Genomic DNA, 72,089 nt, shown 5'->3' with positions numbered 1-72,089 from the left:
AATTGGAAAAGAAGAAGTAAAACTCTCACTATTTGCAGATGACATGATCCTCTACATAGAAAACCCTAAAGACTCCACCAGAAAACTACTAGAACTAATCAATGACTATAGTAAAGTTGCAGGATATAAAATCAACACACAGAAATCCCTTGCATTCCTATACACTAATAATGAGAAAACAGAAAGAGAAATTAAGGAAACAATTCCATTCACCATTACAACGGAAAAAATAAAATACTTAGGAATATATCTACCTAAAGAAACTAAAGACCTATACATAGAAAACTATAAAACACTGGTGAAAGAAATCAAAGAGGACACTAACAGATGGAGAAATATACCATGTTCATGGATTGGAAGAATCAATATAGTGAAAATGAGTATACTACCCAAAGCAATCTATAGATTCAATACAATCCCTATCAAGCTACCAACAGCATTCTTCACAGAGCTAGAACAAATAATTTCACAATTTGTATGGAAATACAAAAAACCTCGAATAGCCAAAGCGATCTTCAGAAAGAAGAATGGAACTGGAGGAATCAACCTACCTGACTTCAGGCTCTACTACAAAGCCACAGTTATCAAGACAGTATGGTACTGGCACAAAGACAGAAATATAGATCAATGGAACAAAATAGAAAGCCCAGAGATAAATCCACGCACATATGGACACCTTATCTTTGACAAAGGAGGCAAGGATATACAATGGATTAGAGACAATCTCTTTAACAAGTGGTGCTGGGAAATCTGGTCATCCACTTGTAAAAGCATGAAACTAGAACACTTTCTAACACCATACACAAAAATAAACTCAAAATGGATTAAAGATCTCAACGTAAGACCAGAAACTATAAAACTCCTAGAGGAGAACATAGGCAAAACACTCTCTGACATACATCACAGCAGGATCCTCTATGACCCACCTCCCAGAATATTGGAAATAAAAGCAAAAACAAACAAATGGGACCTAATTAACCTTAAAAGCTTCTGCACATCAAAGGAAACTATTAGTAAGGTGAAAAGACAGCCTTCAGAATGGGAGAAGATAATAGCAAATGAAGCAACTGACAAACAACTAATCTCGAGAATATACAAGCAACTCCTACAGCTCAACTCCAGAAAAATAAATGACCCAATCAAAAAATGGGCCAAAGAACTACATAGATATTTCTCCAAAGAAGACATACAGATGGCTAACAAACACATGAAAAGATGTTCAACATCACTCATTATCAGAGAAATGCAAATCAAAACCACTATGAGGTACCATTTCACACCAGTCAGAATGGCTGCGATCCAAAAGTCTACAAGTAATAAATGCTGGAGAGGGTGTGGAGAAAAGGGAACTCTCTTACACTGTTGGTGGGAATGCAAACTAGTACAGCCACTATGGAGAACAGTGTAGAGATTCCTTAAAAAACTGGAAATAGAATTGCCTTATGATCCAGCAATCCCACTGCTGGGCATACACACTGAGGAAACCAGAAGGGAAAGAGACACGTGTACCCCAATGTTCATCGCAGCACTGTTTATAATAGCCAGGACATGGAAGCAACCTAGATGCCCATCAGCAGATGAATGGATAAGAAAGCTGTGGTACATATACACAATGGAGTATTATTCAGCCATTAAAAAGAATACATTTGAATCAGTTCTAATGAGGTGGATGAAACTGGAGCCTATTATACAGAGTGAAGTAAGCCAGAAAGAAAAACACCAATACAGTATGCTAACGCATATATATGGAATTTAGAAAGATGGTAACAATAACCCTGTGTACGAGACAGCAAAAGAGACACTGATGTATAGAACAGTCTTATGGACTCTGTGGGAGAGGGAGAGGGTGGGAAGATTTGGGAAAATGGCATTGAAACACGTAAAATATCATGTATGAAATGAGTTACCAGTCCAGGTTTGATGCACGATACCGGATGCTTGGGGCTAGTGCACTGGGACGACCCAGAGGGATGGTATGGGGAGGGAGGAGGGAGGAGGGTTCAGGATGGGGAACACATGTATACCTGTGGTGGATTCATTTTGATATTTGGCAAAACTAATACAATTTTGTAAAGTTTAAAAATAAAATAAAATTTTTTTTAAAAAAGTGAATTTTAAAGATAAGCATCCAATAACTGAACAGTTCCAGATTCCAGAAACCAAACCCATGTTTGTAACAGTGAGGCGGGCACAAGGAAGTGGAAGGTCCTGGGGTCTCTCTGGTATCAGAAGATAATAGGAGTGAAGGTGCTATCCCACAGCTGGATGCTAACCATGAAGAAGATGGCTCAGGTGTTGCTGGATTTGACTGGCCTTTGAACCACGTGACCCTCTGTGCTATCTTCTGTGGCAGCTTGTGACATGCAGGGTCTTCACCTCTTCCTTGCACAAAGGAAGCAAATTGACTAGACTTTAGTCACCCAAAAGTAGCAAAACTTAAAGAACACTGAGATGTTATAATTAATTCCTTTGTGGCAGTAACTACTGCCAGGGTTCACCTGGTGGCTCAGACGGTAAAGAGTCTGCCTGCAATGCTGGAGACCCAGGTTTGATCCCTGGGTCAGGAACCATAAGTCCCTCTTACCGCCTGCACCCGCCCCGTCCCCCACTTGCAGCCTGATAAATGTCACCCGGCTAAGATAAGGTTTCCTGAAGGTGACCTGAATTCTCCTGGGCAAACAATGGAGCCTCACAGGAAAGCACCTGACATCTGTGTGAGAGCAGTCTAGACCACGTTCTCACAACCTCCCAGAAGCTGAATGTCAGGTTTATCCAGACTTGGATCACAGTGATCACTGTACATAGCTCTTAATTAATCAACAAATTAGTCAACAATATGCAGATAGGTAAGATAATTGTTTGGCATGCCTATCGCCTTCTCTCTTTATGTAGACTGTCTTACGTCTAGGCAAAGTGTGTGGCCACAGGCCAGATGAGATTTAAGCAATACAGGGCAAGAAAGGACACTGCTTCAACTATAAACTCCGCCCACGCCCGGGACACAAACAATGTACCATACACAAGGGTGTAACTATTCCTTTACCAATAATAAAGCCAGGAGTTTCTCACCCTACAAAGAATGCATTTACATTTAATCTTGCAATAGACTTTCCTGGAAACATTTTTGCTAAGAGTCGAAAACAACTAACCAGCGTGGCCAGACTTCAGGGCAGGTGCATATGCCAGCAGTGAGTTTGCAAATGCGGAATCTTCACGTTTTGTCAAAAGAAGGTACAGACCTCTTAGAAATAAAAAAAACAAGTACCATTTCCTGATGGAACTTGGCTTTTCTAAACCCAAATTAGTCTGGACTAATTTGCCAATGAAGTCTTTATATTTTAACACTTGAAAGGCAGAAGTAGACTAAATAAGTTATATCTTAGGATTGACCCAATATCCTGTTATCTCCACACCAACCTTCACTTAAGGTTAGATTTTGATATGAGTCTCCTTTGATCTTTCTACATCAGTTGGATGGTGAATCAGTTCTCAGTGTTTACTTTGTAGTATCACGATAATAAAAATATTGTAGCCGCTTTGCTTTACTGTTCAAACTTTCTCAAAGAAGTAATCCTAATGTCAAATGGGTCATCAAAAATGCCAAAGTGTTTTATTACCAGTTGTTCATGTATCGATCACATGAAGCATCTATCCCTAGAATTACTTCTCTATAAAGTGAATAAAACAGCAATGAATTGTGGAATATTTTTTTAAATCCCATGTTAAATCTGCACAACCATTAAACATACAATATCATGTTTCTTCATAGCATTCAGTGGATATTATTTTTCCTAAGGTGCCTTCTATGTTCTTCTTGCAACTCATATTCACTGTTTTTTGTTTTGTTTTGCTTTCATTTGCCAAAACATATGTTACTGACCATTTAAGGCAAAACAGCCCTGTGTGTAGAATCCCACATGGCAAATGCTTGCATTTCAATTAAACCCAGATCTCTTGACATCCTTATGCATCTGAGCCCCAGCCATCTGAGGGTAATTCTGTCAGCCCCCTACCCCCACTCTTGATCAGTGTAAGCATTTCTATTCTTAGACTATGAAATATGTGCCTTAAGTGTCGAGGGAAGGATTGCTGGCTTGTCAGAGCTGCAGCCTGCTGGGGAGTACTTTGTGTGAACCACGAACAGGACTTTCTGCCTTCCTTCCCAGCTGTGCCCCTCTGAATGGGAGAAGGTGGACCCCAGGCTCATCACTCCTCTTTGTGCCCTCACACCAAACCTAAAGGGCTGAAAAGAGGCAGGCTGGGCTGGGAAGTGCAGAGGCCAGTTTGTTCCCACTGAGCAAAAGAATAGCTCAGAAAGGAGACCAAATAATTGTCCTCTTACGCTGCCTGGAAAGAAGACAGAGGCCATTAAATGAATGAATCCTTCTTTGGGAGCTTCTGTACCAGGTTGATAACCATATTTGAATCAAAATTGGATAACTTTAGGGAGAAAATAATCTGAAAAATGTTAGGTAGAATACATCAGGGGAAAAAAACCTTAAATAGCAGTTCATTTTTATTTGCTGGTGATTAACTTGAACCATAGTCATTTGATGACTCCCAAGTCTGTTTAAATGGTGAAAAGACATTTTTTCCAGTATTTTAAAATCAACAAAAGCCAGATATTTGTATTTCTGCACTAAATTGTGGCTTAATTTAAGTAATTTTGACTTAAAGTAAAGACACTTTTTTTTTTTTTTAATTAAAGTCCATTGCTGCCAGAATCAATCAGAAATAACATAAGGACAGATGAGAAGTGAGGTGTGAGAATTTTCATTTGGGTTAAAAATAAAAGAATAAACTGAATATTAGTTGTAGGAACCACTGCTGGTATGTTTCATACCATCTAAAGCCTGAGAATTACACTGCTACTTATCCTAACTCAAGCTTTCAATACATCTTAGAAATCCTCATGGAGAAACCCCAGAGATTCCTTGTTCTAGTTACTTAGAGGACATGGCCATTATTCATTTTCTTCATTAAAGAGTCTAAAATACAATTTCTGTGACAATCAAAAAAGATAAAAGCCCTCCAGTTTTTCTTAACGCTTTCCTAAGGGCTTCCCAGGTGGCTCTGTGGTAAAGAATCTGCCTGACAATGAAGGAGACCTAGGTTTGATCCCTGGGTCAGGAAGGTCCCCTGGAGTAGGAAATGGCAACCCACTCCAGTATTCTTGCCTCAAAAACCCCATAGATAGGGGAGCCTGGCGGGCTACAGTCCATGGAGTCACAAAGAGTTAGACATGACTTAGCTAATGAACATGCACACACACAAACATTTCAAAAGGTTGTAGGAACCAGTTTACACACCCCTAGTACAGATTAATCAAAGTTTAACATAGGTTCCATAATGATAATAAAAGTGTCCTTAGAATTTAACACTCTTTGAAGAGAAATAATTCTAACTCAATTCGTTGATTGAGTTTGCCCTGGTATCTGAAACTACGTTTATTTTTGTTGGAATACATACACCTTTGAGAGATAGAAAGTTTCATTTGTTTTTATTATTAGATGGCACAACATACTTCGGGTTCAAGCTGTTCATTTGAAGACCGCTTTTGTCTTCCTTTTTAGAGTAAAATTTTTTCCAGATACTCTGCACCTGTTTTCACAATGCCATAGTCAGAACATTTTCTCTGCTTAACATTAGTTGCTATGCAGAATATATTTCAGTACACCAGCTGTAAAATTGTCAATCAAGCAAGCATTGCAAGTGTTTGGTAAGCTAAGAGCCCCTTAAATTAACAGCCATTCTCTGATATCCAGCAATTGATGCTAGGATATCTGACTTGAACAGAATCATGCTTTTTATTATGTGAAATAAGAGATGTGATGAAAAAAGTCTGAAATCTTTAATATTTCCCACTGTTTCATTGGGGTACTTGTTTGAGTCTTTTAATCTCTTTACTGAGACCATTCTGTCACGAATGGCCATGTTCACAAAGGTAAAAAGGTTTTATCAACAGCAGATGGGATTCCTTTCACATACCAACAGAATAGAAATTGTTTTATAAAAACACGTTTTCACTTCATTTTACTTAAGAAAATGTGAGGTCCAACCCAAGACTCTTAAATTAAAATTATTTAGTGACTTTTATTATTAAATTAGCTGATTTAATTTACTTACACTTGCCAAATATAGGGCAACATGCAAAGGATGTACAACATTTGTAAACTCTGGTTTCAAGTAAGGGATGCTTGGTACAGTGAGGAAATGTTGGATAGAGATTTATCAGATATCATTCATCTTCATAGTCAGGATGGGAGTACATGGAGAGCTTTTGTGTGTGAGCACTCCTTGAATACTGATTATGAATGTGCATTAAACAATCTCTGTGTGATTTAACAGAAAATGGACTACAGGAAGCTGTTCCCCTTATCTTGAATCTAAAGAGATACCAATGCAGAGATTATACAATGGAGCAATGCTTATTATAATGGAGTTTGGCACTGTATTTGTTATTACCTGTACATTTTCCAATGGACTTCATGTGACTGTGATAAAGAAACAGTTATGATAGCTAAACAAAGGAGTAGTCATTTCAGTTTATGTTTGAACTTCCACTCTTCTGTACAATTCAAACAAAGTCATATCCAGCTGCTTACTTACTCCAACCATAAAACACTGCTTTATCGTCTACTTCTGTGGTATCTTTAAATATACTATATAAACCACTGTAATATGAGAAAGTCGAGGTTTCAGTTGCATCAGAATCAGGAAATACAGGGTTAGGATTGCCAAAGCAATTTAAAGTCAGACACCCACTGCCCCATTATCAGTAAGATAATAGTGCCTTTCATTTTATAAACTCATAGTTTATTACCATTTGTGTTATAGTATGAGTGTCTGGTTATGGGTGATAGACAAGATGGTAAACCTGGGGAGAACCATTCCCCTTAAGATTGTAGTACATTCTGATTCATCTTTTTGCACTCACAACCTCCAAGTAGTGTAAGCTTGAGACAGCTGTGAGGCTCCTTTCATCGAACGCATCAATCCCAGTATCCAGAGTATTTCATGTGGAACATGGCCTCCAAGTTTAACCAAATCATTAGTCTCAGAGAGAGAAAGGCCTTTGAACATTAATGAGTATTTTTAGTAGCATTTATGTGATTATAGCCGAGCACATAAGAAAGTGCTCAAAAAAAAAAGAAAGTGCTCAAAGAAAAAATTTGGAGAATACAAAAAAAGCATGAAAAGAAAGATAATGTTTTACATTTTGCTGAATATCCTTCCTACCCTTACAGATGCTTCTACATCTCTATCTTCCAAAATAGGTATGCTGTTGAATCAGTTTGTGGGGTACTTCTTTCAGTTGTTAATATTTTTGACCATTTTTTCTCCACAATAAATATTTTTTTAGTAACATGATCATTTAAGGCTACATAGTCCCTTGTATGGATATAAAATCATTTGCTTAACTACTCTCCTATTTTGGGGCTTCCAAAAAATATACTATTATAAATAAGGCTATCTTGTACCAACTTTAATTTTTTTAGAATTTTTTTTTAGAAATAGACATTTGTAGAAGGGGGGGACAAGCACTTTTTTAAGATTTTTGATAGTCATTATCATATTATCTTTCAGAAAGTCTAATTTGTACCAATTTATTTCCAGCACAATATTCCTTTAAGTGGAGCCGTTTATGGAAACTTTCATGCTCATATTTTACTTAAACTTTTTCAATACATTGAACAGTTGTGTCTAGTCCTATATTATAAATATAAACAGCAAAAATGGTGGAAACAACATCTGAGCTTAGCCTTTTCTTCTTTCACCAAACGAGAGCAACCTATTGAAGTTGCAGTGGAAGAATGTACCTACTTCCTCCATGTTGATATGATTTAATCTCTGCCTTAATATCCTGACTCTTAGGTATGCAGAAAAAATTTCCTTTAGTTTGTAAAGGTTTTATTGTTGCTGTATCATTTCTCATTTTCTACACTGAGGGCAACACGTGAATGATTCTTCTTTCTTCTTCAAGGTACCCAAGCCAATAGAGGTGAGCCAAAAGTAGGCAATTTGGCAAAACAATCCAATGCTCAGCTGACACGTGGTTGTTACACACACAGAAGTGAAGCAGGCAGGTGAGTTTTGGCTTTGATTGTGGGTGTGCCTTCTCTGCTCTGCATGTCCACCAATCAGTCTGTAGGTGCTGCGAGGTGACTGTGGTCTGCATGCTGGCCCCTTTCTCTCTCTCTCCTCTCCCCTTCTTCCCCTCCCTTCTACCTCCCTGTTTCAACTCCTTTCTTCTTCTCTCCATCTCTTTTATGAGGAAAGAGTCACAAGAAGGAATGCAATCAATGAGAAAACAGTCCAGTGAAGGTAGATGACAAGCAGCAGCTGCCCAGTACCCAGAAATGCACAGATCAGACCTGTTTTGTTTTGCTCATGAACTAGGATGGGTCACAGCCCTGGGCATAAACTTAGAGATAATGTTTCTTTTTTTAAACTTTTAAACAGATAGAGAGAGAAACTTGGTCATACAGAGGTACCAGGGGGCTGAATGAGTGCATTCACAAACACATTTGTGCCTCTAGACATATATGTGGAGTTACCTTAAATCTATCAAACATGAAGTAAAATGATAGATAGCTAAATGGCTGAGAATATAAAACGGAAAATACAGTACAATATTGAGATATATTTATGACCATAATCTCATTATCTTATTGGAAGTACATATAGCATTCACTGTATCTCTTCAGCATAGAATAATGCCAAACAGGTAGTTTATAAAACCTAAATCTTCTGATCTTTAAGCCGACAAGCCATATTTTTGGTTGATCATTTCTCAATGTATTGAGAAATCCCTATACATTTCTTTCTGAAAAATTAGTATTTTATTTCCCTTTGTGTTACTTTTCAGCCACGTTCCCACATTCTTCCCTTTTTATTAACTGTGGAGATATTCCAACCAATTCACCCTGGTAAAGGAGGCAGATTTTTAAGCTGTTAGTCTAATAGCAACAGTTAGTCTAATTACAGTTAGTTTAATGAAATAAACATTATTGTTGGAGTTTTTTGTTTTTTTGTTTTTTCTGCTGAAGCAGCATTTTAACCCTTACAATGTATGGGTCTTGAATTGGTGGCTGTTGCTATTTGTGAACTCCAAAGACCTCTGCACATGCACACGTGTGCATACACACAGACACACACAGACACACACACACACACACACAAACTTGGGAAGTTAAGAAGAGCTCCTATTTGGAAAAAAAAAAAAAAGTATGCTTGGTCAGTGAATATTCTAACTAAAGACAACCAAATCAATCAAAAGTCAGCAATTTTCTCAAGCTCCATTTCCCTTCCTGCCAATTAAGTCACAGGAAAGCACACACACTCACACCTGCACCTGGGAATCCCAGGAACTCCATGGCCCGAAGCATCTTTCCCCAGAAAAGAGCTCGTCGGAGCTCTTCATGCACACACACTGTATAGTTTCCTTTCATTGTTTAAGTGGTGGGGTTGATTGGTTTCTTTTGAGCCCCAGGTGCAGAGAGTCAAGTTAATCATATTCAGTTCAAAGCACTTGATCACCAGTGATCTGCGCAAGGCCCCTTGCACTGGAGGGTTTTTTCCCTGTTGGCCCATTTTTTCTTCCATATTGCAGGAAGCTATTCTAATGAGTTCAATACATATCTTTCTAGTATACGGATGATATATAAGACATTTGATAAATTTGTGGTACCATTTTGTTAAATTTTTATAGCATCTATTTCTTTCAGCTCTGAAATGTTTCAAAATGCATCCTGTATGCCCACCATTATCTTTTAAAAAAGCCTCTTGCTCCAACACTGTTATTGTTAGAAACAAATTAATCCCCCTGGGTGTCTTCTCTATCTAGTCCTAGTCTGCCTCTACTCACCCAGGATGCGGCCCAAAGTTTTTTGCTCTCATTTCCTTCCAGCTCTCTCATCTTCTAGGACTTTATAAAAATATAATTAAAATTGCACAGATTATTTTCAGGAATACTAAGGCGTGGATAGAGCTAGGAAGCTTCAAACAGACTTTTCTTTTTTTACTATGTATATGTTTATTTTGAAAAATTTGTTTTTCCCTTCTCCCAATAAAACCACTAAGTATATGGTTACAATCAATATTTTCACATACTTTTTTTTTTCTTCTTTACATTTGATTTATTTTTAATTGGAGTATAATTGCTTTACAATGTTGTATTAGTTTCTGCTGTACAACAGCATGAATCAGATGCATGTATATGTGAACCTCCCTCCCACCAAGCCCGCATCCCACATTTCTAGGTCATCACAGAGCACCGAGCTGAGCTCCTTGTGCTATATAGCAGCTTCCCACTAGCTATTTTAGATATCTATTTTACACATGGTAGTATATGTATGTCAATTTTACTCTCTCGATTAGTCCCACCCTCTCCTTCCCCCACTGTGCCTACAAGTCAGTCAAACGGACTTTTCTTAATAAGCCATATTTGTCATTACTTTTTTACTGGCTTGTTCTTCCATATCCACCCCCTACATAGTGTGGTTTGTAGAAAGCACATAGACTAACACTTCCATGCAATCTGTACTAGATGCTTGGGAAAACAAAAAGAAAATTGCATGCTCTTGAATCCCTTCATCCTGGTTAACATATTAAAATTTAGGGGGAGAAAAAAAACTGTTAGAGAACAACCAAGGCAGTGGTTAATTAAGAGCCAAATTTCTTAGAACTTAATTTTTTTTTTAATTTTAGCAAAATAATTGGGATTGATGCGGTCAAATTAATCTTCACTGTCCCCTCTCCCCTCTTCTCTGCTAATCCATTATTAACCCTAATTTACAGATGAGGAAATAGAGACTTAAAAGTAGTACTTACTCATGGCCATATAGTTTTCAGGACATGAATCTAGATTTTTTAGCTCCAAAGTTCATGCACTAAAATGGGTTCTCCAGCAGTTTAGCCAAAAGGCCCAAAATTTGGCCTGACCTTACAGGTATGTCCGCCATACTCTGGTCCTCATTTGCGCAATAATCTTGGCCCATTCTGTGTGCCAGGTGCTGCGTTGTGTGAACACTGGAGTCGGAAGGATTAGGTGCCCAAGTCTTCTCGAAAGAGCCAAAGGCCTGAGCAAAGCATGCCTTACTTATTGTCCAAGCCCAGACGTTCTTATTCAGATGAAGTCTAGTAAAGTGCACATCAACAGCATCCTTAATTGAGGGAAAATATAATAAGGAAGACTAAAGAATAATAAACAGAAAATTGCACCCCCTTTTTTGGTTTACCGCAGGTCCCACTGCTTTTTCTGCACAATGACTCCCCCATTCCTACTGCAGACTCGCGACTGATTGGTATCTCCTATCTTGGACTTATTCTCCAAACTTTAGATCAAATATGATATACTAGTACACATCTATTATCATGATTGGGCTAGCCTGGTGGCTCAGTGGTGAAGAATCTGACTGCAATGCAGTAGACTCAGATTCAATCCCTGGATTGGGAAGATGCCCTGGAGGAAGGCATGGCAACCCACTCTAGTTTTCTTGTCTAGAGAATCCCCATGGACAGGGCCTGATGGGCTACAGTCCATGAGGTCACAAAAGAGTTAGACATGACTTAGCAACTAAACAATAACAACTATCATAATTATCCAAAGTGATCAGTTGGATTTTAGCATCTAATTCCAAATTTTATAGACCTAAAAATGTATTAGAATCTGCTTCTGATGAAAAGAAAGACTTCCTCAGATCCATGTAATGATCTATTTGTTCCACTCTTGGAAAAAATATATTAATCAGAGTCCATAGTGCAGCAACAAATTAAGGTCAGGAAGTGCCATTTTGAAAGTTATTTCCTAGGTTTTTGTGAACACTCTCTAGAATTTACTGCTAATGAAGACACAGTTGGAATTCTTAGCCTGTCTGATGCCACCAACTAGATTACCCTATGTTATAAGTGGCATCCTAACAAAACAGACACAATATGGAAACAAATACCAGGTCAAGTGGCTCACATGGGTCGCCTCCAGGTCACTCATCCACATGAGCAGCATTTTATGGTTTGGTTCAGTGCTGCCCGGAGGTACACATTAACTTTAAAGAGAATTACTGAAGATTTCCTCAGAAATGAGTCCAAGCAATTTCCCTTCTTTCTTCATTTGTAATGTGTTGACATTAATTAGTACCTAATTCCTGGAGTGTGGTCAGGCTACAGTGATGGACAGAAAGGAATGATTTCTGGGCAGATTAGGCACACAACCTCCTGGCCCAGTTACAGACATTCAGCCTGGCTGCTATCAGAACTGAGTCTTCATCAGACTGGTTCACATTCTTCACTTGGGCCCAAATATCTTCAAGAGAGAGTAAGAGCTTGTTCTCGTAGTAATAGTCATTCTTCCTTAAGAAACTCACCATACCCTGAGTTATTATCCAAGAGCTATGAAGAGAAAATGTTAAGAGTCATTTAATGATGATGCACAGTGACTGAGCAAGTTAGTCAAAAGCAGATCTGACTCCAGGTCCCTCTGTCTTTATGTTACTTTAATTTTATATCTTTGTTCACGCATCCCTGATCCCACATCTGCACAAGAAGCTTCTATGTTTCAAAGAAAATGAGCATTCTGAAGGGCAGCTTCATAATATCACTTAAGCTACTACTTAGAATTAAAGTATGAAAAAATAAAATAAAAAAATAAAAAAAATAAAAAAAAAAGAATTAAAGTATGGAGGGAGACTGAAGGAGTAGTATAGGATATTTCATGCATATTGGGTCTTTGTCTAATAAGGGAAGTCTTCTCCCTGGACAGAGAGCTGTGATATGCTTGTGCCATTTCAGAAATTCACTGGAAAATGTTATTAAAGGCTACCATTTGACCTTCTCCTGATATTTTATCATCTTCACTTCAAAATATATTTGACTATTAGAAAGATAGAGAGTTAACAAATTAAATGGTGAACATGAGGGAAGACAACCAAAATTGTATTTTTTTAAAGTGAGTATGAATACTACTTAATATTAGTAAGCTAATATTATTAAAGCTTAATAAATGATACAGCACTGAGCAGCCCAAAATAGTAGAAATACACAGCAACACAGAGACTGAGTTGAATAAGGTAAAACTAACTGAGAGTGAAAGTGGAGAGTGAAAAAGTTGGCTTCAAGCTCAACATTCAGAAAACAAAGATTATGCCATCCGGTCCCATCACTTCATGGGAAATAGATGGGGAAACAGTGGAAACAATGTCAGACTTTATTTTTCTGGGCTCCAAAATCACTGCAAATGATGACTGCAGCCATGAAATTAAAAAACACTTACTCCTTGGAAGGAAAGTTATGACCAACCTAGATAGCATATTCAAAAGCAGAGACATTTCTTTGCCAACAAAGGTCTGTCTAGTCAAGGCTGTGGTTTTTCCTGTGGTCATGTATGGATGTGAGAGTTGGACTGTGAAGAAGGCTGAGCACCAAAGAATTGATGCTTTTGAACTGTGGTGTTGGAGAAGACTCTTGAGAGTCCCTTGGACTGCAAGGAGATGCAACCAGTCCATTCTGAAGGAGATCAGCCCTGGGATTTCTTTGGAAGGAATGATGCTAAAGCTGCAACTCCAGTACTTTGGCCACCTCATGTGAAGAGTTGACTCACTGGAAAAGACTCTGATGCTGGGAGGGATTGGGGGCAGGCAGGAGGAGAAGGGGACGACAGAAGATGAGATGGCTGGATAGCATCACTGACTCGATGGATGTGAGTCTGAGTGAACTCCGGGAGTTGGTGTTGGACAGGGAGGCCTGGCGTGCTGTGATTCATGGGGTCGCAAAGAGTCGGACACAACTGAGTGACTGAACTGAACTGAACTGAACTGAGATTTACCTAACTTCATTTATGAAAATTAAAAATGCAAGTGCACAAAACAACCATATACCTTTCACAAGGACATGTACAAAGACACATAACAAAAACATTGTGTTATTTTTAGGGGAAAGAAGGAACTAGGCCTAGAAAATAAAGACAAAAGAGGAGTAAGAAACAGAGAGGCTTCCCCAGGACCAGTAATTATAATGAGCTGGAAGTGGAGGGATACTATTTTCTCAATACCTCACTTGAAAAAAAAAAAAAAAAATTGTCACACTAATCATCCCAAGCAACATAATCACTTAAAACTTCTGATTCTCAAAAAAAAAAAAAAACAACAAAAAAACTTCTGATTCTCAATATTAATCCCACTCTGTGCTTTAGGATAATATTTTATTAACAAGCACATCACAATGAGTCTTTACATATTTAGAATAAACTATGAACAATAATAGTCATGAGTATTAATGTTATGACCATTATTGTTCATGACATATTCTAAACACATAAAGTCATTTTATTACAAGGATACTCCAGAACAATGTACAGGAAAGAAGACTAGGACTCCACTGTTGCACCCTGCCTTCTTGGATATGATCTAAGAAAAACATAGATGTTCATGCAGTAAGGAAATAAAGTCTTTGAGTACATGTGATTTTTTTGCATTTCTTTCAGCCCTTTTAGTTTTTCCTCATCTATTAGAAAAGTATTAGATAGACTCGATCCACATTCAAGCAAAGGCAAAATTACCTATTCACTTCCCAGCCAAGATAGTTAGAATATGCTGATCAGAATATAACAAGAAGGGCTTCCATGATAGCTCAGTTGGTAAAGAATCCACCTACAATGCAAGAGACCCTGGTTGGATTCCTGGGTTGGGAAGATATGGTGGAGAAGGGATAGGCTACCCACTCCATTATTCTTGGGCTTCCCTTGTGGCTCAGCTGGTAAAGAATTTGCCCACAATGCAGGAGACCTGGGTTGGAGACCTGGGTTGGGAAGAGCTCCTGGAGAAGGGAAAGACTACCCACTCCAGTATTCTGGCCTGGAGAATTCCACAGACTGTATAGTCTATGGGGTCACAAAGAGTTGGACATGAGTGAGCCACTTTCACTTTCACTTTCTTTTTCTCTGGTTATCTTCTCTCTAGCCCATACTCCAGTGTGAGTGCTCATATTCATATATAGTGTATCAGTTCAGTTCAGTTCAGTCGCTCAGTCGTGTCCAACTCTTTGCGACCCCATGAATCGCAGCATGCCAGGCCTCCCTGTCCATCACCAGCTCCCAGAGTTCACTCAGACTCATGTCCATCGAGTCAGTGATGCCATCCAGCCATCTCATCCTCTGTCGTCCCCTTCTCCTCCTGCCCCCAATCCCTCCCAGCATCAGAGGTTTTTCCAATGAGTCAACTCTTCACATGAGGTGGCCAAAGTACTGGAGTTTCAGCTTTAGCATCATTCCTTCCAAAGAAATCCCAGGGCTGATCTCCTTCAGATTGGACTGGTTGGATCTCCTTGCAGTCCGAGGGACTCTCAAGAGTCTTCTCCAACACCACAGTTCAAAAGCATCAATTCTTTGGTGCTCAGCCTTCTTCACAGTCCAACTCTCACATCCATACATGACCACAGGAAAAACCATAGCCTTGACTAGACAGACCTTTGTTGGCAAAGAAATGTCTCTGCTTTTGAATATGCTATCTAGGTTGGTCATAACTTTCCTTCCAAGGAGTAAGCGTCTTTTGATTTCATGGCTGCAGTCACCATCTGCAGTGATTTTGGAGCCCAAAAAAATAAAGTCTGACACTGTTTCCACTGTTTCCCCATCTATTTCCCATGACAGTAGCCTAACATGAGTAACTTGCACAGAGGAGAAGGAAATAGTGATACTATTAAAGCAACACTTCATAGCAATTATGAAAATATAATCTCCTACAAATTAATTTTTAAAACAACTAAAGGATATTTTAAGAATTAGTTTTTGTTGTGTTTCTTTTCTGCATGCTTTGCATGAACATTTTACTACTTTAGTAGCCTTCAAACTTTATGAACCAAAATAAAATGCTTGTGAATATATAGCCGTGGAGACCTCCATGCTGAAGCTGCCTTTTAGGGGAAAAAAAAAAAAAAAAAGAAGCCTGAGTACTGAAAGTGCAGTGTAGATCTGGTTTTTAAATGGTTGAGTTTTTCATGGGGATGGGTAATCTATCATAATGGAACATTAACTTCACTTAAAAAGCATGCATCTGTGGTTCTTACTTTACGACACCATTATAATCTTTACTCCTAGTATTGTTATTCTGTGATTAGAATGTGAAAATACTGCAGAGATAAATGACAAGAGTTTAGTTGCCAGTTAGTTAGGATCTACAGTTATTTGCCATTAGATTTTTAAAACAGCATAAAAAGAAGGCTAATATTTATCACTGTCGAAAAAAATGTGAGCTAGATTCACACAAAGTAACTTTTAATTACAAGAGATTGTATTTGCTTTCTGCAGAATCCATTTCAAATGGAATGAATCAAAGAGTTCATCCACCCTTTTTTTAATAACTTTTGACTTGGGCTTTCTTCCTGAATAGGACTTGGCTGGGATGCTGTGTGGCTCAAGCTAGTGACCTGAATGAAGTGAAGACAGTCCCAGTACCACCCGTACTAGACTTAGAAGTTATTTTAGGGTAAATGGAAAAAACTCAGGACCTTCATCTTCCTCCTAATGCAAGTTAGCATATACAAATGCTTTTCATTTAGACTACTGATTTAGCCATTAAATCTTTATTCATAAGATAATTCTAATTATACAGCCAATCAAAAAACATGTATTAAGCACTTACAATCAATAACCGACTCAAAGGGAACAAGTTTGAGCAAGCTCCAGGAGTTGGTGATGGACAGGGAAGCCTGGTGTGCTGCAGTCCATGGGGTTGCAAACAGTCAGACACGACGCAGAGACTGAACTGAACTACGATCAATAAGTCATTGTTCTGGTCATTAGAGCCATGTTTCTCCAAGTGTGGTCTCCAAAGCACAGGCAAGTGATATACTAGAAATAATGCAGAGAAATTGATGGTCACCTCCCATCCTAGTCTAAATAAATCAGAATTTTGGAGGGTGGAACCTAGGAATCCAAATTGTCAAAAGTAGTCCAAAATTATTTTGGGAACCCCAATTTAAAAATGTGATACCTGCCATCAAGGCCTAATAAAAAGATGGGAATGCAGATATGAGACAGCACATACTGACTTATGGTCCATAAAATCTGAGGAGCAATGATCTGTGTCATGTCTAAGGTAAACAATTTAATGATTTGTGCATATGTGGGGTAAACAATGCAGCTGACAATGCTCTTAATTTCTATTCTCCTCTTCTTCTGGCATGCAAACCCTGAAATCTCCTGTTGAGTTGGTGGTATCATTTAAAATGTTAGCATCTCTGCAATGAGTAGAACCTTCTTGCAGTCCACACTGGATATGTAACATGAGCAAAAAGACACTTTTGCTGCTTTAAGCCACTGAGATTTGGAGGGCTTATATGTGACTTCAGCGTAATTAGATTTTCCAGACTAATGTACATACACCTTTCAGCATAACTAGATTTTCCTGACTGATGTAGATACACCTTTCATTTTTTTTCCCAACAGAGAGGATGATTATCATGTGTTCTTTACCTCAAAAACAGGCAAAGTTAAAGTGTTAGTCGCTCAGTCTTATCCAACTTTTTGCAACCCCATGGACTGTAACCCACCAGGCTTCTCTGTCCATGGAATTCTCAAGGCAAGAATACTGGAGTGGGTTGCCAGTTTCTCCTCCAGTGGATCTTTCTGACCCAGGGATCAAGCTCAGGTCTCCTGCACTGCAGGCAGATTCAAAGAGTTAAAGAGAAAATATAGAATCAATTGGACATTCTAAGGACAGAGGAAACTCCAAAGAGTAATATCATAAATAATAACATTTACTAACTCCATATGTTAGACACTGTGCTAAGAGTTTTCCAAGTGAAGATCTATAGAACTTGCCAGATGTCAAAGCAAAAGCAAAGATCCTGAGACCACAGTGAGTTTGGCATATTTGTGAAACACACACCAAAAAAAGGCCTGTGTAGCTAAAGAATATTGGAGTGTGGGGCAAAGTGGTGAAGGATGAGGGTAAGAGATGGGATTAAAGAATTTGTCAGGGATCAGATTACATAAACCTTGTAAATTATGGGAAATACTTCAGATTGTATTTTTGGTGGCAGTCATTACAAAGTTTTCAGCAAAAAAATTACATGACATGATTTACACTTCCAAAAGAACGCCTGTGTCCCTCAGGGACATTGGAGAGGAACACAAATTATCAAATAGAAAGAGAGAAAAATGAATTTTCTACTGAATTTCCTTGGGTTTAGCTTTTCATCTTTGGTCCATTTTATTTGCATGCTGTATATAGACATATTCAATCTAGGTTTTATAAAAAGTGTTATTTCTCCAAACTTAACATTAATAAAAAATGCTTGTCTTTGTGGTGGAATCCCAACAATACTTTTTGCTTTATTTAAGAAATATTTGTAAGGTCTTATTATGTGACAGACAGACACTGTGATGTAAATATAATTGAGACCATTTATCACAACCCTATGAAGAATCTCTCCAAGCTCTCAAACTCCTACTTCCTAAGACTATTTTATTCTCTTTCCAATGAATCTGCTCTTTGTTTCCAGCTACCATCAATCCTCTTCATTTATAGACTGGGCTGTAAATTCCTCAACTTTCTTGGTTCTTTGTCCCTCTCTGTTTAATACCATTGACCTGACCTTGACAAATATTTATCCCTTTTCAACTGTCACGGAGACTTGGCCCTGCAGGACTTGAGCTCCTTTTTGTCATGGTCCATGAGCGGGAGAGGAAGTTCCCAGGGGAGTATGGAACAAACAATCACATCCCCAAGTTAGACTGAGATCCTTAACGATCTCAGTTGTACTATAGAATAAGAGGAGAAGTAAAAACAGTTTTATCTCATGCCAGTGAATCACATTACCAGCATGATTCCCCTTTTATGGGGGATGGCATAGTCAGAGAACTAAGTCCACCATCTTCTTCAGGTACCAGGAGACCAACGTTGCATCCCCAGGTTATTTAGGATAGGGAAAGGTACAGCCATTCACAGCTTATCAAGACCAAATAGGGAAGTCATCCCTTTCATTCATTATGTGTAAATATATACAGGCAATCCTTGCTTTACACAGTTCCAATCTGCACATTTTAGTTATCATGGTTTCGTTGAAAACACTGGTCCCAGACAACCTGGTTCGCATTTCCATTATTGCAGTATAGTAACTGTGAGTAACTGCATAAAGTACTAATATCACTGCTAGCTTTTCAATCCACAAATCACTCATAGACACATTTCCTGACCAATGACCAACGACGTCACTGGTTTAAAGCCCGTCAGTGATTGGTTACCACACAGCTGTCACTCGGTTGGTTGACACACAAACAGCAAAGCAGGTAGCAGTGTTGCTTCCTCAAATTCCAGTGACAAGCCCACATGACATTTTACAAAAATGGATCATTGAAAGAGGAAACTGGCAAAAAAAAAAAAAAAAAAAAAAAAAACCATGAAAAATTCTGCTCTCTTATGTTTACCTTTATTTAATATCTTAGTAAGAAAAATGAACATCGAAGTAAGCATTAAATTCTTTTTAAACTCTCTCTACCATTCTTACTGGCTTTGCTTGCCGTCACAGACAGAACATTTCCTGACCAGTCAGACATCTCTGATGGTGCTGACTCTCTAAATATATATATATATATATATATTTAGAAAGATCCACTTTTTCATAATAGAGCTGAAGCACATAGGAGTTTAGAAGCACTCGTTGAGACTCAAGATGCAAAAACTCAAATTTACTTGCGTCTTTTAACATGCCCAATCCCTTGGAGATGCCCCACCCAGGCATTGCTAATGGATTGACGAAACCATCTGTGCAGTGTAGATGGTATTGCCTGTATGTGATTAGTTGAAAAGAGTTGACAAAATCCACATGGTTAAATAAATCAGGCAAGTGGTAACCAAGGCACAGATGTTTACAATCTTCCTGCCCAGTCATATAAACATAATCTGTCAGGAAAACAATACATCTTGGACTGCCTCTCACATTCGGACACTTGAATTAAAAAAAAAAAAAAAAAAAACAACTATTTGTTGAGCATTTGCTATGCACCAAGTCTTATCCTTAACACTTAATTTCATTTTCCAATTAAATCCTCACAAAAATCTTATAAACAGGATACCATTATTTTTATTTTATAGATTTTGTAAGAAATTGAAGCTTAGAAATATTGAGTATTCATCCAGGGTCAGACACCAAGCACATAAGAATAACCACTTAATGATCAAGAACACATAACTATGTTTGTGGTTCTTATGCCTACTTATATAACTATATTATTTGTTTTTTTTTTAAAAAAAAAAAAAACCTTTTTATCTGCAAACAACCAGAAAAACATAACATGTTAACTGATAGTCAACAAACAAGTGACTGTGTGTGAAAAATGTATTCTGGAAAATCTGACAGATATGTGTTCATTTCATTAACTTCTTACATCATTTCCAACTGCTTACAAGAAAGCAACAGATTTAATTTAAAACATGAAAAATTTCACACTTGTTTTAAGAGCAGTTTTGGATAAAATTTGACAAAAATAATGAGAAACATTAAGGGGCAATTAATGTTTTAGCTTTACTAAATAAGGAAAATGATTGAACATGAAATACTATTTTAACTAGAAATCATATAACAGCAAAATTACAAGCACCATTCCTTTTAGACAATCCGGTGTATCTCCCACCTCCCTAGATAGATGGAATTCTATCATGGTTGATGATTCTTACTGAAGACATTACTCCTAAATGCTCATTACTGTCATTCTCGCTGTGACTGTTGGTCCTCACTGCAGCTCAAAGCTCAATTTTTTTCACCTTGGCCTTCCATCTCTGACCTTCAAGTTTTCCTGAAATCAAATTGCCAAACCCTGTTTGCTCCTTGCAGAGTGTCTCCTAATTCCTCTAATATGATTTAGACTGACAGGGCTGAGCTGCAACTTTCAATAATATATCTGAGGATGAAAAGAAAGGTGGCCTGAGGGACACTGCAAGCAGCTTCCAAACCCCATCCCTGGGTGCAGGCACCATGTTGCTGTCCTTTTGCAACTATGACTTGTTCCTGGCCTCCCGTTCAGGATGCTCCCGCTTCCAACTCTGTGGAGTCAGATTATTTTTATTAATAATAATAGCTAGTGTTTACAGAGTGCTTGTTATATGCCAGGCACCTTGCCAGGTGATTTTATATGAGCTTATAGTATTTATCTCATAAATTAGATATCTGTGGGCTTTCTGCATTTGGGGAGATGAATGTGTTTACTCAGTGGCCCAAATAGTGACTAAGGATAAAAGAAAAAAATACTTTTTCTCATTTCTCCTTCATTCTCTCTCCAACTGACTTTAGTGAACATCTACTATGTGTTAAGGATTGCACTAGGTATAGATCTTGGGAGCAGAAACATACAAATACTGCAGTGTAAATATATTAAGAAATACATATGATTTGCATACCATAACATTCACCTTTTAAGGATGCACAACTTGATGACTTTTGAGTACATGCACAGTGTGCAATCATTTTATTCTAGAACATTTTCATGACTCCCTAAAGAAACCCTATATCTGTTAGTGGTCACTGCCAAGCCATTTCTGCCCAAGACCCTGAAAACTGCTCATCTATTTTCTGCCTCTTAAGAACTTGTCCATTCTGGACATTTCAAATAAATGAAATCATGCCAGAAAAAAAAAAGGAAATATGTAGAAAGTAATCACATTTAAGGACTTGGTGCTGTTTTAATCTAAGTAAATTCTTTAAAATGTATTGTGCTTTCTCTAGCCTGCTTCATTACTGGAGTTCTATGATGAGATAACCCAGGGAATTTCTATCATCTTGAGTCTTCTTGCTACAGAGGAATCTAGAAAGATCTGAATAGTGTATATGTGTTATTCAGTCTCATACTCCATCTTGTATTTAAATCCTGCTCCCAGGCACTCCTCTTGTTCAAAATCAGCTGCCACTCACAAATAATGTTTCTGAAGAATATTCATGAATGTGTATAAATGATCACATGTATGGTATATAAATGATACACCAAGCAGAAAATTGTATATAAGTTATATGATTCCATGTCCACCTGAACCACAAAGAAAAAACAACCTGTATGCATACATATTCAAAGAAAAATATTAGGAAAAAATAAGAAGAAAATTAGGAAGAAATTAAGAAAAATATTAGGAAGAAATGTGATACAGTATTAGAATAATTGGAAATTTTATTTTCCTCTAATTCTATAATTCTACCTTATATAACCATTTAGGAAGAAGAATGATTATAAGAAGTTCACTTAGAAAAACATAGATCTAATTATTGTTTTATGGAGTTAGCATAGAACCAACATATAAGTTTAAACGGTATGGCTATATTGTTTTCAAGTAATTTTGTTGTCGTTGTTGGAAATGTAAAAGAAAACAAAGACAAATAGGCTTTGTTTAATTAGAAGAGCCAAACTCTAAACAGATCCTATTCATTTTCTGGTCATTAGACTTGAATTCACACAAAAATCTCACAAACTTCCTACTGGAGAGAAAAGGAGGGAGAAGGTCCCTGAATGCTCAGAGAGATGCTTAAACACCCTCCTCTTTTGAAGACTATCATTTTCTCTGTTGCTCTTCTTTTCCAACTTCCTTTAAGGGGAATTTAGAATCTTCTCCCCATGCACAAACATTTCCAAGAACTCATATTTTTTTAAATGTTCCAGAACTCCATTGTGAGGAACTCCATTGCATAACTGTGAATTTAATAAAAATCATTGAATGCACACTTGAAGGGCTTCCCTTGTGGCTTAGCTGGTAAAGAATCCACCTGCCATGTGGGAGACCTGGGTTCAGTCCCTGGGTTGGAAAGATCCCCTGGAGAAGGGAAAGGCTACCCACTCCAGTATTCTTTTGAACTATGGTGTTGGAGAAGACTCTTGAGAGTCCCTTGGACTGCAAGGAGATCCAACCAGTCCATCCTAAAGGAGATCAGTCCTGGGTGTTTATTGGCAGGACTGATGTTGAAGCTGAAACTCCAATACTGTGGCCACCTGATGAGAAGAGCTGACTCATTGGAAAAGACCCTGATGCTGGGAAAGATTGAAGGTGGGAGCAGAAGGGGATGACAGAGAATGAGATGGTTGAATGGCATCACTGACTCAGTGGACATGAGTTTGAGTAAGCTCTGGGAATTGGTGATGGACAGGGAGGCCTGGCATGCTGCAGTTCATGGGGTCGCAAAGAGTCAGGCACAACTGAGCAACTGAACTGAACTGAACATGAAAATATTAGACTTACTTAAGTGTACATGAGCAAAAATGCATTTTTATTTTTATTTTTATTTAACAAGAACTTGGCTAATGACACAAAAAGAAAGACCAAGAGCAGGGATGTACTCCACAAATCTGGGTATGGTTGCATCTTCCAACCATCCTCACAGTCCGAGGCATTTTTTCACACTCCGGGGAGGTTTGTGTCAGAATAACGAATGAAGAGGACTGGATCACCACAGAGTACTTATACTTCATTTGAAGTTTTTATCTAAGCTTTTTTTTTCCCCAAACTATTTGGATATCCAAAATGGGTTTTTGTTAACAATAAATAATTATCTGGATCTGAATGTTTAAAAAAAAATTTACTGTTTTCCCAGCTAAAATTTCATAGTGATTTTCCACTGATAAAATTATTTAGATTTTTGTTTCTTTTCCTACATATTTTGAAAAGTGGAACTAGTGAGAATCTGGAAACCAGAAAGTATTTAATCTTGAAAACCACACTCAAACAAAACCATATTCAAGTCTCCTCCACATTTTCACCTGCTTTGAAGCTCTCTTTCACAGCACAAAGATTTTACGAGAGGATGTTGAAGAGCTTATCTGCTGACATGCTGTTAATCCTGTTTTATCAGCATTGCTTCTTCAGTGCAACAGAAAGAAAATTCCATGATATTTCCCTTTTTAAGTCCAATCCTTGTTACAGGTTTGTGTTCTCTCTTCCTTGACAAAAATTCTCTTTTAAGGAATGCAAACTTATGTGAACCTAAATACAGTAGTGATAAAAACAGTGTTTATGTTGACTCTGGGACTCCTCATCTGGACAAACAGGGATGTAAGGCTGGCCTTTGAATACAGGAGGACACCTGAGCATATCCTTTCAGGGAAATCCTATCTCTAAGTAATCCTTTCCTGAGCTGGAAAGCTACTGCTCTATTTTAAAATGACTCCATGCTGTATAAAAATAGAGCATGTCATTTCATGCATATATGGGTTTTCCAGGTGGCTCAGTGGTTAAAAAAAAAAATCCACCTGCAGTGCAGGGGACACAGGTTAGATCCCTGGGTTGGGAAGACCCCCTGGAGAAGGAAATGGTAAATCACTTCAATATTCTTGCCTGGGAAATTCCATGAACAGAGGAGCCTGGCAGGTTACAGCATGGAGTCACAGAAGAGTCAGACACAAGTTAGTGATGAAACAACAACAACATGGAAAAGAGAACTCAACTGGGCTACAGAAGATCAAGTTTCAATCTGGAATGATTGGTTTCTCCTAATCAGCTATACGACTTAGGTCAAGATACAACTTCTTGAGGTCCCAGGGTTTTTTTTGCTTAGAAATGAGGCATTTGTATTAGATGACCACATTCAGAAAACTAAGATCATGGCATCCGGTCCCATCACTTCATGGGAAATAGATGGGGAAACAATGGAAACAGTGTCAGACTTTATTTTGGGGGGCTCCAAAATCACTGCAGATGGTGATTGCTGCCATGAAATTAAAAGACGCTTACTCCTTGGAAGGAAAGTTCTGACCAACCTAGACAGCATATTAAAAAGCAGAGACATTACTTTGCCAACAAAGTCCGTCTAGTCAAGGCTATGGTTCTTCCAGTGGTCATGTATGGATGTGAGAGTTGGACTGTGAAGAAAGCTGAGCGCCGAAGAATTGATGCTTTTGAACTGTGGTGTTGGAGAAGACTCTTGAGAGTCAAGGAGATCCAACCAGTCCATTCTAAAGGAGATCAGTCCTGGGTGTTCTTTGGAAGGACTGATGGTAAAGCTGAAACTCCAATACTTTGACCACCTCATGCAAAGAGTTGACTCATTGGAAAAGCCTCTGATGCTGGGAGGGATTGGGGGCAGGAGGAGAAGGGGACAACAGAGGATGAGATGGATGGATGGCATCACTGACTCGATGGACATGAGTTTGAGTAAACTCCGGGAGTTGGTGATGGACAGGGAGGCCTGGCATGCTTCAATTCATGGGGTCGCAAAGAGTCGGACATGACTGAGCAACTGAACTGAACTGAACTGAAAGTTCTTTCAAATTCTAATAACTTATATGAAGCTTAGAAAGGGAGCTCTTCTATCAATTTCTTAACTATACAGCTTCAAATTGTATTGGAAGGAAATATAAAGTGGTTTTTAATTTTTTAATTTGGAACTATAAAACATGTAGGTGAGAACATTGGTATGTGGCAGTGATAAATTTTGTGATATCTTTTGTTCAAACAACTGTTTGAAAGAATTCCAAAAGCTTGTTTTTTTCCCCTTCACTCCTGAACTTCAAGTACAATCTTCCATTGCCAGAAATAAGGGAAGAACAAACTCTTTAGTGATTTATTTCAAACTGGTCATATAAAACCCTAACATTCTATAAAGCCCTTTCTGGGATGTTGCAATTATTTGATCTGAATTTCACATTTTATAATGTTTATTGTAAACTATATAAAATGTGTATATATTTATTTGAAAAAACATGTTTACTTATTCAACAAACATTCATTGAGTATATATCATCCATTGAAAAGAGTTTAAGGTCTTAGGATTCAGGAAAGAAAGGAAACAGACAAAAATTTTTGCCCTTTATTAAATTTACACTCTAGTGGTGGTAGCAAAAAAGAAAATTAAAATAAGCAAATTGTATGGTATATTAAAATTTTATAAGGGCAATGCAGGAAAATTAAGCCATGGCTGCAAAATGAATCAAGAAGTTTGAGTAGATCTGTCTGAGAAGGCTGCAGTTCAGTAAAGATATGAAGGAAGTGGGCAGGGAGCCGCAAGGAATTTGAAGCAAAGATCCTAAGGCAGGAGCATGCTGGAGAGTGGGAAGGGCAACCAGGCTACCAGCACTCTGGAAGAAGGGGACATAGAAAGAGGAGGCCAGAGAAGGAATAGCGGCCTATGGATCATCAGACCTCTGACCACGGTGCCTTCCACTGATGCTTACGCAGTTCTTTTATGGGGAGTTTTCCTGTATCCCAGTTTCCCTTGTGGCTCAGCTGGTATAGAATCCGCCCTGCAATGCAGGAGACCTGAGTTCAATCCCTGGGTTGGGAAGATCCCTTGGAGAAGGGAAAGGCTACCCACTCCAGCCTGGAGAATTCCATGGACTGCATAGGCCATGGGTTGCAAAGAGTCGGGCACGACTGAGAGACTTTCACTTCACTTCCTGTATTATATTTGTAAACATTTGAATATGGCACTAACACCGATTAAGATTTTAGTTCTGTACTTGTTCAAAATCAGATCTACACCTGTCTGTTCAAGCAAACACTGTACATTTTTATGACAATCAATGTGGGCTGAGTTAAATTAGGTGCCAAACGAGGCTTAGGTATGTCTGTTAATGTCACTTTTCCAACAATAAGTAAATCCAGAACATATTGGTTCCTGAGTTCATGCTAAGTCACTTCAGTTGTGTCAGACTCTTTGTGACCCTATGGACTGTAACCCACCAGGCTCCTCTGTCCGTGGGATTCTCCAGGCAAGGATACTGGAGTAGGTTGCCATGCCCTCCTCCAGGGGATCTTCTCAACCCAAGGATCCAACAAGCCCGTCTCTTACATCGCCTGTATTGGCAGGCCGGTTCTTTACAACCCATAGGTAACACTATGTTATAATAACCTTAACCATCATTTTTAGTTTAGATTACTTTTAACCTGATTTACATTTATTGATAAGGAATGCAAACTATTTTTGAAATATTGTTATCCCACACAACTGAAAATTAACAGTATTATTTATATCTCTTTAAAGCTTCCAGAGAAAATTTTTTAAAATATGTTAAGATTTCACAATAAGCTGCTACATTTCACAGTCATTCTTTTTTTCCTCACTGAACAGCGAAACATATTTCACCTACAAGTTGGGTGTTGAGTCTGCAAATATTAACTAGACACCCAATATTAAGTTATTGTCTTCATTAAAACAGGCTTATGTATCTCATATATTGAATTAATAATAAGCAAATGCTATAAATTTGAAATTATGAAATAAATTTAAACTAATAAAATTGCCTATTTATCTGGTGAATCTATGTAATTTTTGCAGATTTGGTGCCTATTAAGAAACGGATAATATATGTGTGTGTGTATATATATATATATATATATATAAAAGAAATGGATAAAGGTGATTCTGCAGAAATCATGAGTGCAAGCAGGTAAGAGAATGTATTCTTTCCTCTTAACTCTTCATTTATTTATCCCCTCATGTAAGTAGAAGAATGAATTTTTCAGTAAAGACATACATAAACACACACACATGTACATGCACACATATGTATATATATAAACACATATATATCCCTCCTTACCTAGATAGATGATCAATAGCACACGTTATAAAATATTAACAATTTGTAAACTTAGATGAAGAGTATATAGGTGTTTATTGTGGTATCTTTTTCAACGTTTCCACAGGCTTGGAAGTTTTCAAAACAAAAAATTGGGGAAAACAAAAGAGAGAAACTGGTGTCACCGAACAAAACAATCTGAATAATTCTGGCCTCAGAGTCACTTCTGAGATCAGGGGGATATTTGCCCACATTATTCACCAAATGAGACAGATGAGCAGCATTAGAGAGTCAAGAAAGCCTAAAGCAGACTGTAGAATGCCTGTAGAACCAATTATTTATCCTCATCAAACCTCAGTCGAGTGAATTTTATTGCCTTAATTCATTTAAAAAAAAAAAAAAAAAGCCTAAACAAAACTGTTAAGCTCTGTACCCAAACACAAGAAAGACTTTTAGAGCACATGGAATTTAGCACCAAAGAAATTATGAACTGATATTTGCTCACATTTGTTATGTCTATTTACTCATTCTAAAAAAAAAAAAAAAGACTTTTGTAACAATATTCTTTGAATTCACAAAAGAGCTTAGCTGATCCTGCAAATTTGGTTGTGATAAGTACAGGGGTGAAGCAAATATACATTTCAGAAGCCTAAACCACAGCTTATAGGAAATACAGGCTCTTGGCTTTCTCCCCTCAAGGTAGGAGAAAGAGATTTCAAATACTGCTCAAGTCTCAACTGCCCAGAATTCAGCATTTATGTTTATAATAAATGCATTTATGTTTAAGTAGAACTCTGGCTTCCAGTTCTAGCCTCCCCCATGATGCCAGGTATATCTCTAAATGTCCCGGGTTTACAGGCAGTGTTTTAACTGGGGCGTTAGTACTCAAAGCGTCGTGAACTAGAGCCATACCAGAAACCAAACGAAATGGGCATTCCCCTCAGCTGGCATTTCAAGGCTGAGATAACAGTGGAAGTACTGAACAACAGAAGAAGCCCTTTCTTCCTCTCACCAGTGAAACAAATCTTAAAATATGAAGATCAAGCACTGCTAGACATAACGGATACCAAAGAGCTGAAACCTCTAAACAGCAGGTGCTATCAGTGGGGCTTGTCTTTTGGAAATGCGTTAGATCCTTTTAGGACTATGGAAAACACTTCTGGTTCTTAAGGTGATGCTGATAATACTTTGTCAATCCCTGTGATATCTAGATCGACGTTAAGTAGTTTATAAAGCATCTTGAAATGTTTGAAGGTTAAATTAGTTTCTCCTCTAAATTGCTTGGTGTCAATTGCAGTTGTGATAATTGGAGATTTATTTACTCAGTTTGTGAAAAATACTGGCCAGCACTTCTTGCCTCTTATAAAGCTCAGAGAAGAGGAGGCAGCCACAAACTGAGTCCCTTACAACAATCCCAGACACTAATCAAAGTATGTGTCTTCAGAGTGGAAGACATTAAGTAGTTCATTAGTTTTCAGGCTATACTCAGATGGCACTTAAAGAATGCCCTTCATTGCAGTATTTCCCAGTCTCTTGGATGACAATTTGGTCCTTCCTTAGTTAATTTGTTTCTTAAGAAGGGAATTTTCTAATAAAATTTTGTGGAAATTTTCCACAAGTCCAAGGCAGGCATAAACCACAAATCCTGCCAATGACCCATATCAAAAATTGTTTGTTGTAGTGTTCAATTAACCATCAACCACAAATTTTATGTTTGGGAGAAAGAAGACAGGCTTTCAATTCTTTCTCTTTCACTGGCTTTGCACTTTTTAATTCTACTAACAGTAGATTTTTGCCAAGTTGTGAATAAAATTGAATTTCCCAGTAGACAGAACTTCAGAAGTTCGGTTAGACTCATTCTAACAAAAGGTTAGACTGGTCACTATGCAGCCTTTTAGGTACACGTTCTGAAGCTTTTCGGGTTTGTCTTTGCAGTAGGGCTAATAAACTGTAGTCCTCACTGGAGGGAATCTTTCCTCCCTGCTTCTAATCCCATTGCTCTTTAATGTAGCAACACCATCCCAACCACTCTGAGTGGAAAGCCTTCTCTGCATGTTTCAACATTTACAAACTGACTGTATGACTTCAGCTCCACTCTTAAGGAGTTATCTTCAGTGAGTTTGTGTATATACTAGTATCCGTTCAGTTCAGTCGCTCAGTCATGTCAGACTCTTTGCGACCCCATGAATCGCAGCACGCCAGGCCTCCCTGTCCATCACCAACTCCTGGAGTTCACTCAGACTCACGTCCATCGAGTCAGTGATGCCATCCAGCCATCTCATCCTCTGTCATCCCCTTCTCCTCCTGCCCCTAATCCCTCCCAGCATCAGAGTCTTTTCCAATGAGTCAACTCTTCGCATGAGGTGGCCAAAGTACTGGAGTTTCAGCTTTAGCATCATTCCTTCCAAAGAAATCCCAGGGCTGATCTCCTTCAGAATAAGGACAGGTAATTATTCTTCAGAATAGACAATATGTTATTAAGTAATCTAACATGCTATATGACCTACACTACAAAAATTTCTACTACTACTACTAAGTCGCTTTAGTTGTGTCTGACTCTGCGCGACCCCACAGACGGCAGCCCACCAGGCTCTGCCATCCCCAGGATTCTCCAGGCAAGAACACCGGAGTGGGTTGCCATTTCCTTCTCCAATGCATGAAAGTGAGAAGTGAAAGTGAAGTCGCTCAGTCGTGTCCTACTCTTTGCGACCCCATGGACTGCAGCCCACCAGACTCCTCTGTCCATGGGATTTTCCAGGCAAGAGTACTGGAGTGGGTTGCCATTGCCATCTTCCACAAAAATTTCTAGCGCACTATAAAAAAAAGAATTTCATGAAAAAGAAATATTTTTACCACCAATATAATTCTGAAAGAAAAAGAAAAGTGAGTTTTTACTTGCACTATTAAATCAGAATAATAAATCTTTCATGAGTATAGCATTTGTGATTTTAGCTTATGAAAGATCATAAGGGCATTTGCTCATTTTCATCACATGAAATTGACACTGTGTTTTGTCTATTTTTAGGTCATAATGATAGCTAATATTAACTGAGCGCCGAAGGCCACAAGCCTGTATTAACTCTGGGTCTTTGTATCAACCTCATTGAGTTGAATCTATTACTGTCACAATTGTGCAAGTGAAGAAACTGAAGTCTGGTGAGCTGACAAAACAAGGGTAATGGGAAAGTTATTCTGAGGGAAAGTGATTCCTGAGATCTTAATTACCACACTGATTGTGTGCCACATCCACCCTTCTGGCTAAATTTCACATTTTCCCACAGTTCACCCACGTTTCCAGCTGTATCAGCCTACTTGGGGTGCCATAACCAAATGTCATAGACTGAGTGCCTTACACAACAGAAATGTGTGTCTCACAGTTCTGAAGTCCGTGAAGTCCAAGATCAAAGCACCAGCAGAGGTCAGCTTTTATACTAAGGCCTGGGTTCTTGGCCTGTAAGCAGCTTCCCTCTCACTGTGAGCCTACAGAAACCTCTCTGTGAGTCCACAGAAAAGGAGAAAGCAAGGGAGAGCTCTCTGGGGCCTCTACTTATAAAGATTCTGATCCTATGTCCCATCAACTTGAGGACCCACCTCCTCTGACCTCATTTAACCATAATTACTTCCTCAGAGGTCTCATCTCCGAATACAGTTGGGTTTCAACATATAAGGGCTTTCCTGGTGGCTCAGATGGTAAAGCATCTGCCTACAATGTGGGAGACCAGGGTTCAATCCCTGAGTCAGGAAGATCCCCTGGAGAAGGAAATGACAACCCACTCCAGTACTTTTGCCTGGAGAATCCCATGGATGGAGGAGCCTGGGAGGCTACAGTCCATGGGGTCGCAAAGAGTCAGACACAACTGAACAACTTCACTCAGTTGATCAATATATAAATTGAGGATGGTAAGGGGGATACAAACTTTCAGTCTGTAATGACAGAGAACTACTTACTGCATTTCCAGAAGAAAATTATTCCAAGTTCATCAACATGTTAACCAATAGGTACTTCTCAATTGCATAAACAAATAAATAAAACTGAAGTATCACATGGTACTGCAGTCCTCATGGACAGAGATTAAAGAAATGATACTCTTCATTGCTCGTATCAGTTTAGCCAATTAGGTGAACAATGGTTGACCTTTGAAGGGAGCTATATCAGAGACCTAAAGACAAAGTTCAGGCAAAACATCTGATTTGTTGGGAGGTCAGCTCTGATGAGACTCTAGATAAACCTGTAGTGTTCATCAACCTATAGTGTTAAGTCCATACCTTCACCTGCCTGGGATATGCTCTTTCACTTACTATGATTTTTTAAAAAAAAAAGCATTAATCTAATCACATGTCTAACCTAGGAACCTATGTATTTATATGCTTAGAGAAGAGATTAGCACACAAATTACAAATAACAGAGATAAAAAATAATCAGTTGTAGCATTTTCCAGCAATGTTGTTTATACTTCTTTTTTAAATTAAGCCTAACAACATTGAATGGTTTACATGGAAAAACAAAAGAATAGGAGTAAGCATGTATATTATATACAGTTACTAAATCAATACAAAGGAAGGTAACTAGAAATAAAACTCTGAGGCCTCCATAAAAACCTGTGCTCTGTTAGAATTTCAATTGTCTGACATGGTTCAGCTCCTACTCAATTCATTACGATATTCACTGTCAGTATTTTTCAATAGCACATTGAAGCATACCACAGTATTTGAAACCATAGCCTATCAATAATACTGCTCTCACAATGGTGAATCAAGATAAATGTTATGAATTTTCTCAAATATTTTTTCCACTATATACAGTGAAAGTGAAGTGCTCAGTTGTGTCCGACTCTTTGCAATCCCATGGACTGTAGCCTGCACCAGGCTCCTCCATCCATGGGATTCTCCAGGCAAGAGTACTGGAGTGGGTTGCCATTTCCTCCTCCAGGGGATCTTCCCAACTCAGGGATCCAACCTGGGTCTCCTGCATTGCAGGCAGACGCTTTACTCTCTGAGCCACCAGGGAAGCCCTATATACAGAAGCCGTATACAGTATCAGGCAAGTCAAAGAGAGATACCTCTAGCATCTATGCAGTTAATTTAGGACCTTAGGGGAGTCACAGTCTCTATCAGCAGGTACCAAGTATTTCACAATGAGAAATACGGTAGCAGCCTCCTGCTCTTGTAGAATTTCACTGTGAGGAATGGCAAATTGACTGAACTTCCAAGTCATTAAATAGATAGATGAGAGATAGAGATGATACATAGATCAATCGATCGATGGATAGATAGGCAGACCTCTCTACTAGTCTACTAGACTTATGATTCAGTGGCATTTGAAAAAATAGCACTTGTTTGTGTCAGAGGCAGAATAGTTTTTCCTGTTGGTAAATGGATTCACACATTTTGGTTTTTTCTTTCTCCCTATTTCTTTATCTCCCTATACTGTGATTTGTGAAGGAGAGCAAAGTGTCAAGGAATATCATGTTTTGGGGAGGAATATCATTCACACACCTCCAACCTGCTGACCCTTTCCCAGTTAAACTGACATAGTACTTTTCCTTTTGGAATACATGTGTTGGAATCAAATGAATTGCCCGAAAAAAGGGTTTTGTGCTTTGTTCTATTTTAAAGCCATTCCCTGTGTCCTGACTTCTGTTTATCTTCCTGTCAACGTTCTACACTTACTTTGGCATTTCTCCTAAACAGCAGGCAGGACTTCACAGGAACATCAGCCCGCAAGTCAGTTGAGGTAAACCTGGCCACTGCCTCCTGGTTAGGACTTCTTCAGTAACCATCATCTCGTGTCATCTACTGCCAATCAGACAGAAATAACCACAGGATCCCAAACGTGCCCTTCCTTTGGGAGGATCACTATCCCTCTTCCTACTCCTGTCTGTCAGTCCTTTCGGATCAAATGTCTGACTTCTTCAACCCTGTATTATCTTGTTCTGTTGACATAGGAATGCTTTTGGTAACTAAACCATTGATACTGAATGAGACACTATGAATAATATTCTTTTTATATCTTCTAAAAACTACATTTCCTATAAAATTAAGATTACTAAATTCGATCCAAATTCCACACATATTTACCTTGCAGCATATTAATAGATATAAGAAATAGTCTCTGCCCATAAAGTAAACTGCGTAAGTATTGACACTATAACACATGGCAAGAATATAAAAGGTATGCAAGTTTCAGCTGTAATGGAGCTCAGAACAAAGGAGAAATTAATTATAAGTGGAAGAACTACCATTATGAGGACAAAGAAAGCATATAAGCTGGTTGTCAGCAAGGGATGAGAATTGAGGAGGATAACTGAAAAGCTTGTTACAACTCAAAGAGGCATGGAAGAGGGAATTTTCAAAATGCATATTGTGAACCATAAATAATTGCATTTTGCCTTGCAAAAGTTTCCTTTAGGCCAGTTCTGGGTCTCACATGTTATGCCCAGAGCTTTCACTTTATTCTGGAGATCAGTGGTTCCCAAAAGCTGGCCATGGGTCAGCAATGGTTTAAGTCCTAAGTTTTCACTGGACTGAGGAGAAATGAGAAAAATCAAGACAATTTGTAAGGCTTTTTCTTTTTTAATGAAGCAAAATGCATTCAATTCAAAGGTCTTTATTCTGAAATTCTTTCCACTTACATTTGGAAGTAAATGCAATTGCTGTTATGAAGTGATGGTAAAAATAGATAAGGCAGTTTTGTAGGAGCTCTAACATTCTTACTTGGCAAGATAAACGTTGAAAACACTGTTTTGAGCTCCCTAATATATTTTTGTTTCACTGATCCATGAGATCCAAACTTTGGGGGGCACTTCCAAAGGTAATATGAAGTCTTGGAAGGGGGACAGTGTGATGGAAATTGTTCTTTAGGTAACATAACTCTGGAAATAATAGCATTTTTTAGAAAGGAGGGAAAAGGTAGGAAGTTACTAAATGAGACAAATAATGACAGTACATAGGAAGGTTGTTAGAAATCTATGGCAAAAAGCAATCAGAACCTAATCCAGGACATTAAGGAATTTTTTAAAGTTTTTATTGGCATGTAGTTGCTTTACAATGAATGCTGTGTTAGTTTCTGTTGTATAGCAAAGTGAATCAGCTATATATATATATATATATCTCCCCTCTTTTTTGGACTTCTTTCCCATTTAGGTCACCACAGTGCATTAAAGTTCTCTGTGCTATACAGTAGGTTTTCATTAGTTATCTATTTTATTCACAGTAGTGTATATAAGTCAATCCCAATCTCCCAATTCATCAAACCCCCCACATTGACTAAATTGAAATAAATCAGTGGATGTAAGTTAGAATCTACAGGATTGGTAGTTGAGTGAGTGTATAAGCTGAGATTATAGTCTGAGACAATGGGCTATCTGTACCCCCCCAAAAAAATGAGAAAGAAGGGAGGAGATTTGGGAGAAATCTGGGAGTGTGAAATTGGCAGAATGTAAAGAGGTACACTTGGGAGTCCTCTGGATGAAGGTCAGAGCTGAGAGAATTGTCGAAGACGAGAGAGTGGAATTGAGAACTCTGAGTGGACAGTACCTCCACCACTTGATTCTCCTTCATTAGGTTAGCTAATTAGCTAACTAGCTTCATTAGCATAGAGGTATTGAGGGGGTTCAAAGTTGATATTTATCTTTACTAGATGTATCCTGATCAATGAACTTTGATATTTATTGTCATCATTTCCTTATCAGTCAGCTTCTAAAACTATTATTTTGAAAAATCTCATAGTTTCTCAAGATTCTCTTGACTAGTACATTTCTCTGTTACCAGGAAGTTCATTTAAGTTCAACATCATATCAAACTGGGGTGATCTGAAAAGTTACAAAATAGCAGTTATTGAGCCTAAGGGATTTAAGTCTGTTCATCAAATATAGGAAGAGAGAAAGAATGAAATTTGAACTAGAATGACCCTTCAGTATACAAGAAATTGTATAGTTTTGACCAAAAAAAAAATGACACTCAGATTCTGAAGTTCTTTGGAGATTTTTTTTGTTTTGGATAGCAGGGTTGTGGTACAATTTTTGTGTTTTTTTAATGGTAAAAAATTGCTAGTATTTATTGAACATTTACTATACTCAAGTATTTGACAAGTCCCTTGGACTGCAAGGAGATCAAACCAGTCCATCCTGAAGGAAATCAATCCTGAATATACATTGGAAGGACTGATTCTAAAGCTGAAGCTCCAATACTTTGGCCACCTGATGCAAAGCGCCAACTCATTAGAAAAGACTGTGTTGGCTGGAAAGATTGAAGGCAGGAGGAGAAGGGGACGACAGAGGATGAGAGAGGATGAGACGGTTGGATGGCATCACTGACTCAATAGACATGCATTTGAGCAAGCTCTGGAAGATGGTGAAGAACACGGAAGCCTGGCGTGCTGCAGTCCATGGGGTCACAAAGAGCTGGACACGACTGAGCAATTGAACAGCAACCTCACTTAATCTTTACAAAAATCAATCGGGTAGATAATTATAACACAGCCTTCTTTTGAGTAATAAAAGCTACACTGAGAAAAGATAAATTACTTGTCCACTTTCACTAGGTAGGAAATGACTGAGCTGAGATTAGAATTAAATTATGTTAGTTAGGCTTCACTTTTTTGGCAAATGACAGAAACTCCAGACAAAATTAGTTTAAGGAAAATGGGAATGTATGCGATCCCATAACTGAAATGTCCAAAAGCAGAACCAAGGCTAACTCCAGAAGGAGCCTAACAAGGAACTCACACAGTGTGATCAGCATATAGTGTCCCTCTCTACATCGTTACTCACAAGTCTGTGTTTGCTCTGATCTCAAACAACCTCTCCTATTGTGATGTCAGAATGTCTCCAACAGATCCAGCCCCACAGTCGGGCTCAATCAAGACCAGCAGGAAGACACAAATGTCTCTTGCCCAGCAGTCCCAGGAAAAGCCTCTCTGCATCCTGGGTCACATCGTTGGCTTTGGGTCACAAGTCTGTTCCTGAAGGAATCACTGCAGTCTGAGCAATGTTATGCACTAAACGGCCAAGCCTAGAGACAAGGGTGCAATAATCCAGGATGCTTTTAATGGAATTAGGGCACACAGATCCTGGGGAGCACTGTCAGTAAATATCTCTAACAACTGAACTTGCTTGCCAGAGAACCTGAGGCGTTTACCTCTGTCCTTTCCCAGCTAAACAATGAAGATCTGTAAAGAACAGAGATGAGGCTTTGTGTATTAAAAGGAGGAGGGCACTGCTCTTGGAGCATCCTTCATGATTCTTTAAAAGTTTGCTATTCACAACTACTAACACCTTGTTTGGGGGAAAGGCATATGGGAGAAACCAGAGCTGTTTCTTCTATGATAACAGCAGGAATAAACACAATCCTCCAAAGATACTTCCTTTGGGGGGACAAGAAGGAAGGAGATGGACATTTTACGTTTGTCCTAGTTCATTCTGGAGGTGACTCAGAAAGAGATGCAGGCCTCAATTTCTCCCTTCTAAGCCAAGGGCTTATGCCAGAGTCCAACTTCAGATTCCTGTCCATTTAGAAGATTTTCTTCCATTTTCCCCCTAATACAATGGATTTAGATTGAGGTAGTTAGGCATTGGTGCCCATTCTCCATTTATCCTTTTAGAGCTGGTTAAGAGTCCACAAAAGAACCAACCACATTTTTGTAACAGGTTCCTCTGGTGAGAACAGGACCAAAAAATAAAAAAATAAAAAGAAAGCTCTGGTCCTATTTATGATTGTCTCTTTCTATTTCTTTAGGAATATTAACTTGCTGGTTCCCTCTTCACTGCAAAACTGTCTTTTTCCCTTTAATTTCAACTGACTATCTGACATGTTATGGTAAAAAGAGAACAAAGTATATGGATGCTTGTTATTTCACGGATATATAAAGGAAATGGTTTATAATACAATTAAATCCCAGCACGTTATGCTTAAAAGTAAAGAGGAAACACTCTTTTGGACCATCCCCTAGTAGTAAAAATTCAGCCAAAAGTCTATTACTTCCTTTTCTTTCAAACTTTAACTTCCTAGCCAATATTGCCAGACAAACGAAGTAGTTCATTTCTGTCCTTTATGTTGAAGTGAATGTAAAAGAGTCTGTACTTCAGTTTGGTGAGTTTTAAATGAGAATTGAAAAGCCTGTGTTCTTTTATAGTTTCAACACCTCATTTAACACTTTGTTTAGACTTAAAAATCCTGTAGGAGTATAGAACATATACCTTTGTACTATTTATACAAAAAAATGTTCCCGTTGGAGAGTTAGGCATAAGACAGATGATGAACTGGATACAAGATGAAAACTGAGCTATAGTTTCTCTTTTTTTTTTGTCACATACTTTTGACACAGTATTATGAAACATTTCTTTTGGGGAGCATTTTATTCTCAGTCTTTACTTTTCCTGACTGCTTCCTGATATTGAAAAATTGAACTAAAATTTCTCAGATGAGAAGAAAAAAAAAAATGATAATATGGGCTCCTATGCTTCACTTTTATCGTTTTACTCTCAGATTTAAATGCTAAGTAGTGAATGGCAAACCACTCCAGTAGGCTTGCCTGGAAAACCCATGGACAGAGGAGCCTGGCTGGCTACAGTCCTTGGGTAGCAAGAGTGGGACATGACTAGCGTGCAAACCACCACAGGGAGCTTGAGTCTCCAGACTGGCTTCATCTAGCTTCCGTCTCACCCAGTGGGGTTGATTGCCTTTTCCCTAGAGCATGTCCTTCGATTTTCCCTGCTCTGTTGCCTCCTCTGACACTAATGCATACACCAAAACTTCTGTGCTTATTGAATGAATAAGTAGAGCATCAGAAAAAATAGATGGCCAATTCAGCCGGGACTTGATTAATTTGTAGGCAAAGTCATCAGGATTTAAGGGCTCCAGCAAAACTGGGGCACCAGACAGAAAGAGAGAGACAGAGACAGAGAAAACATACATTTCTGCCTTGATGAATTTACTGACAGTTCTAATTTTTGCCAACAGAACATCTTTAAGAAGCTATTTTAATTTCAACATGCATATGTTTTTTTATGACGTGGACAAATGAACTATTTTATATTATATATGAGAGGATACCGCAATGTTTTTAGAGCTTAAAGTCCTCTAAATTAGGATGTTCAATTAGCTCCCCAAAGCCAACTTATACCTATTGTCTAAACAGTTTACGGGAAGCTTCAGTCTTTTATCCTGACTCATTGGAAAAGACCCTGATGCCGGGAAAGATTGAGGGCAGGAGGAGAAGGAGATGACAGAGGATGAGATGGTTGGATGGCATCACTGACTAAATGGACATGGGATTGGGTGGACTCCGGGAGTTGGTGATGGACAGGGAGGCAAGGTGCTGTGGTTCATGGGGGTCGCAAAGAGTCGGACACGACTGAGCAACTGAACTGAACTGAATTGAACTATCTCCTGGGACTAAAACAAAGTCATAATTGGGACCACAGAGTGCTCTGGAAGCAGCTTTTTGCACTTCCTGATTTCAGTTTCCTGGGACATCTTATATATTATCACAAAGTTTGGGATCCCTTTTGTTACAACTAATCAATTTGATTCTGGGGTTTGGGCTTGGGTATCTGTGAAAGTGAAAGTGGTCAGTTGTGTCTGACTCTTTGCAACCCCAAGGACTACACAATCCATGGATTCTCCAGGCCAGAATACTGGAGTGGGTAGCCTTTCCCTTCTCCAGGGGATCTTCCCAACCCAGGGATCCAACCCAGGTTTCCCACATTGCAGGCAGAGTCTTTACCAGCTGAGCCACAAGGGAAGCCCTACATGATGGTTTTCAAAATTCAGTGCAATATAGGTAGCATTACTATTTTGTAAAATACAGATTTCCAAGCCCAAACTTCAGAATCAAATTCGGTATCTGGAGGGTCAGGTCCATAAATTTGATCATAATATTAACATTGGCATTGGTGTTTTAAGAAAGCCACATCTTATTTAACTATCAGTTCAGTTCAGTCTCTCAGTCGTGTCCAACTCTTTGCGACCCCATGGACTGCAGTACGCCAGGCTTCCCTGTCCATCACCAACTTCCAGAGCTTTCTCAAACTCATGTCCATTGAGTCAGTGATGTCATCCAACCATTTTATCCTCTGTCATCCCCTTCTCCTCCTGCCTTCAATCTTTTCCAGCTCAGGATCTTTTCCATGAGTCAGTTCTTCATATCAGGTGGCCAAAGTATTGGAGCTTCAGCTTCAGCATCAGTCCTTCCAAAGAATAATGAGGACTGATTTCCTTAAGGATGGACTGGTTAGATCTCCTTGCAGTCCAAGGGACTCTCAAGAGTCTTCTCCAACACCACAGTTCAAAAGCATCAATTCTTCAGTGCTTAGCTTTCTTTATGGTCCAACTCTCACTTTCATACATGACTATTGGAAAAATCATAGCTTTGACTAGACAGAACTTTGTCGGGAAAGTAATGTCTCTGCTTTTTAATATGCAGTCTAGGTTGGTTATAACTTTTTTCCCAAGGAGCAAGTGTCTTTTAATTTCATGGCTTCAGTCACCATCCACAGTGATTTTAGAGCCCAATAAAATAAAGTCTGTCACAGTTTACATTGTTTCCCCGTCTATTTGCCATGAAATGATGGGACCAGATGCCATGATCTTTGTTTTCTGAATGTTCAGTTTTAGCCAGGTTTTTCGCTCTCCTCTTTACTTTCATCAAGAAGCTCTTTAGTTTTTCTTCACTTTCTGCCATAAGGGTGGTGTCATCTGCATATCTGAGGTTATTGATATTTCTCCCGGCAATCTTGATTCCAGCTTGTGCTTCCTCCAGCCCAACATTTCACACGATGTACTCTACATACAAGTTAAATAAGTTGGGTGACAATATAGCCTTGACATACTCCTTTCCCAATTTGGAACCAGTCTGTTTTTCCATGTCCAGTTCTAACTGTTGCTTCTTGGCCTGCATACAGATTTCTCAGGAAACAGGTAAAGTGGTCTGGTTTTACCATCTCTTTCAGAGTTTTCCACAATTAACTGTGATCCATATAGTCAAAGGCTTTGGCTTAATCAATAAAGCAGAAGTAGATATTTTTCTGGAACTCTCTTGCTTTTTCAGTAATCCAGCAGATGTTGGCAATTTGATCTTTGGTTCTTCTGCCTTTTCTAAATCCAGCTTGAATCTCTGGAAGTTCTTGGCTCACCTACTGTTCACATACTGTTGAAGCCTAACTTGGAGAATTTTAAGAATTACTTTGCTAGCATGTGAGATAAGTGCAATTTTGTGGTAGTTTGAGCATTCTTTGGCATTGACTTTCTTTGGGATTGGAATGAAAGCTGACCTTTTCTGGTCCTGTGGCCACTGCTGAGTTTTCCAAATTTGCTGACTTATTGAGTGCAGCACTTTCACAGCATTATCTTTTAGGATTTGAAGGAGCTTAGCTAGAATTCCATCACCTCCAGTAGCTTTGTTTGTAGTGATCCTTCCTAAGACCCACTTGACTTCACATTCCAGGATGTCTGGCTCCAGGTGAGTGAGCACACCATCGTGGTTATAGATCTTTTTTGTATTGTTCTTCTGTGTATTCTTCCCACCTCTTCTTAATATCTTCTGCTTCTGTTAGGTCCATACCATTTCTGTCTTTTATTTTGCCCATCTTTGCATGAAACGTTCCTTGGTATCTCTAATTTTCTTAAAGAGATCTCTAGTCTTTCTCATTCTATTGTTTTCCTCTATTTGCACTGATCACTGAGGAAGTCTTTCTTATTCTCCTTGCTATTCTTTGGAACTCTGCATTCAAATGGATAAATCTTTCCTTTTTGCCTTTGCCTTTAATTTATTTTCTCAGCTATTTGTAAAACCACCTCAGCCAACCTTTTGCTTTTTGCATTTATTTCTGTTGGTGATGGTCTTAATCACAGCCTCCTATACAATGTCATGAACCTCCATACACAGTTCCTAAGGCACTCTATCAAATCTAGTTTCTTGAATTTTTTGTCACTTCCACTATATAGCTGTAAGGGATTTTATTTAGGTCATACCTGACCTAGTGGTTGTCCCTATTTTCTTTCAATTTAAGTCTGAATTTTGCAATAAGGAGTTCATGATCTGAGCCACAGTCAGCTCCTGGTCTTGTTTTTGCACCCTGTAGAGAGCTTCTCCATCTTCGGCTGCAAAAAGTATAATCAATCTGATTTCAGTGTTGACCATCTGGTGATGTCCATGTGTAGAGTCTTCTTTTGTGTTATTGGAAGAGGATGTTAGCCATGACCAATGCATTCACTTGGCAAAACTCTGTTAATCTTTGCCCTGCTTCATTTTGTACTCTGAGGCCAAACTTGCCTGTTTCTAACTACATTATAAACACAAGAACATAGAAGATGAAGTGATGATGATATTAAAATGAAATAGAAATCTCCTACAGAGTGACTAAATTGTGGTAATGATTATTTGTAATAATGAGTTACAGAGTATTAATCTTGAAGTAAAAACATAATTTTTGAATATCTGGCTTTCTTTATACTGATCATAAAATTTTAAAAATTCATTCCCTCCCACACACAGACATTTCTGTTTCCTTCAGAAACCAACCAGCCAGAAATATCAATATATTTCAAAGAGCTTTATTTTAGATTCAGTTCAAAAGGAGGGCAAAGCTTACAGCAGAATCCTTTATGGGAGCTAACCTTATATGAGAGAATCTAATAAAGGATGCCATGTATTTGTAAGGGAAAAAATGCACCCTGAAACATTTTCAAAGACGCTGCACAAGAAAAGCAAAAACTAACATGACATAAACAAACTGTATTGATTATATTTTATCTTAGAAACATTGAGATCTTGAGGATAAATGAAATTTGGCTGTGTTGATCCTCCCATCCTGTGAATTTCAAATATCTAAGTATCTGCTGCATGTAACATCCATACTTCTGCCCCTCTGAATAAGTCATGCTTACTGATAGTTGCTGCTGTAATTTTGTGTTATAAAATTCACTTTTTACCACTAAATACAAAGCTCCCAGGTGAATAAACAAAGCTTTGAGAAGTTTTTTAAAACCACAGTCTAACAAGCATGCCATACAGATGAACTCTGACTCGCATGAAAATACTGGTGAACTCTATGAAACTTGTCAAACTGTGACTTAAAATGTTCTTTCTACTATAAAATATATGATGCTCTTGATTTTGATAATCTAAGTGCATTATACAAATGAGATTTACTTTGTGTGAAAAACTCACTGCCATGGTGGTGCCAGGGAGCTTCAGTTTCAGGAACAGCAATGCTAACCAGCGAGTCATTTGGGTGCTTTGATTCATTGGCCTCTTATCTATGAGTGTAAATCTATGTGACAGACAGTGCTTGGTGCACAGGAGGAGCCTGTGTTCACAATCTTACATTCTATTAAAGTAGATTAGGAAACAAAAACCAAATATTAAACAGAAAAAGAACAAAAATAATTAAAAGTTGTAAAAGATACTGTAGAACAGGACACTGTGAAAGAAAATAGAACTGCAAAGGGCAGAGGAGGTCCTACTTTTCACAACATGATTAGGAAAGACCTCCCGGAGTAAGTGATATTTAACCAAAACCTAGAGGATGATAAGAAGACAGCCATTTGATGAAAGGGAGGAAGGGATTTCAAGGTGGAGACTCAGTAAGTACAAAGAGCTCACAATAGGAAAAACTTGGCCTCATAGGGAAATGTACGATGCCTAATGTTTCTGCAGTATAGAAAGTAGGACAGAGACACAAAATGAGACTAAAGAGATAGTCAGAGGCCTGATTCAGAGCCTGGAAAACCATGGTGTAAGGACCTTGGAACATATTCTAGTGGCATGGGGACCTACGGGCGAGTTTTAAGTAGCAGTGGCCAATTGTACATTTTTTAACGTTCAGGTAGAGTAAGAACTACTTCATCCAAAGTTCTTGGTCTCCTCCATCAAAATACAAAGAGAACAAAGCTTATCTTAACTACCATATGTCCCCTCTTCTGTTTGTAACCTCTGTTCCCTTACAATGAAGCTAGTCTTATAGCTCTGTCCACAGATCCTGCCGAAGGAAACACTCCCTACACTCAATACCATTCCCTCACAACCCATTCCTGAAAAGTTTTTCTCTCTGCTTATTTCTTCTGGGTCATAGCCACTTCTATCTTTCTTCTTTATTTCTATCATTTTTCAAAGACCCTTATCACAGTGCATACTGTCTGCTAGCCTATTTTACTCTCTGTTCCATCACCAGACTATAAGCCCCATAAGGACAAGAATCATATCTGACTTGGGCAGCATTATATCCTTGGGCAAAGTGGCTGGCAGTGCTGAGTAAATGAAAGAATTTATGAATCTTCCCTTTGGCTATTGTTAACAGCAATCTGTGTTACGTTGAAAACTTTGACAATTGTTACCACTCAACCTTGATATTAGGATAGATTTTTCATTTGCTTTGTACTACCAAACTGCTACAGGGACACAGAAACTATACTTGCAGCTTTAACAGTAGTCCATTCTGAAGGAGATCAGCCCTGGGATTTCTTTGGAAGAAATGATGCTAAAGCTGAAACTCCAGTACTTTGGCCACCTCATGTGAAGAGTTGACTCATTGGCAAAGACTCTGATGCTGGGAGGGATTGGGGGCAGGAGGAGAAGGGGATGACAGAGGATGAGATGGCTGGATGGCATCACTGACTCAATGGACGTGAGCTTGAGTGAACTCCAGGAGTTGGTGATGGACAGGGAGGCCTGGCATGCTGCGATTCATGGGTTCGCAAAGAGTCGGACACAACTGTGCGACTGAACTGAACTGAACACCAAACAGATGACTGGCAGTAATTAGGTGCAGTTTAAGAATTCTGAGATATAAAAAATGCCTTAAAAGATTAGTTGCAACTTGTCATGGAAGGACTTCCTTAAAATTACATGAAGCATAAGGTCTGACAGAAATCTTTTCTTTGTAATTTAATAGGCAAAAACCTGAAAGTAAAAATGTGCACATGTCCATCAGAAGCCTTTCTGAAGTATTTTAGCTAGTAGGTGATAATTTGATTTGGACATTAACTGCTAATAAGTTATGGGGAGAAAAATCTCCTAAGGATGTTGTTTTACATGATAAAATAACCTTTGAAAAGCTTAATCAAAGCTCAAGGGGAAAAGAGGAAAGTGGGCCTTAGAATGTTGGTTTCTTCTCGTATAATAATTGAGCATAGCCAATAATGAACCCTGAACAATGTTTGTTTGTTTTAGGAGATTTATCTTGAAATACTCTCAAACTTACAGAAAAGTTGCATATAATTACAAAACAAAAAATCTTTTTTTTTCCAGAACCATCGAAGAGTAAGTTGTTTACCTGATGCCAATTCATCCTCAAAGACCTCAATGGGTAGTTCCTACAAACAAGGACATTCCTTTACTAGATAATCACAATACAACCATCAAACCCAGGAAATTAACACTGATATATTACTGTCATCTTATGCTCATATCCTATTCCTGTTTTTCCAATTGTCTCAGTATTACCTTTTATATTAAAAGAATCACATGTGACATTTACCTTTTGTGTCTTTTTAATGTCATTCACTCTGGAATTTTCCCCAGTCTTGCTTTAGCTTTCACGATCCTGGCATTTTTAAAGACTGTTTAGTCTCTAAGTCAAGTCTGACTCTTTGCAACCCCTTGAACTGTAGCCTGCCAGGCTTCTCTGTCCATGGGATTTCCCAGGCAAGAAGACTGGAGTGGAGGGCCATTTCCTTCTCCAGGCAATCTTCCTGACCCAGGGATTGAACCCACATCTCCTTTATTGGCAGGCAGATTCTTTACAATCTGAGTCACCAGGGAAGCCTTTGAAGATTACAGGTCAGTTATTTTATAAAAGGTCCTTCACTTGGGATATTTTGAAATTTTCTTCTTATGATTAGATTCAGATTATGCATCTTTGTCAGGAATATCACAGAATGATACTGCAACTTTTTACCCATTGCAATTAATGATTAACTTTATGAGAAGCTGCTTTTAAACTATTTCTCATCATATTTTAGTGCATTCATTTTATATCATAATAGATTTAGTGCATTCATTTTATATCATAATAGATTCATCACAATCTTGTCAGTGGCTTGCAACCCATTACTATCATTATTTACATTGATGTTTAGTTCACCCCAAATTTAGTTAGTGGCAGCCCCTTTCAGCTGGATCCTGAATCCTTCTGATATGTCCTTATCATTCTTGAGCACATCCTTACTTTATGGTACAGGATATTTCAACATCATCTTGTAAACCCCTCCTCCAAACCCTGGAATCGGCCATTCCATCCTTATAGTAAAAAATAGTGTTTAGAAATCAAGATCTGGACTTTGCATGTGCCACTGTCTATTGGGTAGTTACTCCTCCCAAGCCCTCTTAGTGGACCAAGCTGGGGAACACTTACATGTATGTTTGTGTACTTCATTCATATTTATGCTTATAATGCAGCCATGAAATTAAAAGACACTTGCTCCTTGGAGGAAAAGTTATGACAAACCTAGGCAGCTTATTAAAAAGCAGAGACATTACTTTGCCGACAAAGGTCTGTCTAGTCAAAGCTATGGTTTTTCCAGTACTCATGTATGGATGTGAGAGTTGAACCATTAAGAAAGCTGAGTGCTAAAGACTTGATGCTTTTGAACTGTGGTGTTGGAGAAGACTCTTGAGAGTCCCTTGGACTGCATGGAGATCTAACCAGTCCATCCTAAAGGAAATCAGTCTTGGATATTCATTAGAAGGACTGATGCTGAAGCTGAAACTCCAATACTTTGGCCACCTAATGTGACGAACTGACCTGATGCTGGGAAAGATTGAGGGTGGGAGGAGAAAGGAATGACAGAGGATAAGATGATTGGATAGCATCACTGATGCAATGGACATGAGTTTGAGTAAACTCCGGGAGTTGGTGATGGAGAGGGAAGCCTGGCGTGCTGCAGTCCATGGGGTCTCAGAGTTGGACATGACTGAGTGACTGAACTGAACTGAACTGAACATACTGAAAATCATGTGTTTATACCAACACTTTGTTTTTTACGCAGTTTCTCATCTAACATTATAAGGTTCATCCTAGTTTTTTTTTTTCCCCTTTTGTATTTGTAAGTCTCTCTTCCAACAGTAGGGGCTTCCCTGATGGCTCAGACAGTAAGAATCTGCCTACAATGCAGGAGGCCCAGGTTCAATCCCTGGGTGGGGAAGATCGCCTGAGGAGAGAATGGCAACATACTCCAGTATGCTTGCCTGGAGAATTCTGTGAACAGAAGAGCAGGCTATAGTCCATGGGGTCCCAAAGAGTCAGACATAACTGAATCAGATATGTCTTCACTTTCAAGACAAAACAAAAAAAAAAATTTCAAATTAACTAGATATTGATAAAAGAAAGGATTATCTTGCCTGGGATAGCCAGATAATTACTTTAATTCTCACAGTATAAAATGTTCTTTACCACTAGAATGTCTTCCCTGCTCTGTTTAAAGCAATTATCCTTTAATACCAGCTCTGACAATTTGTAGTACAAATATTTTCTGCCAGTCCAAAGTTACAGGTACTTAAGGATTCTAAAAACCTGTTATTAGAGAAAGAGTATTGCAGATGCGTTGCTTCTAAAGGTAGGCCATGGATTTAATTCCAAGGATTGAGAACACAAATAATTTTGACGGTTTCTTTGACTGGGAATCAAAAGTACAAGAATTATGGAAGTTGGTTGTCCAGTCATGTAGAATTGTCTTCGTGGTTAACTATAATATGGCTTATTAGCATCTAATGTTCAGCCAGAATAAATATATCCCTTAAAAAAATACAAATATTTTACACTATATAAAGTCTTTTATTCAGGAAAATGTCATCACCCTATTAGGATAATTCAACCTCTAAGAGAATCTTCATGATGATGAGCAGATCTTTCATGGAAAATTCACCCTATGTTTTCAGTCTATGAAATAGTTGTTAATATATTTAGTCCAATTTGTCTCCATAGACTTTAGTTGTCAAGAGAAAATGGGCAGGGAAAGAGTGAAAAAGGACAGGAAAAAAAAAACAAAACAATAGTGTAACATTAGTGTTGTCTATAATGTGAAATTGTGCTGTAATACTGAAAGAGCTTCTCAGTGTTCACTCACTGAAAGATCCAAGGAACAATCCTTTTCGCAACTTTTTCTTTCACAAGCAGAAAATTTTTTTCTGATTTTGGAGAACCCAGTTTTCATCAATGACTTTTAAATATTTAAATGAAAGTATGAGCGAGAATTGGTTTGTTTCGTTTTGTTTTTCACTAAACAGAGGCTCTTTTAGTACATACTACAGGCCTGCCATTTACGTCATCTCCTTGTAACTTTTTCAATCTTTAAGCTAAGTCTGAGTTTATTTCTTCATGATAAGCCTCCTTCAACCCACCTAAGGCTCACACGGAGCCCTTTGATTTGCTGAATGATGTTTCTGGAACTTGTACCTGCCATTGAGATTTTTTAATCCCATTTTAAAGTGTGAAACTGAAGTTATTTACTTTTTAACTTGAATGATTCAACAGCCTTTGCAGGTGAATTAAGTTTTCTCAAATAACAGGAAATAAACTCATGATGTTAATCTCAGAGTTATTTTCCTGAGTCATCCATGTTTCCTCTTTTACTAACTTCTTCCAAATTTAATCAGTTCCTGGGTCCAGGCCAATCTGTGTTTTGAATATCTGTTGAATCTGTTCTAAATTCCCTGTCTTCTCTTAGAATATCTTAGTATGGGCTCTTATCACTTTTCACTTGGCTCTCTCCATTCCATTCTTTATATGACCACCTTTATATGACCACCAGAACAGTCTTAAAGTCACAAATCTAGTTATGACAATTCTCTAAAAAGCATAGTGTCTCCATAACAAGATATCACCCACATGTCTATGGGTGTGTGAGCTCAGTCATGTCCAACTCTTTGTGACCCCATGGACTGTAGTCCCCCATGCTCCTTTGTCCATGGGATTTTCCAGACAAGAATATTGGAATGAGTTGCCACTTCCTATTCCATTTTACTAAGCGGATCTTTCTGTCTCAGGGATCAAACCTGCATCTCTTGTGTCTCCTGCATTGACAGGCATGTTTTTTACCACTAGCACTACCTGGGAAGGCCATCTATGGTTATAAAATTTAAAAAATAATAAAAACTGCATCACAGTCTGTTACAGTCAGAAGGGATGTGTCCTTATGATACATAGTGAGAACCACCCAGTTCATGTTTCCAAAATGAAGAAGCTTTTTTCAATTTGACTTATGTTTGGAAATTGTTTCACTTTGCAAAAAAAACAGAAGGACTTAAAATTCCCTTTTCCTCTGACTCAATACAGTTAGAGGAGAAATAGTAGTGTTTTTTAATTCAGTGGACAGATATGTAGAGCTACAGAAATATAAAGTAAAAATGGAAGCTTTTTTCCGGCTCATAAGTAACTTGAGGTACACATTTCATAAATTGTGTTGGGGGCTTGCAAAACTTCCCTGGGAAATACAATTGATAAAAACTGTTCTTAAAGTCAAATCTATGAAACCTCAAGCTTTAGAACTTCTATAAAAGATACCAATACAAAGAAACCACAATTTCAGAACACACCAATGTGGAACTATCAGAATGGACAGAAAAACAAAGTGTTTAAAATCAATTCTATAAAAATTAGAGCAGAAAAGAAACATTTCCTTGATTGTACCTAACGAAAGCTTTTGTCAGTTCTCTAGTTAAAATATACCAGCTTCATATGTATGTACATGTATATATATGTACATCATATGTATCATGTACATATATATGTATTATATGAAGATCAAACTAGTCAGTCCTAAAGGAAATCAACCCTGAATATTCATTGGAAGGACTAATGCTGAAGCTGAAGCTCCAATAATTCTGCCACCTCATGCAAAGAGCCAACTCATTGGAAAAGCTCCTGATGCTGGGAAAGATTGAAGGCGGGAGGAGAAGGGGGTGACAGAGGATAAGATGGTTGGATGGCATCACCAACTCGATGGACATGAGTTTGAGCAAACTCGGGGAGATAGTGAAAGACAAGGCAGCCTGGTGTGCTGCAGTCCATGGGGTCACAAAGAGTCAGACATGACTGATGACTGAACAACAGCAACAAAAATATATAGTTGGACCATTTTATAAACTGCATATAGTTCTCACTCCATAGGGTTGTCAGTTATTTTTGATTAATCCTGTTGTGTTCATAAAGTATGCATAATAAAATCATTTTACACATTGTTTTGGATAGATGATGAGGGTAGGTAGACCCTGCTGGAAATTATAGTAAAAATTCTGGGGCCCAGAGTGAACGGACAGGTAGGCTTCTTTCCCCTGATATAGACAACATCATTTCTTTGTAAACACAGAGCTCATTCAAATTTCTGGGCCTCTGCTCATGCTGTAGCTTATGCTTGACCAAATCAACCCAGTCGTAAAGGCCCCACTCAAAAGTCATGCTGTCTCTGACTGCTCCCTGATCTACCCTCTCTAGTTCATTTTTCACTGCCTCTCCTCCCATTGCCCTATTGCATTTCTCTGTAGTGTTGGCCGTGATGCCTGTAAATATGGGTTTATTAGATTCAATTGGGAGGGTTTTGAGAAATACTCCAGATTTTAGCAGTTATTAGAGCTTAGGGTAAGTTTTAAATTTTGGTTCTATATTTCCTTCTAGTAAATAGGACTTTCTCCTCAAAAGGGCATCTCCTCCTTGTTCTGAGTGTAAGAATTCTGGGAGACATATAATCCACAGAAAGTATGGAATCTAACCCTAAAAAACTGATGGACAAATTGAGAAACTAACAGCAAAAGTAGAGCAAAAAAATAACTCTATGGACATTTAAAAAATTACACCCCTAAACAGCTCTTCATTTAAAAAGGAAACTGTATCAGACATTTGTGTACTTTTATAACCTCTGGGCACCCTCTTAATGCAACCACCCTTTGGTAAGCAGCTCCACACAAGCTTTGGGTATATTCAAGTATATGCACCTGAGAGGACTAAGGCTTGGATCACCTTTCATTCACCTCTCTTCCTGTCCTAAGACTTGTCTGATGCTGTGGTGTGGATGTGGTATATTTTTCTATACTTAGTTATGTTCAGCTTTGAAGCTCAAGGGACTTAAGACCCATAAGACTAGTTTTCAGCTATTTAAGATTGGGAGCTGATGGTAGATCATGTATCCACATTTTATCTGCAGGTGGACAATTCTAAAACATAATTTAAAAGGTTCCTCAAAGGGCCCCATGAGATTAATCACCTTTGGCCATTTTGATAATGTATCCTGACCTCAGTACTTTTTTCTTCCTTGTCCACTCCTACTGTTCCTCATTGTTGTTGTTCAGTCACTAAGTCATGTCCGATTCCTTGAAACCCATGGACTGCAGCACACTGGGCCCCTCTGTCCTCTGCTGTCTCCCAGAGTTTGCTCAAATTCATGTCCATGGAGTCGGTTATGTTATCTAACTCTCTCATTTTCTGCCACCCCCTTCACCATTTGCCTTCAGTCTTTCCCAGTATCAGGGTCTTTTCTAATGAATCAACTTGTCACATCAGGTGGCCAAAGTACTGGGGCTTCATCTTTTGCATCAGTCCTTCCAGTAAATATTCAGGATTGATTTCCTTTAGGACTGACTGGTTTGATCTCCTGGCAGTCCAAGGACTCTCAAGAGTCTTCTCCAGCACCACAGTTCAAAAGCATCAATTCTTTGGTACTCAGCCTTCTTCATAGTCCTCATCAGTTCAGTTCAGTCACTCAGTCGTGTCTGACTCTTTGCGACCCCACGAACCGCAGCACGCCAGGCCTCCCTCTATATCACCAACTCCCGGACTCCACGCAAACCCATGTCCATTGAGTCGGTGATGCCATCCAACCATCTCATCCTCTGTCATCCCCTTCTCCTCCTGCCCTCAATCTTTCCCAGCATCAGGGTCTTTTCAAATGAGTCATCTGTTCGCATCAGGTGGCCAAAGTATTGGAGTTTCAGCATCAACATCAGTCCTTCCAATGAACACTCAGGACTGATCTCCTTTAGGGTGGACTGGTTAGATCTCCTTGCAGTCCAAGGGACTCTCAAGAGTCTTCTCCAACACCACAGTTCAGAAGCATCAATTCTTCAGCACTCAGCTTTCTTCACAGTCCAACTCTTACATCCATACATGACCACTGGAGCCGGACCTTTGTTGGCAAAGTAGTATCTCTGCTTTTGAATATGCTATCTAGGTTGATCATAACTTTCCTTCCAAGGAGTAAGCGTCTTTTAATTTCATGGCTGCAGTCACCATCTGCAGAGATTTTGGAGCCCAGAAAAATAAAGTCTGACACTGTTTCCACTGTTTCCCCATCTATTTCCCATGAAGTGATGGAACCGGATGCCATGATCTTAGTTTTCTGAATGTTGAGCTTTAAGCCAACTTTTTCACTCTCCTCCTTCACTCTCATCAAGAGGCTTTTTAGTTCTTCTTCACTTTCTGCCATAAGGGTGGCGTGTAGGTGCCCAATATGCTACTGGTGATCAGTGGAGAAATAACTCTGAAAAGAATGAGGGATGCAGCCAAAGCAAAAACAACACCCAGTTGTGGATGGGACTGGTGATAGAAGCAAGGTTAGAAGCTGTAAAGAGCAATATTGCATAGGAGCCTGGAATGTTAGGTCCATGAATCAAGACAAATTAGAAGTGGTCAAACAGGAGATGGCAAGAGTGAACATCATCAACATTCTAGGAATCAGCAAACTAAGATGGACTGGAATGGGTGAATTTAACTCAGATGACCATTGTATCTACTACTGTGGGCAGACACAACACAAAAATACCCCAAAATCAGTAGCAAAATTTTAAAACTAGCTTTTTGGAAAAACTGATAAACTAATTTCTATCAAGTATAATTAAGTATTATCAAACTCATTAAAGCTAAAAACTAAACGGATTGCCACAGTTTTTAACACATTCATTTTTCTTAAATAAGAAGAAAAGTCATGTTGTTGTTAGTTGCTAAGTCATGTCCATCTCTTTCAAACCCCATGGATTCCAGTCCACCAGTCTCCTCTGTCTGTGGGATTTCCTAGACAAGTATACTATAGTGGGTTGCCATTTCCTTCTTCAGGAGATCTTCCCTACCCAGAAACAGAACCCACGTGTCCTGCTTGGTAGGCAGATTCTTTACCACTGAGCCACCTGGGAAGCCTAAGAAAAGGCATGCATGCTTCCAATATCCACCCTGCAATCTATACTAACTGCAAACAAAACATTGGACTTGCCTTGTGCAAGGGACAGATTAAAGAATAAATTGCCAAGGGGTAAAAGAGTACTTTTACAAGGGATAGAATTGTTCTGTATCTTGATTATTGTTGTAGCTTCACAAAAATGTGTCTCTCTCAAAGCAAGTCAAATATGTGCAATTTATTGCACTTAAATTACACCTCAGGGCTTCCCTGGTGGCTTAGTCAATAAAGAATCTACCCTTCAATGCAGGAAACCGGGGTTCAATCCTTGGGTCAGAAAGATCTCCTGGAGGAGGGCATGGCAACCCACTGCAGTATTCTTGCCTGGAGAATCCCCATGAACAGAGGAGCCTGGAGGGCTACAGTCCATGGGGTCTAAAAGAGCTGGACACGACTGAGGGACTAAGCGTGCATGTAAATTATACTTCAGTAAAATTGATTTTTTTGAAGACAAATAGAAATTAAATTGGGATGGATAGTACCTTCTTCATGGAATTTTTATGGGTAATATATGAGATAATGCACTAAATGCACTTACAGTGACTTACAAAAAAGTTTGCTATTTTTTATCATCATCATTATTGATATGACTAAGAGTAATCAATAAGTCTTTTGTATGCAATGAGAAGCTGAGTAGGTAAATTATAGGTACATTTCTTTGCCTTCAAAGAAAAGTACATGTAGATCTTTTTCTGGTACTTTTAGATTCTTGTTGCTTGCCAAAAAAAGGTAAAATAGTGCCAGGTTTTCGCCCATCAGATCCTAATCATGAACAAAAGTAAAAACTGTTACACGTTTACATTATCCTCTCCAAGCCTTCTTATAACCCCCTAATAGACCAAGAACACAACACTGCACATCAGAATGATATCAACATATTCCTTCCACTCCAAAGTTAATCAGGAACTAAGCTAAAGAGGACCCCAGAACTATATAAACATACCTGAAATTAAAAACACTTATATCCAGACCATGAAAAGTTAAAGATTAAAAAGGTTAGGAGGTAGTTAATTAATCTAATTAAGAACAACACATATTAAAGATATTTCTTTAAGATGAAAGGGTTGTTTACTGTTTTTTTTTTTCCTTCTTCTTTTTGGTGTTATGTGGGTTTGAAGTCTGTTCATTGCTTATATGCTTGAAATAATTCAAGTTTTATAGGCTTTAGGAGCTGTGGTTCCTTGAGTGTTCCTGAAAATCTTACATAAAGACCCAAAATAAGCCATAGTCAGTGTCTTTCCTACTGGATATGAAAATCCACAAGAATGCTTAATACAGTTTCTGGTCAGTTTTCCTAGCCTGGTTTGAAAAGCATCAGAAATAAACTATAGGATCAGAGATGCTTTGAATGTAGACAAAGGCCTTAGACACAACTTGTGGGGACAACATTTAAAAACTTAATGCCAAAGTACAATGTACATGAGTAAACATATACTTCAAGTTTATTTCTGTATAGGTCAGCATTTACTACAAGAATATCTGTGGCTGACTGAGTTAGAGCAAGGAAGACTGGGGAGGGGAAGGGAAGGCCTTCTAGAATTGGGAGAAAACAGAAACTTCTGGACTGTCCTGTCATTTTCATTGCTTTTTCTCTTGCTCAGGCATTTCTTTCAGAATAAGATATTACTCAGGGACATCTTGTGTATCCTGTAAGAGTACAAGTGGATCCTATGCCTTCTTTTAGTATATGATTAATCTGTTTGTCTTTTGAAGACTTTCAGCCTGGGATCCATCCAAGGTATTTTACATAATTATCCGGCACTTCATCTGATGTATGAGGACTCATAAAGACAAAGAAATATTGCAGTCCTGAGTTGGCATTACCAGAGCCGTGTCTTCCCGAGTGATGTCCAAGCTGAAAATCAGGAAAGCATTCCTGGATGTGATAGCTCTAGACAGGAACACTCCTGAAAGGGATGGGGTGGGAGGTGGGGGCTAAGAAACTTTGCCAACTGAGTCATGCAAAACCAGAATGGAACTGGCCCTGGGAGACACTAGACACATCAGAAAAGAAGCTGCAAACCCCAACCAAATGAGCCTTTTCTTCTCTAATTCTTATATTCCTTTTGGAAATTTGTTCTTATTAATAAACCAAAGACTGTTAAGTAACTAATGGCTTCTCTGATAGCTCAGTTGGTAATGAATCCACCTGCAATGCAGGAGATCCCAGTTTGATTCCTGCATCAGGAAGATTCCCTGGAGAAGGGATAGGCTACCCATTCCAGTATTCTTGGGCTTCCCTTGTGGCTCAGCTTGTAAAGAATCACCTGCAATTGTGGGAGACCTGGATATGATCCCTGAGTTTGATCCCTGGGTTGAGAAGATGTCTTGGAAAAGGGAAAGGCTACCCACACCAATATTCTGGCCTGGAGAATTTCATGGACTGTATGGTCCAGGGGGTCACAAAGAGTCTGACAGATTTTCATGTTGATATACTAGAATTTAGTAAAGCTTCTCTGGAAGTCTTTTATTTGTACAGCAACAAAGCTTTTAACCAAAATTGGAACATATGGACTGAAATTATCTCTAACTGTGGGACCAGCTGTTTAAATTCAGGCAATATGGTCACCATAGATAGCTGTTAACTAGAGCTATGCAGAGTCAAGCAGCAAAGTAGATGCGGATGTCATCAAGTCCACATAACAGCACTACCGTACTTCACTCATGGTGGATTTGGAGAAGGCGATGGCACCCCACTCCAGTACTCTTGCCTGGAAAATCCCATGGACAGAGAAGCCTGGTAGGCTGCAGTCCATGGGGTCACTAAGAGTCAGACACAACTGAATGACTTCACTTTCACTTTTCACTTTCATGCATTGGAGATGGAAATGGCAACCCACTCCAGTGTTCTTACCTGGAGAATCCCAAAGACAGGGGACCTGGTGGGCTGCAGTCTATGGGGTCACACAGAGTCAGACACGACTGAAGCAACTTAGCAGCAGCAGCATGGTGGATTCCTCAGGCTCCTTCCCTGATCATTTCAATCATCTTAGACCTAACTCTAAAAGGGTCTACTATGATATTGTGTTACAATAAGAAACATATATTTGGTCTTCATCACCCATTCCATACAAGGCTCTACATCACTTGTAATTTCCTGGGTGATAGGAGAACTTTTTTTAAATGTTTTATCTTTGTTCCAGTTCCTGACACAAGAACTGCTAAACCCATGGAATTCCCTGAGTGAGATGAGTGAGAAATCATCTTTTCTTCTTCATAATAAGCCCCTTAAAACATACTGAGTTTATGCTAATGAGGTGACTCTTGGTGGACCCTTAGATAGCTTCAGAATGGAAGCTGGTTACCAAGGAAACCAACCATGTGATTAGACAGTTGGAACTTTCAGGTCCACAACTCCAAACCTCCAGGGACTAGAGACTGAGTTAATCATGAATGAAAGAAAAATGAAAGTGAAGTCGTTCAGTCATGTCTGACTCTTTGCGACCCTGTGAACTGTAGAATGATTTCTGTGCGTTTCCAAGGCAAACCATTCAATATCACGGTAATCCAAGTCTATGCCCTGACCAGTAACACTGAAGAAGCTGAAGTTGAAGAGTTCTATGCAGACCTACAAGACCTTCTAGAACTAACACGCAAAAAAAGATGTCTTTTTCATTATAGGGGACTGGAATGCAAAAGTAGGAAGTCAAGAAACACCTGGAGTAACAGGCAAATTAGGCCTTGGAGTACAGAACGAAGCAGGGCAAAGGCTAATAGAGTTCTGCCAAGAGAACGAACTGGTCATAGCAAACACCCTCTTCCAACAAAGCAAGAGAAGATTCTACATATGGACATCACCAGATGGTCAACACCGAAATCAGATTGATCATATTCTTTGCAGCCAAAGATGGATAAGCTCTATACAGTCAGCGAAAACAAGACTGGGAGCTGACTGTGGCTTGGATCATGAATTCCTTATTGTCAAATTCAGACTGATTGAAGAAAGTGGAGAAAACCACTAGACCATTCAAGTATGACCTAAATCAAATCCCTTATGACTATACAGTGGAAGTGAGAAATAGATTTAAGGGACTAGATCTGACAGACAGAGCACCTGATGAACTATGGACGGAGGTTCATAACAAAAAATTGTACAGGAGACAGGAATCAAGACCATCCCCAAGAAAAAGAAATAAAAAAAAACAAAATGGCTGTCTGAGGAGGTCTTACAAATAGCTGTGAAAAGAAGGGAAGCAAAAAGCAAAGAAAGGCAAAAGAAAAGGAAAGATATACCCATTTGAATGCAGAGTTCCAAAGAATAGCAAGGAGGGATAAGAAAGCCTTCCTCAGTGATCAATGCAAAGAAATAGAGGAAAACAACAGAATGGGAAAGACTAGAGATCTCTTCAAGAAAGTTAGAGATACCAAGAGAACATTTCATGCAAAGATGGGCTCAATAAAGGACAGAAATGGTAGGGACCTAACAGAAGCAGAAGATATTAAGAAGGGGTGGCAAGAATACACAGAAGAACTGTACAAAAAAGATCTTCACAACCCAGATAATCACAATGGTGTAATCACTCACCTAGAGCCAGACATCCTAAAATGTGAAGTCAAGTGGGCCTTAGGAAGCATCACTATGAACAAAGCTAGTGGAGGTGATGGAATTCCAGTTGAGCTATTTCAAATCCTGGAAGATGATGCTGTGAAAGTGCTGCTCTCAATATGCCAGCAAATTTGGAAAACTCAACAGTGGCCACAGGACTGGAAAAGGTCAGTTTTCATTCCAATCCCAAAGAAAGGCAATGCCAAAGAATGCTCAAACTACCGCACAATTGCACTCATCTCACATGCTAGTAAAGTAATGCTCAAAATTCTCCAAGCCAGGCTTCAGCAATACATGAGCCATGAACTTCCAGATGTTCAAGCTGGTTTTAGCAAAAGCAGTGGAACCAGAGATCAAATTGCCAACATCCACTGGATTATAGAAAAAGCAAAAGAATTCCAGAGAAACATCTATTTCTGCTTTATTGACTATGCCAAAGCCTTTGACTGTGTGGATCACAATAAACTGTGGAAAATTCTGCAAGAGATGAGAATACCAGACCACCTGACCTGCCTTTTGAGAAGCCTGTATGCAGGTCAGGAAGCAACAGTTAGAACTGGACATGGAACAACAGGCTGATTCCAAATAGGAAAAGAAGTATGTCAAGGCTGTATATTGTCACCCTGCATGTTTAAATTATATGCAGAGTACATCATGAGAAATGCTGGGCTGGAAGAAGCACAAGCTGGGATCAAGATTGCCGGGAGAAATATCAATAACCTCAGATATGCAGATGACACCACCCTTATGGCAGAAAGTGAAGAAGAACTAAAGAGTTTCTTGATGAAAGCGAAAGAGGAGAGTGAAAAAGTTGGCTTAAAACTCAACATTCAGAAAACTAAGATCATGGCATCTGGTCCCATCACTTCATGGGAAATAGATGGGGAAACAGTGGACACAATGGCTGACTTAATTTTTCTTGGGCTCCAAAATTACTGCAGATGGTGATTGCAGCCATGAATTTAAAAGACACTTAACTCCTTGAAAGGTAAGTTATGACCAACCTAGATAGCATATTGAAAAGCAGAAACATTACTTTGCCAACAAAGGTCCGTCTAGTCAAGGCTATGGTTTTTCCAGTGGTCATGTATGGATGTGAGAGTTGGACTATAAAGAAAGCTGAGCGCCGAAGGATCGATTCTTTTGAACTGTGGTGTTGGAGAAGACTATTGAGAGTCTCTTGGACTGCAAGGAGATCCAACCAGTCCATCCTAAAGGAGATCAGTCCTGGGTGTTCACTGGAAGGACTGATGTTGAAGCTGAAGCTCCAATACTTTAGCCACCTGATGCGAAGAGCTGACTCATTGGAAAAGACCCTGATGCTGGGAAAGATTGAGGGCAGGAGGATAAGGAGGGGACAACAGAGGATGAGATGGTTGGATGGCATTACTGACTCAATGGACATGGTTTGGGTGATCTCCGAGAGTTGGTGATAGACAGGGAGGCCTGGTGTGCTGCGGTTCATGGGGTCGCAAAGAGTTGGACATGACTGAGTGATTGAACTGAACTGAACTGTAGCATATCCATTCATGGATTTTTCCAGGCAAGAATGCTGTAGTGGGTTGCCATTTCCTTCTCTAAGGTTATCTGTCCGACCCAGGGATTGAACCCGGGTCTCTCACATTGTAGATAGACGCTTTACTGTCTGAGCCACCAGGGAAGTCCTTTAATCATCAATAGCCAATAATTTAGTCAATCATGCCTATACAATGGAACCTCCATAAAAACTGTAAACCATAGTGTTTCTGAAATCTTCTGTGGTGGTAAACACACCGCGATGCTGGATAGATGATGTGCATGGAGTGGGCACAGAAGTCTCTCCTGTTCCTTGCCTAAGGATTTCTTCCCTTTGGATGGTTTTGAGTGGAGTCCTTTATATTAAACCAGCAAAAGTACATAACGTGTTTCTCTTAGTTCTGTGAGCAATTTAAGCAATGCATTGAATCTGAGGAGGGGGTCGAGGGAACCCGGGATTTAGAGCCCACGAGTGAGAAGTAAGGTGTCCCAGACCTGTAATTGATGCCCCCAAATGAGGACAGTCCTGTGGAACTGAGCCCTTAACCCATGGGTCTGTGCTTACTCCAGGCAGTTAGTGTCAGTGCTGAATTGAAGCTATCTAGTTGGTGTCTAAAGGGTTAGAAAATGGGTTAATGTGAGAATAGAAACCCTCTCATTTTGCTTAAGAAATAGATCATAGTATCTCCTTAACTTAGTCTCAAGGTCCTCAGTAATTATTAGAAATAACACAAATGGGGACATGAAGATTCACAGAAGCAGGCACATGTACAGCAAAAAGAAGTGGCTATCACAGATCAATAGAAATATCGAGAACTGTAAAAAAATTGTGGTCTTCTCATTATATTATGATGTCTATACAGTTAGGGGCAAAAAAAAAATCTGCAAGATACAAGAATCCTGAAGAGTCTCCTAGAATACAGAAGAGCATTATGATTAAGGACACATGCTCTGGACACATAAGTTGGGTGTAAATTCAGGTAGACGCCTGGCACCTACCAATGCCCCAGGTCTCAGTCTTCTAAACTATAAAAAAGGTGTAATAGTAGTATCTACACTATAAGATTGTCATGATAGTTATATGTAGCATGCTTAGAACAGTGCCTAACACATTGTAAGCACTATGTAAAGGTTAGCTATGATAATTATGTATGTACATGTAAACACAAGAGTTTGGATCATAATAATAATTACACCATAACTTTACAGAGTGCTTCAGAAGATCCCTGAGAAGTAGGCAGGACAGACATCATTATCACACCCTGTCTCTCATTTTGCAACTTAAAGAAAGCCAACTCATACCTTAATTAGCATCTTGTCCAAACTGTGAAAGCAAAACAATATGGTATAGATTAAAAACTGAAATTATGTGGTTCCTAATTCATTTTTAAGACATATCCATTTTCAAAAAGTAATTGAATTAAGAGACTTTTGTTACTATTGCTTAAAGGAGTAAGGTGGGCGTATCTGAAAAAAAAAGTCATATATGTGATATTATCTCCTAATGATACCATAGGAAAGAGATGCCTCATGTTGAAACAACATATACTATATACTTTATTTTTGATTATTTGTTTTGGCTTCTAAGTTTAAAAACAGTTGACACTTTTCTATCACCTTACCCAAAGATCACTACCCTAAAGTTCAAACAAAGTTCTGAACTCAGAGATGCCCCATAGTGGGAAGAATTACTAATTGATCATTAGCTTGATTACTTACATAAAACTAATTGGGGAAAGTCAAGAATCTGTACAAGAATGCACCATCTAGTCTCCATTCAAATTAGTCAATCTAAATCACATGATATGTATAGATTTATAAGTTATCAAAAATTATCAAATAGAAAGTTTAGTAAATAGCAATGCCCAATAACATTTGAGGTAACTGTCATTAGCTGCCACACAGGAATCCTAAACACAAATTTAGCTGGACAAGGCTCTAAATAAGTTGGCTTAAGGAACTTAAAATTTGAAGAGGTTAAATTTCTCAAAAAAAAAAAAAAAAAAAAGACATTGCAAAAGCTGTGATAATAAAATGGTACCTGGCAATTTAGTAAGCTTCCAAATAATATCAGTTACTGTAAGAATTATTAGTATTATTGGGCCACAATATTACTGTCCACGTTTCTCTGGGCAAGTGACATAATATTTCTGGAACTTTTCAATAAAATTTGAATAGTAAGAATGTCTGATCCTATTTTTCAGGCTTACTGTCATAACTGAATTAGAAGCACATGTGAAAGTGCTCTGTAAATTCAAGAACATGTAGTTGCCAACTTATTTTAATGACTTTAGAAGCAGTTATTAAAGTTTTCAGATCAAATGCTATATAAATAAAATAGTACTTAAAATAGAGGTATAGAAGAGAAGGAAAATAAAAAATACAGATCTCTTAATGCAAGGAAACCAATATGTATAATGAACTCACAGATTTAAAGAAGGCTTTGAGCTGCTCATAGGGAAGCAAGAATTAGGTGTCAACTCATAGAATATCCAGCAGTTATTGAGTTACTGTGTTTTGATAGCTTTACTCATATGGTGACATCTGTTGTCTCTCTTCCCACAGTGTCTTCAAATACCTGGCCATTGATGCCACTTCTTGATTTCTAAGGCTATTGTAGGCTAATTATTTAAAGATACATAGATAAATAGGTACATGGTAGATAGATATGAGAGAGAGAGAGAGATTCAGAAAGAGAAATATCTTTCCATCATTTAATTTGGAATTTTCTAAGGGTAGTAAATACATGACTTAACCTATAATTGTCTATCAAAAATTTACTATATTAATTCCCTATTTCTGTAATAAAGAGTCAATTTGTTATTGTTCAGTTGCTCAGTCATGTCCAACTCTGTGACCCCATGGACTGCAGCATGCCAGGCTTCCCTGTCCATCACCATCTTCTGGAGCTTGCTCGAACTCATGTCCATTGAGTCAGTGATGCCATCCAACCATCTCATCCTCTGTTGTCCCCTTCCCCTTCTGCCTTCAATCTTTCCCAGCATCAGGGTAGAGAGGGTAGCTGTTCCCTTCTCTAGGGAATCTTCCCAACCTAGTGATTGAACCCAGGTCTCCTGCATTGCAGGTGGATTCTTTACCATCTGAGTCACCAGGGAAGATCAAAGAGTCAATAGGTATGCTATAAAACTGATATGCCAGTTTCATCCACCTCCCATTCTGAAGGCTGTCTTTTCACCTTGCTTATCCAACCAGTCCATTCTGAAGGGCATCAGCCCTGGGATTTCTTTGGAAGGAATGATGCTAAAGCTGAAACTCCAGTACTTTGGCCACCTCATGAGAAGGGTTGACTCACTGGAAAAGACTCTGATGCTAGGAGGGATGGGGGCAGGAGGAGAAGGGGACAACAGAGGATGAGATGGCTGGATGGCATCACTGACTCGATGGACATGAGTCTCAGTGAACTCCGGGAGTTGCTGATGGACAGGGAGGCCTAGCATGCTGCGATTCATGGGGTCACAAAGAGTCGGACAAAACTGAGCAACTGATCTGATCTGATCTGATCTGATAGTTTCCTTTGTTGTGCAGAAGCTTTTAATTTTAATTAGGTCCCATTTGTTTATTTTTGCTTTTATTTCCAATATTCTGGGAGATGGGTCATAGAGGATCCTGCTGTGATTTATGTCGGAGAGTGTTTTGCCTATGTTCTCCTCTAGGAGTTTTATAGTTTCGGGTCTTACGTTTAGATCTTTAATCCATTTTGAGTTTATTTTTGTGTATGTTGTTAGAAAGTGTTCTAGTTTTAACTTCCAATTAAAATAAATAAATTTATATTTTAAAAAAACTGTTATGCCAGTATTTCAGTATATGACTTAAAATCACAAATACAACTACGAAAAAATGAAAAAATCTAACACAATTCATGAAGCAGAAGGGAAGAGGAGGTATTAAGCACTGTAGTTATGTTAGGTTTATTACCTTTTGTAACAAGAGATCAAATGATCTTGTCCAAAGTTAAAAATCAAGAACTAGAGAATATCATGTACTCTTTTAATGTTAACTATCAAAAGAAATCAAAACAGAAACAGATAGTAGCTTTAGGAATAAAAGCATGAGTTGAGGGGTAAATAGTAGCATTGGAAAGGAAAGTTTTCCTTCTTACATTGATACTTCTAATTGATACTTCCATATTATTTCTTAAATAAAATAAAATTCATTAATTTAAACCATGAATCCTTTTCAGTTCAGTTCAGTTGCTCAGTCATGTCTGACTCTTTGTGACCCCATGGATCACAGCACGCCAGGCCTCCCTGTCCATCACCAACTCCCGGAGTTCACTCAGACTCATGTCCATCGAGTTGGTGATGCCATCCAACATCTCATCCTCTGTCATCCCCTTCTCTTCCTGCCCCCAATCCCTCCCAGCATCAGGGTCTTTTCCAATGAGTCAACTCTTCGCATGAGGTGGCCAAAGTATTGGAGTTTCAGCATCAGTCCTTCCAATGAACACCCAGGACTGATCTCCTTTAGGATGGACTAGTTGGATCTCCTTGCAGTCCAAGGGACTCTCAAGAGTCTTCTCCAACACCACAGTTCAAAAGCATCAATTCTTCGGTGCTCAACTTTCTTCACAATCCAACTCTCATATCCACATGGATGTGGATATGGAAAAACCATAGCCTTGACTAGACACACTTTTGTTGGCAAAGTAATGTCTGTGCTTTTTAATATGCTATCTAGGTTGGTCATAACTTTCCTTCCAAGGAGTAAGCATCTTTTAATTTCATGGCTGTAGTCACCATCTGCAGTGATTTTGGAGCCCCCCAAAACAAAGTCTGACATTGTTTCCACTGTTTCACCATCTATTTTCCATGAAGTGATGGGACCAGATACCATGATCTTCGTTTTCTGAATGTTGAGCTTTAGGCCAACTTTTTCACTCTCCTCTTTCACTCTCATCAAGAGGCTTTTTAGTTCCTCTTCACTTTCTCCCATAAAGTGATGTCATCTGCATATCTAAGGTTATTGATATTTCTCCCGGCAATCTTGATTCCAGCTTGTGCTTCTTCCAGTCCAGCTTTTCTCATCATGTACTCTGCATATAAGTTAAATAATCAGGGTAACAATATACAGCCTTGACATACTCCTTTTCCTATTTGGAACCAGTCTGTTGTTCCATGTCCAGTTCTAACTGTTGTTTCCTGATCTGCATACAGGTTTCTCAAGAGGCAGGTCAGGTGGTCTGGTATTCCCATCTCTCTCAGAATTTCCCACAGTTTATTGTGATCCACACAGTCAAAGGCTTTGGCATAGTCAATAAAGCAGAAATAGATGTTCTTCTGGAACCCTCTTGCTTTTTCCATGATCCAGTGGATGTTGGCAATTTGATCTCTGGTTCCTCTGCCTTTTCTAAAACTAGCTTGGACATCTAGAAGTTCGCAGTTCACGTATTGCTGAAGCCTGAATCCTTTTAGTGACTCCTTTTAGCTTCAGGCTAAATTTTGAGCTTCTTGGAAGTCTATTAAACCCTTCACGATCTGACCTCTCTTTCTACAAGCTTTCTTCCCTGCCATCTCTCACATCAAATTTTTCCTTCCCACTTAACCATCTACATGCAGAACGTCTTCTAAACACGTCTTCTCTTTCTTCTGTGGCTTATCTACCTCTTCTCTGTGATGAACAGTAAGAAATATATATGATAACTTGACATATGTACACCTGTATACATACACATAACAGAATTGTAAAACACAGTGCTTACCACATTCACTGCCTTCTGATGTTTTCTGTTTCATTCTATTTTATTTTTAAATGTCAGCCCTGACCATTTTTATTTGATATTTATTTTGTGAACCATGAACCATCACCAGTTTCACTGCCTTGGCACCTTCTGATTCCTTAATCTACATTCTGAGCACTTGCTTACTGCCCTGGGTGAATTAATTCCTGCCTCCAACTCTCAGCAAAAGCACCATCTCCTCTGTGAAGCCTCCCATAAGCAGGAGCCAGATGGAACAATCTCTTTCTTCCCTGTAATCTTCTTCTGAATTCTCATAGCATTACTACTGTATCACTTTCTGTTGTGATAATGTTCTTGATGCCCTCTTCCACTAAAGTGTAATTTGTCTAATACTGTCTCATACAGTATTAAATGTTAAATCCCTGGCATATTATAGCATGTGTTCATCAGATGTTTTAGTATTGAATGAATGAATCTGTCAGTTTGAAATGAAAGCAGGCCAATTTAATAAAGAATCAATGTGCCAAATGACAAATTCATCAAGCTTACTAATTTATCAAACATTTAAAAGAATATTTTAAAATGTATTCAATATGTATAAACACATTATTCTTATTGTATTCAAATTAGTTGTTCCTCTACCAAGGTACTTAGAAAGTTCAACCAACTTCTTTCACTCTCTCCTAACAGATATTTATGCTAAAGTCTGTGTATTAGTATCTCTGTCCATAGTTCGGCTATACCACTTCACATTTCCTGAATGAGCTACAATCTAGTAATATAAGGAAAGATACGGGAATATTTCTCCTTTCTCCCCCATTCTCCCACAGGCTTGCCAAAGCAAACGGGACAAATTGGAGGGTATACCACAACCCCTGCGGAGGAGGAAATGGGTATTTTCTCTATAGTAAAAACTAGACTTCTCCAGTGTACGGCACAAACAAAATGTGAAGCGGCTGTGCAGTTGTCAGTACTGTGGTGGGTGTAATTCGGAGAGGAATACATACTGAATATTTATTACATACTGAATATTTATAACCCTTTTCCAGTCATCAGATCAGTTCAGTCGCTCTGTCATATCCAACTCTTTGCAACCCCAAGGACTGCAGCCCGCCAGGCCTCTCTGTCCGTCACCAACTCCCGGAGTTTACTCAAACTCATGTGCATCAAGTCGGTGATGCCATCCAACTATCTCATCCTCTGTCGTCCCCTTCTCCTCCTGCCCACAATCTTTCCCAGCATCAGGGTCTTTTAAAATGAGTCAGTTCTTCTCATCAGGTGGCCAAAGTATTGAGGTTTCAGCTTCAGCATCAGTCCTTCCAATGAATATTCAGGATTGATTTCCTTTCCTGTCATATTTAAATGAATTAATATTTATTTACTCTCTAGCGATAATGCTATTTGGAAGTTTTTCCTTACTAACATCAACCCTCCTGTTTCAATACTAAATGTTCTGCCTACTTTGTAATTGTTATTTCACATGCACATATTTCCATTGGATGTGTATTATGATAAACTCCCACTGTGTGTTCATTATGGCAAAACCATGTCCAATCTTCCAGGTCCTCCTTTGCTAATATGTTACCTGCGGATGCTAAGACAATGCTCATTGATGACTACTAAACACAGTGCAATTAAAGATATACCTTAATAAGTATTCTGGGGCTTCCCAGGTGGTGCTAATAGTAAAGAACCCTTTTGCCAAGTCAGGAGACATAAGGGACATGGGTTCGATCCCTGGGTGAGAAGATCCCCTGGAGAAGGAAATAGCAACTCACTCCAGTATTCTTGCCTGGAGAATGCCTTGGACAGAAAGGAGCCTGGCAGACTACAGTTCATGAGGTTGCAAAGAGTCAGACACAACTGAAGTGATTTACCATGCAGTAAGTGGAGAATCCCAGGGATGGCAGAGCCTGGTGGGCTGCCGTCTATGGGGTCGCACAGAGTCAGACACTACTGAAGCGACTTAGCAGCAGCAGCAGCAAGTGTTCCAATAAGGTAAACTTTCTTTCAACATTAAGGAGCAATATTACCTGCCTAAGGTATTTTATTCTCTTCTACTTTAGAATAGTCATCTGCTTGCCTTCTCTGATCTGCATGTGATCACTGTGTCATCTCTTGCTGTTCTCTGGACAAGACAGAGAGAGGAGCTGTTCAGAGGACCTTGGGAGGTAGAGTAGAAGGGGAGGATGACCAAGAGAAGAAAAGCCTTAAAATTTCAAGTATTGACAGAGGATGAGATGGTTGGATGGCATCACCGACTCAATGGACATGAGTTTGAGTAAACTCCGGGAGTTGGTGATGGACAGGGAGGCTTTGCGTGTTGCAGTCCATGGGGTCACAAAGAGTCGGTCAGCACTGACTGACTGGACTGAACTGAACTGAATATGTTTACAAGAAGGAGTTATGTTCCAAAAGTCCAGGCTGAGCAGTGAAAAAATGATAGATATTTTCCAGCTGTAAGTGCACCCAGGGAAACCTCCTGATCTATGGTTCCCATAAAAAGATGTGTGAGAATCAATGATTCAGCAGATTTAAAGAGCTTATTTCCCTCAGCTCAGCTCAGAGGTTAAACTTAATGTCAAGTGAGGTTTGACTGCTTTTCCAGGTGCCCAGGACATCTTTGTAAACACAGGAGTTGGCGATGAATACAACTCATTTATTCATGATGTTGGCAGGACTTAAGCATTTTTACATGTGCCTGGACCGGAGGAGCTTAGAAAAAGTCTGACCAAAGACCAACATGGTTTTTGGAGAGGTCTCTCCTCTCACATCAAGACCACAGACATTTAAGGTGAGTTCAGTTTGAGGCAGTGGAAGGAGCAATTTCCTATACCAAGCTGGAGAGATGAGTGTAGGACATTCTAGGAAGGTCTAGGAAAGTGGTACCTCTAGATACCACTGAAAAGACAACCCACTCAATAAAGACTAAAAAGCTCCCTTTGGAAAGAAAAAGATAAGTTTCTTCCTGCTAATGCAATTGTTTTTAACACTTGGGGCTATAACAATGAGAAATGTTATAATTGTGTTCAGTATAAGAGAGAAGAAATAACATACCACAGACTTGGGAAAAGATAATTAGAAGGAATAGAAAAATATGTCAGGACAAGAAACAAACCTTTTTTAGGCCTGACTCTTGTTGGGTTTCCCTGGTGGCTCAGATGATAAAGAAATGGGCCTTTTTTGTCTTTAGTTAGATATTTTTTAAATTAAAGATTTCTCTTCTGGAAAGCATTTAACCATTCTCTGCTCTTTAGATTGGCTCTTAGGTGAGCTAACACTACTTTTAATCTGTAACAATTGTGCACTCGCCTAAGTTCCCCAATAGAATAAAATTTGTGGTGTTTCATCTTAACTTTTACCTGTGAATAGGATAGTATTTGTTTTTCAGAAACTTTTGGGGGGGCAGATTCTCTTTTTATCATAAATGACACTGATAAATATCAATTCCTTTTACCTATTCACTTGATGTCCAAAGGAAATAGCTTTCAAAATAATCTTTTTGTGAAAAAATATACATAACATAAAATTTACCATTTTATATGTACAGTTCTGATGCATTAAGTACATACACATTTTGTACAACCAACACTACCTTCCATCTCCAGGAGTTTTTTTCTTTTTCTCCCCCAGTTTTATTGAGATATAATTGACATTTAGCATTGTATAAATTTAAGGTGCACAGCAGACTGATTTGGCATACTTATATATTACAAAATATACAAGACTGAGCACACATATATTATGGAATGATTACCACTGAAGTGCTAGCTAACATTTCTATCACGTCACATAATTGCCATATGTTTTTGTGGTGAGAACATTTAAGTTCTACCCTTTTAACCACTTTCAAGTATATAATACAGTGTCATTAGCTACAATCTCTATGCTGTATATTAGAGCTTCAGAAACAGTCATCTTATAATGGAAAGTTTATGCTCTTTGCCCAAGATCTCCCCATTCTCCCTATCCCCAGCTCCTGGCAACCAACACTCTATTCTGTTTCCAAGTTTGGCTTTTTCAGACTCCACATATAAGTGATTATCATGTAGGATTTATCTTTCTCTTATGTATTTCACAATTTCCTCAAATTTCATCCCTTATCACAAATGGTATAAATTGATATTGAAATAACTTAAGCAATTTAGTTGTACACAATGGCCATGATACTCTTAACAACTTGGTCTAATGAAGTTTTGATGAACAAAATACTTAAAATAGAGTCATCTCTCAGTATCTGCAGGGGATTGGTTTCAGGATCTCCCCTGCAGATACCAAAATCTGCAGAAGCTCAAGCTTCTTTTATAAAATGACATAGTTCAGACAACCTTCCACGTCTGCGGATGGGAAATCCACAGATATGAAGGACAACTTTACCTAAGAATAGTACTATAAGTCATTTAATTCCCAAAGTTTGTTTTCACACCAAAGCAAAAATTAATAAATAAAAAATCCAATGGGCATTTCATATATGTTACTCTCTTCAAGCATTACATGCCTTTTTCTTAAAATTTATAAAATAAAGTTAAAGTTTAAGGATCATAAACTCCATGATAATTTCTCCAAAGTCCACATGAAAATGGACAAGAAGAGCCACTCACCTGTATGTAATGAAGACTCTATAAATTGTCTTGGGGCAGTTTAATTTTGCTCACTTACTCTTCCAACTCTGAAAGCCAGTACATGGGGAGCCAGCTTCTTATCTCCACCTGCCTTGACTGGAGGGCACTGCAGAGTGAGATATCTGAGTAAACAAGGGGTGAGAGGGGACATCAAGGACCAGCTGAGTCCTAGACACCTCGCTTACAGATCATGCTCAGTTCAGTAGAGTCGCTCAGTCGTGTCCGACTCTTGGTGACCCATGAATCGCAGCATGCCAGGCCTCCCTGTCCATCACCAATTCCCAGAGTTCACTCAGACTCATATCCATCGAGTCGGTGATGCTATCCAACCATCTCACCCTCTATTGTCCCCTTCTCCTCCTGCCCCCAATCTTTCCCAGCATCACAGTCTTTTCCAATGAGTCAACTCTTTGCATGAGGTGGCCAAAGTACTGGAGTTTCAGCTTTAGCATCATTCCTTCCAAAGAAATCCCAGGACTGATCTCCTTTAGAATGGACAGGTTGGATCTCCTTGCAGTCCAAGGGACTCTCAAGAGTCTTCTCCAACACCACAGTTTAAAAGCATCAATTCTTCTGCACTCAGCTTTTTTCAGTCCAACTCTCACAACCATACATGACCACTAGAAAAACCATAGCCTTGACTAGATGGACCTTTGTTGGGAAAGTAATATCTCTGCTTTTCAATGTGCTCTCTAGGTTGGTCGTAACTTTCCTTCCAAGGTGTAAGCGTCTTTTAGTTTCATGGCTGCAATCACCATGTGCAGTGATTTTGGAGCCCCCCCAAATAAAGTCTGACACTGTTTCCACTGTTTCCCTATCTATTTGCCATGAAGTGATGGGACCAGATGCCATGATCTTACTTTTCTGAATGTTGAGCTTTAAGCCAACTTTTTCACTCTCCTCTTTCACTTTCATCAAGAGGCTTTTTAGTTCCTCTTCATTTTCTGCCATAAGGGTGATGTCATCTGTATATCTGAGGTTACTCACATTTCTTCCAGCAATCTTGATTCCAGCTTGTGCTTCTTCCAGCCCAGCGTTTCTCATGATGTACTCTGCATATAAGTTATATAAGCAGGGTGACAATATACAGCCTTGACAGTACTCCTTTTCCTATTTGGAACCAATCTGTTCCATGTCCAGTTCTGACTGTTGCTTCCTGACCTGCATACAGGTTTGTCAAGAGGAAGGTCAGGTGGTCTGGTATTCCCATCTCTCTCAGAATTTTCCACAGTTTATTGTGACCCACATAGTCAAAGGCTTTGGCATAGTCAATAAAGCAGAAATAGATGTTTCTCTGGAATTCTCTTGCTTTTTCTATAATCCAGTGGATGTTGGCAATTTGATCTCTGGTTCCGCTGCTTTTTCTAAAACCAGCTTGAACATCTGGAAGTTCATGGTTCACGTATTGCTGAAGCCTGGCTTGGAGAATTTTGAGCATTACTTTACTAGCATGTGAGATGAGTGCAATTGTGCGGTAGTTTGAGCATTTCTTTGGCATTGCCTTTCTTTGGGATTGGAATGAAAACCGACCTTTTCCAGTCCTGTGGCCACTGCTGAGTTTTCCAAATTTGCTGGCAAATTGAGTGCAGCACTTTCACAGCATCATCTTCCAGGATTTGAAATAGCTCAACTGGAATTCTATCACCTCCACTAGATTTGTTCGTAGTGATGCTTTCTAAGGCCCACTTGACTTCACATTCCAGGGTGTCTGGCTCCAGGTGAGTGAGCACACCATCGTGATTATCTGGGTCATGACGATCTTTTTTGTACAGTTCTTCTGTGTATTCTTGCCACCTCTTCTTAATATCTTCTGCTTCTGTTAGGTCCATACCATTTCTGTTCTTTAACGAGCCCATCTTTGCATGAAATGTTCCCTTGGTATCTCTGATTTTCTTAAAGAGATCTCTAGTCTTTCCCATTCTGTTGTTTTCCTCTATTTCTTTGCATTGATCGCTAAGGAAGGCTTTCTTATCTCTCCTTGCTATTCTTTGGAACTCTCAATTCAGATGCTTTTGTCTTTCCTTTTCTCCTTTGCTTTTCACTTCTCTTCTTTTCACAGCTATTTGTAAGGCCTCCTCAGACATTTGCTTTTTTGCATTTCTTTTTCTTGGGGATGGTCTTGATCCCTGTCTCCTGTACAATGTCACGAACCTCCGTCCATAGTTCATCAGGCACTCTGTCTATCAGATCTAGTCCTTTAAATCTATTTCTCACTTTCACTGTATAATTAATCATAAGGGATTTGATTTAGGTCATACCTGAATGGTCTAGTGGTTTTCCCTACTTTCTTCAATTTAAGTCTGAATTTGGCAATAAGGAGTTCATGATCTGAGCCACAGTCAGCTCCCAGTCTTGTTTTTGCTGACTGTATAGAGCTTCTCCATCTTTGGCTGCAAAGAATATAATTAATCTGATTTCAGTGTTGACCATCTAGTGATGTCCATGTGTAGAGTCCTCTCTTGTGTTGTTGGAAGAGGATGTTTGCTATGACCAGTGCGTTCTCTTGGCAAAACTCTATTAGTCTTTGCCCTGCCTCATTCCATACTCCAAGGCCAAATTTGCGTGTTACTCCAGGTGTTTCTTGACTTCCTACTTTTGCATTCCAGTCCCCTATAATGAAAAGGACATCTTTTTCGGGTGTTGGTTCTAAAAGGTCTTGTAGGTCTTCATAGACCGTTCAACTTCAGCTTCTTCAGCGTTACTGGTTGGGGCATAGGCTTGGATTGCGGTGATATTGAATAGTTTGCCTTGAAAACAAACAGAGATCATTCTCTGTCATTTTTGAGATTGCATCCAAGTACTGCATTTCGGACTCTTTTGTTGACCATGATGGCTACTCCATTTCTTCTAAGGGATTTCTGCACACAGTAGTAGATATAATGGTCATCTGAGTTAAATCACCCATTCCAGTCCATCTTAGTTTGTTGATTCCTAGAATGTCGATGTTCACTCTTGCCATCTCTTGTTTGACCACCTCCAATTTGCCTTGATTCATGGACTAACATTCCAGGTTCCTATGCAATATTGCTCTTTACAGCATCGAACCTTGCTTCTATCATCAGT

The sequence above is a fragment of the Bubalus bubalis genome, chromosome 9 (genome assembly GCF_019923935.1).
Source record: "Bubalus bubalis isolate 160015118507 breed Murrah chromosome 9, NDDB_SH_1, whole genome shotgun sequence".
Taxonomy (NCBI): Eukaryota; Metazoa; Chordata; class Mammalia; order Artiodactyla; family Bovidae; genus Bubalus; species Bubalus bubalis.
This window is presented reverse-complemented; position numbering follows the sequence as displayed.